Source organism: Symphalangus syndactylus, chromosome 3 (assembly GCF_028878055.3).
Source record: "Symphalangus syndactylus isolate Jambi chromosome 3, NHGRI_mSymSyn1-v2.1_pri, whole genome shotgun sequence".
Lineage (NCBI taxonomy): Eukaryota > Metazoa > Chordata > Mammalia > Primates > Hylobatidae > Symphalangus > Symphalangus syndactylus.
The window spans coordinates 106,994,316-107,066,404 of NC_072425.2; the positions used below are offsets into that span (position 1 = coordinate 106,994,316).

Consider the following 72,089-nt stretch of genomic DNA (forward strand, 5'->3'; position numbering starts at 1 on the left):
TTTATCAGACTTTGAATAAGAAGAAATGAGAGTGAAGCGCATCATTAATCAGCCTACAGAGACGGTATCGGGTTAGACAAGGCGATGACCTCTCACCCTTCATTACTCGTTTGTACTCAGGAATCCCCCTGCCACACGGTCTCCTATTCTCCGGATTCCCTCCCCCAGCAATTTTAAAGAAAATCCTATCAGGAACCTCAGGAAGTGTGGGCCAAACTAGCTTTGGGGAACTACAAATGACTAAATCATAAGAAAGGTTGCTTGGCTCGCTATTAACCAGGGAAATGAGATTTAAAATAGAAATACTTTTAGATATTTAACAGGGAAGAAATGAAGTCAGAACACTTTCAAAGCGATAGGGAAAGTGCACATGAAGTAAACGTATACAGTGCAAGAAATTTTCACAAAGTAAATACAACTGTGTTACGACGGACGCCATTCAACACCAAAATATGACCAGCATCCCAGAAGCCCCTTTCATGTTCCCTTTCATATCACACCCCAAAGAGCAGACTCAGGCTTTACTTCTAACACCACAGGTTAATGTTGCATTAAAAAGTGTAGTTATTTTCTTCAAAATTTTAATACTCTCTAGCTGCAAAATAGAGATCATTAATATCCAAAATTGGTAGATATTACCAACTATACTAAAATACTTTAAAGTAGCACAGTATAATAGAACAGCAGAAAGTATAAAATTAGTATTGTAATCACTCAAGTTAGGGAGATTGATACATTCTAAGGTTTAGTGTTAAAAGAGTCATCTTCTTAGAACTTGAAGTTGACAGCAGACAAGGAGGAAGAGTGGAGTTGAGGTCTCTGAGCCATATGTTGATGTTGCTAAGGAAAAAGTCAGTGAGCAGGTGACTGCAACCAAGGAAAGAGGAAGGCACAGAGTTCAAGTGTCAATAAGTAAAGGCAACAAGTTTTGATCAGAAAATGGCAGTGGGGAGCCCTTCTATCCATTAACAATTTTTTTGGTGGAAGAAGGAGCAGCTTCTTTGAGTGATTGTGATGACAGGGAAAGCTAATGGGAGGAAATGATTGAGAAGATGAGTCAGTTTGATTACTGTGGACTGGAAGCTAGACAAGGCACAGTGGAGGGTGTTCCTAGTCTTCTGCAAGTCTCCAACACAGTGAAACAGCAACAAGGTCTAAACTAAAGGCCCAAAGTGATCCCTTTCATATGGGAAAAGGATATAAGCAATTTCCCTGCTAAGGTAAGAGATCCTAACCATGTTTGCCTTGTTGACACTTCTGAGGTGAAAAAAGTAGATTGTCACGAGGAAGAGGACAGGAGAGAGCAGCACATACACACAACATTTAAAATTCTATTTAGAAGGTTAACTGACTCCTGAAACTCATTCATGTAGATCCATGTATATTACAGGTTAAGAACTCTTGGTTCAAGGAAAATGTGTATTTGAGAAAACAGCAAGCCGACTGAGAATATTTATTTAAACAGAGTAAAAACAGGGTGTGATGAGAAAAGCGCTGTATTTGAAGTTAGAAGTCCTGGTTAGATGCATGCCCACGGCAAATCCCTTAACCGTGGGTCTTAGTTTGCTCATTTCCAGGATGAAAATAAGTCATGGGGTATAATATGTACTTCTTCCTACTTCTCAGGTTCAAATGAAATAATGTGACTGTGCGTAGAAAACATCCAAAAGACCATACAAATAGAAGTCACTATCAGTGTTATGCTTACCTATTACTTGTTGGTTTATTCATTCCCAAGTATCTAGCTTTTGCTACAATATTAAACAAAAGAGGAGCAGGAAAGCATTGTTTTTCTTCCCACTGGTGACTAAATGTGTGAATCTTCTTATCTACATTCTGTAATCAAGATTGAAAAAATAAGAAAACTGTTTCAACAAAATGGAGTTTTCCTGTAAAAACTTTTTCCTGAACTGTAAATTATGTAGTCAGAACAGTTCTTTGATTTCAGATTTAAGTCCATTAGAAATAATACTAATAGAAATTATACTGTGCCTATTTTTCCATTTCTTTCTAATTCCAGACATCATCTAGGTATCCTTATTCTAAGTATGTAAAGGAAAGAAAAGAGAAAACTTTGGGTTGCATTTGTATTGTAAATAGCAGTAAAACACTCAGAGACAGCATTGTATAGCAAATAACTGTTTAAGCAAAGCCCAACCAAATACCTCATTCAGCGCAAATTTTGTTTTAACTTAGCTTTTAGGAAATATAGGAGGTTGAGATCAGCCTAATCAGGTTTTGGCAATAATAATCATGATGATAATGGATATAAAGGATAAGAATGAGAAGAAATGAGAGAAAGGAGGAGAGAGAATAGAGGAGAAAGAAGAGAAACAAGAAGAGGAGGATAATGGAGGCAAAGATGGAGAGGAAAAAAACCAAGGTGTCACCAGTAATGTGGAAGACCAAGAAGATATGTGGGACTTTAACCCTTTACCCTATATCTTATTCATTATTTCAACCTCTCTTCATTAACTGTTAATTATGTTGTGTACTAAGGGGAATACAAAAGATATATATTATATATGTGATCTAATTATTTGTTATTTACACATATACCAGGTAACCTGGTGGTTTCAAACGAAAGAAATTCAGCTTCTTTAAAGAAGGAAATGTACAACACTCAAAAGAAACAATATCAAGCAGTGAAAAAAATAACTCAAGTTGAATCACATTCCCTAGATTTGAATCCTTATTCCATCATTTAAAACCTGTATGACTCAGGGAATTACCTAAGCTCTTCAAGGCCCAGTTTTGTCACTAATCCTGGTACATATATATTTTATAAGGTCTTTGTGAAGATAAAATGAGATAATATGTTCAAAGCCTTCAACACAAAGTCAGATACACTCCGCAAATGTTGACAAGCAGCATTAAGACACACAGGAGAAGAAAGAAGCCTCTAAATATGGAAACTACAAACCTAATATTCTCATTGTGGTTTTGCTGCTAATTTGCTCCACAACCTTTATGAAAGCATCTGACTTATGGTTTCCTCACCTATCTTAGAAGGTAAACAGAACACAGTCCATGAGACTGACTTCACTTCTGTTACCCATTCAAGTTCAGCACTCCCCAAGACCATCCTTAGAGTCACTAATTCACTAGGACTCACATAACTCACTGAAGGCTTTTATAATCACAGTTGTAGTTCATTAAAGCCAAATAATACAGATTAAAATCAGCCAAGGGAAGAGATGCATGGAATGGAGTCCAGGAAAGTTCTGAACATGGAGGTTCCAGTTATCCTCTTTCAGTGGAGTCATGGAGAGCACTACTCTTTTGAAAACACTGTGTGACAATGTACATGAACTATGGCTAACCAAGGAAGCTCATCTGAGCCTTGGTATCCAGAGTCTTTACTGGGGCTCCCTGGTCGACTGGTCTCAGCCTCCAGTCTCTCAGATGAAGCTGATACCACATGGCCCTAGAAATCAGACTGGTACTGCATGTTAGACTTTCTGCATGGTGCAAAGCCCCAGGTAGACAAAGGCATTCTTGTCACGCAGAACTTTCAAGGGGCTTAGAGGTTACTCCCCAGTGGCCAAGGGCAAAGGCCAGATCTCTCTTTGGGCAAGGTTAATTCATTACTACACACTATCAAAAGCTGGACTCAGCTTCATTGCTCTTGACCAGCAGCCTTCAAACTTCCATGACTGGAGCCTACAAAAAAAATATTGAATATTGACTCAAACACATATCTATATTTCATATGATACATCCTTTTATTCAATGGAATATATGCCGATATTTTACTTTATTTGATTTTATCTTACTCAAAATATTTGTTACATTTCACAAAACTGACCACTAATAATGGATTTTAATATGTAGTTTGAAAAACACTGATCTAGAGAAGGAGCCAGCAGACTATGGCCTGTGGGCCAAATTCAGCCTGCTGCTTGTTTTTATAAAAAATGGTTTTGTTGGAACACAACCACACCCATTGGTTTATGTATTTCATTGCCTGTGGCTGCTTTTATATTAAAGTAGTTGTCACAGAGATGATAGTCCTGCAAAGGCTAAAATGTTTGCTATCTGGCTCTTTACAGAAAAATGTGGCAGCCCCTGAGCTAGTAACACCATTATGATTTATAACTTCAGCAAAATGCATTTATAATATTACCTTACCTCCCTTCCAGTAGATGACAAATGCATAACCTTGTATCTATTTTTTAGTTGATACAAATGCATGATAATGTTATAAATTTTAGATTCCACACACTCAAGTAAATTCTTCAAAGAGAGGTCTGTTTTGGAAAATGTCTTTCTAAAAGGGTGAAAAGAATCCCATATTTCCAGGGTCAGCTACCAAGTCAATGGATGCAGCAAGGCTATGTAATGCTTTAAGCTCATGATTTGTGTCCTCAAACTTGTGACTGTGTTACTCATTAATCAAAAAGTATTAGCAAACTCCTTTTTTAGATAAACTGTACCTTTCACTATAGCAAAATATGAGGAATTATGTGAAAAATTCTCAGCACAGTAGAAGGAGGCAGAAGCCTGAGAAATATTGATCAGGATTACAGAGAAAGAGTTCAGTCTTATTAAGAGAAATGTATTGTTTCAAGGGGAGTAGGATCTTCCAATACAGGCATGCATCCAAAGAAATATCAACGGGAGTCTGTCTATAAAGTCCATGTTCAGACAGAACTGAAACAGAAGCAAATTTGGGAAATGAAGGGTAGATTAAATAGCAAACCCCAATTCTCTGGGCATCTTTCTCATCTCTGCTACCTGAGACTGAATATTAGGAAAAGACTAGAAAGCAATGCAGACTGTTCCAAAGGTTGAGCTAGGGGTAGGTGGAAGGCAGAGGGGCACAATATATCAGTTTTTGAAATACTAGCAAAATTTGCCTATTGTAGTATTTACCCTCACCAAAGTGACTGACTAGTATTGGGAACAAATGAAAACTTGGGACTCTACTGAGTTTGGCTCTATTAAATATGAATCTTTCAGCATGAAGAGGTGATCAAACTGCAAGAATTATTTCTACTCAATAACAAAAGACACAAAAGGGATATGATCAGATCCTGCAGTCCTGCTTTCCAGGAATTGATATGTCTATTAGTAAAATTAATTTTTAGGAGGCTGCTTATTTTCCCCTAGGTTAAATTAGGCTTTGCCGCATTAGCTGGGAGGGTTTGTCAAGTTCCTGAAACTCTAATTCATTTTGATACTTCTCTCATAATAGATTTGAAATCCTCCCCCTACCAATCTTTTTGAATTATTATATGTCTGTACACTGAGCATCCCCACTTTTTGTGTTTAGCATCAGAACCTTCTAGTTTATCCTAATGGAATATCCTTCAACCCCACTCCCACATGTTCCTAGGTCATTCTAATTGGCTTCCACAGCCCATGTTTGAGACAAAATTCCTTATCTAATGAGGTAGATTGATTGCAAATGACCCGAACTTTCCACCCTTCCTTGTATTCATGCTTCTTGCCATGTGATTTTGCAGCTTCCCCACTCAAGAAGGGTCATGTATTTTCCTTGCCCTTGAATTTGAGTCTTGATGTGGGCAATTGAATGCAGTGAAAGTAATGGTGTGCCAGTTCTTTCCTTAGGCCTTCAGACACATGTCACGCTTCTAATCTCTTTTGCTTAGAAGCCTGCCATGCCATGAGAACAAGCCCAAGGAATCTTGTTGAAGGATGAAAGACACCTGACCCCATCACCCGCTTTGCCCCAAACATCTTCTTGCCAACACCTAGCTAACCCGTCAGCTCCAAGCTGATCTACCAGCTGACCACAAATGAGTGAAGCCAGCCAAGCTCAACAGAGTCATGCCCAGATAAGCTGGCTGGTAGACTCATAAACAATAAACGCATTGTTTTCAGTCATTGAATTTGGGGTAATTCATTACTCACAGTGGCTGAAAAGATATTCCAAAGCTTTTTTACCAAAGACAGTGTACTCAATTAATTAGCAATTTCCTCCTGTTCCTATATAAACTTGATAAATGTCTTCTTGGGCTGCCAAGCTGCACCCAATAAGTTAATTTTTTTCTTCTTAATTTAATACTTCACAAATTCTTCTGCTTCATTTAAGATACTGTCTATCCTCCTATGAAATGTCACCAGAAGTTAGAAATGTCCTAGTCTTACTATAATCATTCACTTATTACTCCTGTTTGCAAATAGTTAATCCCCTTACACGTTGTACATAAGATTGGTTTAATTAATTGAACTTAATAAATGTTGCTATCATTTGTTTCAACTGCCAATTCCCAGAATACAAAAAAAAAAAAAATTGGCTGAACTTGTCTATAAAGGGTAACATTTACAGATCTTTGACCCATGTGTTCGGGAAAATTGAAATGAATGGCTTTTAAACGTCTAAATTACTTCCCACCCCAAATTGAAAAATCTAAATAGTAATAAATATTAATTTATTCTACCTCGTATCTGCTTTTATATTCAAATAGTATATGTAAGCAAAAATCAGTTGGAAACTCAATTGCATACAGTCTTTCAAAGATTTATGAAAACAAAAAAAGAGAAAACACAAGGCTGGATATTGACAAAGAGCATACACATCCATGTTGTAATGTTCCTCATTGACAAATAGTTTCAGTTATAAGGAAGGAACAATTAACGACAATGGGCTTTGAACTGTTCTCAAGTAATCAGTGAGCTATATCAATATCAGAGTTTTCAGGTTAAGTTTTCAAATATTGAATATAAGTTTAAATATTTCTCTTCTCTCTTCATTTTTCTCTCTTAGATTAAGACCTGTATAGGTTTCAATACCATTTCAAAAAACTTAATAAGGCAGGACCACTCCCTTTTCTTTCTTTCCTGTGAAAGTGTAAGTGAATATGCAAATTCTTTAGAATAGATATATTTTTATATGTTGATATTTACTTTGATTACTTCCCAAAAGGATTTGAAGCCACTTACCGACAGTGATGAGTGGCAAGACATGAGTATTTTTTAAAGATCTCTGTTCACAGCCTAGAGAATCAAGCCCATTAACTCCCAAACCAGCTCTGTGAAGTAGATTATTAAAATCATCTGTCTCAGACTGGCGATGAGACAAGGCTGAGATAAAGCTAAAGACTATGGCTAACGTTATTAAAGAACAATTAAAGAAAACATACAAGTTTTTAGAGTGGATCAAATTGATCACTTCTTAGAAAATATTATTTGGTACCCGTAAGCAATTCTTTAGGGCTGGTTGACCATCACTTAAAACTGCTTGCAGGGTCTGATTGATTTCTTTTACGCTCTCCTCTGTAATTCACATAGCTTCTATCAGATAGTTTCTGATGCTAAACTGAGAGATTATATTATGGACTAAATGTGTAAAAAGCTATTTGACATATAATTAGAGTTTACAATCATGTTCATAATAATTTCAAGTTGTGATATGATTTTTATTAAGAAAGCAAAATTCAACCACTTGGTTGGTATAGGTTAAAATTGTTATTATTATATTGGTTCCAGAGCATATGAACCAGGACCACTCACTCTTCTATCCTGATTAATCACATCTTTGCAGTACTTGATTGGACCTCCCATGACTTGAATCAGCTTGCTATGTATTTAGCATGTTCTACCTTAAACAACCCAGCTCTCTTTCCCAGGGCAGGCTATCTAGGCAGGAACATAGATTTATTACCTACAGTTCTTTTTTTCTAATACTGTTTTTTTAGAAACTAGAGTTGTTCTATTTAAGTCCTTTTACTCTCTCCAGTTTTTAAATATAGTTGTTTTATGTCTATTTATATTGAACACTGTATCAGATGGTATTAAATCTTTTGCTTCAGCCACGAAGTATGATTAAAGAAACTGACAAGTTCAAGGATAGTCTATAATGTCTGCTTCAATGTTTTATCCTTTATCTTTTATTCTTCTTTTTTCCTGAGAATATATGCATTTTTGTTGTTGGCATTTTATTTTTGTTTTGAAAGTTTCCTTTAGCCATTCTTCAAGAGAAGTTCTGCTAGCAACAAATTCTGTTAATTTTCCTTCATTTGAGAATGTCTATTTCCTCCCAATTCCTGAAGAATCCTTTCACTGATAAAGGATTTAATGTTTACAGTTCTTCTCTTTCAGCATTTAAAAATGTCAGGCCTCTTCCTCTGGCCTCTAGAGTTTCTGATGAGGAATCCACTTAATTCAAATTCCTTTATGCATAATGGATCATTTATCCCTGGCCTTTTATAAGTTTTTCCTTGGTCATTAGTTTTAAAATGTTTAATTATGATGTGTCTAAGTGTGAATTATTTCAGGGTTATTATGTTTATAGTTTGCTAAGCTTCTTGAATTTGTAGATTTACATCTTTTACAAAATTCTGTACATTTTTATCCATTACTTTTCTTTTACTACTTTTTCAGTCCCACACTCTTCTCCTTTTCTTCCTGGACTCTGATTATGCCAGTGCTAGATCTCTTGTTACTACTCTATGTATTACTGTGGATCTGTTCATTTTTAAAAACCTATCTGCTCTCTGCTGTTCAGATTGAGAAAATCCTATACATTTGTGTTCAGGCCTACTGATTCTATTATCTGTCATCTCCACTCTACTGCTGAGACCATGTATTTACTTGGTAGACATAAACATTGTAAAATTCTACATGAAAACAGAAAGCCCATATAATAGTCAAAACAATTTTGAAAAAGACGAATAAAGTATGAAGAATCTCTCTTCCTGATGTTATTGCCTATTATATAGTGGTAGAAATCAAGGTGGTGTGGAGCTGGTAGAGGAATAAATACATAAATGAATAAAATACAAAAGGACAGCTAGAAATAGATACACAAATATGCCCAGTTAATTTTTGGCAAAGTAGCAAAAGCAATTAAATGGAGAAGGAATAACCTTTTCAATAAATGATCCTAGAGCAATTAGACCACTGGCAAAGAAAGAAAGAAAGGAAGGAAGGAGGAAGGAAGGAAGGAAGGAAGGAAGGAAGGAAGGAAGGAAGGAAGGAAGAAGGAAGGAAGGGGTGAGCAGACCTATATCTAAACTTCACACCTCATATAAAAATTAACTAAAATGGATTAGAGACCTAAATATAAAACATAAAACTATAAAATTTTTAGAAGAAACACAGGTGAAAGTCTTTGGGATGAGGAATAGATAAATATTTTTTAGACTTGACACCCAAATCTTGATCTATAAGACAAAACATTGATAAACTGGACCTCATCAAATTGAAAACATCTACTCTGTAAGATTAAAAAAAGCATTAAAAGGTTTAAAAAACAAATTATAGAAGAAAATATTTACAAATCACATATCTAATAAGGTCTTGTATCCCAAATATATAAAGAACTCTCAAAACTCAACATTAAATGAACAATCAAATTAGAAATAAGCAAAACACATGAATAGACATTTCATCAAAGAGGGTATACACATAGCAAATACATGAAAAATGTTCAAAATCATTAGCCATCAGAGAGATAAAATTAAAACCATAATGAGATATTACTATCCAGAATAGCTAAAATGAAAAATAGTGATAACACCAAATATTGATGAAGATGTAGAGAAACTGAGTTGCTCATACATTGCTTATGGGAATGTAAAATGGTACAATCACTGTGGAAAACAGGTTGGTAGTTTTTTTAAAAAGTAAATATAAACTTACCATGGAACCTAGCAAATGTATTCCTAAATATTTATTCCGGATGAGCAAAGACTTATCTTCATACAAAAATCTGTACATGAATGTTCATAGCACCTCTACTTGCATTAGCAGAGAACTGAAAACAACCCAGACATTCTTTGATGGATAAATTGTTAAACTGTGGCACCTCTGTAGCACAAAATACTACCCAGGAATAAAAAGGAATAAACTATTGATACACACAACCAACTTGGATGAACCTCAAAGAAATTATACTGAATGATAGTAGCCAACCTCGAAAGGATAGCTACTGTATGATTTAATTTATGTGGCAGTCTTAATCTAATTATAGAGATGGAGAACAAATTAGTGGTTGCCAGGGGTTAGGGATGGAGGCAAGGAGATGAGTTTGACTATAAAGAAATAATAAGATAGAATCTTGTGGCGATGGTACAGTGGAGTGTCTTGATTGTGGTGTTGGGTACACAGGGTACACATGATAAAACTGTATAGTGCTACACACACACACACACACACGAGTACATGTATAACTATTACTATTGAAAATTGAACTAGCAGTATGGGTGTACAATATTAATTTATTGGTTTTGATATTGTAACACAGTTGTATAAAATGTTAACTTTGGAGAAGGCTAGGGGAAGAGTTCAATAGATTTCCCTGTACCTCCTTCACAACTGCCTGTGAATTTATAATTATTTCAAAATAAAAAGTTCAGCGAAATTAAAAATCTTTTGTTTATCAGGAGCTAAGACAAGTGAAAAGTTAAGTCATGGAATGGGAGAAGTTATTTAATATATTCAACAAATAATGAATGACCAAAATGTATAAAGAATTCCTACAACTCAATAATAAAAAGGCAAACTAATTTTTTAAGTGAGCAAAGGATGAGAACAGGCAACTTCAAAAGAGAAAATTGACACACATGAAAACTGACTAAAATCATTGGAAACCAAAGAAGTGCAAATTTAAACAATGGTGAGATATTAATTTGCATCTAGTATACAAAAAAATTTGGTCTCACAATACCAAGTGTGGGTGAGCTTGTAAGGCAGCTTCTGCCTAGAAATAGAAAAGCCCAATTTTTCTTTTTTCTTTTCTTTTTTTTTTTTTTTTTTTTGAGACGGAGTCTCGCTCTGTCGCCCAGGCTAGAGTGCAGTGGCGTGATCTCTGCTAACTGCAACCTCTGCCTCCAGGGTTCAAGTGATTCTCCTGCCTCAGCCTCCTGAGTAGCTGGGATTACATGTGCGCGCCGCCACACCTGGCTAATTTTTTGTGTATTTTTTAGTAGAGACGGGGTTTCATCATGCTGGTCAGGGTGGTCTCAAATTCCTGACCTCGTGATCCGCCTGCCTCATCCTCCCAAAGTGCTGGGATTATAGGCGTGAGGCACCCTGCGTGGCCTGATTTTTCTAACTCTATATGAGTTTATAGAACCTAAGTCTCACTACACAATGCATGATAACTATTTTTAATCAAATAGTAAATAATTACACAACTATACACTTCGAATAAATTGGATACATAATTTAAATTCTACTTAACAAATTATCAGTCACCAAAGGTTACATTTATAATATATCTAAATATATAGTGTATGTATTTTTTCTTTTTTTAATACAAGCTAATAATTTTAGCAGTTGAGCAGTTGAAAATTAAAATATTTTTGTTGCACTTCTACATGTTGGCTGAGTTATAATGATAAATGGTAAGAAAAAGAAACAGAATTAGATTTAATAGAAGCACCTACAAGATTAGATATTTATTCAGGAAAAACCAGAAGTCGTATGACTGATTGATCATATGGTTGAAAGAGACATGAAGAGCAAAAGCTAGGACTTGGGAGTGTACACGAATGGATAGCTGAATGTGCTAGCAGAAATCAGGGTATAGACTTGTAATCACAACTCCCAACAAGTTACAGAATAAATGTATTGTCTTGGCCCTTTATGAAAGAAGCAGGTGATTTAATCTGCCTTGCCAGTAACCGGAATAAATGTTTGCTTTCATAGGCAACAAAAGAAAACTTTGTGAGTGCAAAGAAATGAAACAGCTAATAAAAGTAAAACTTTACAGGCACCAAAGCTCTAAAATCCCATGCCATATTAAATGTTAAATGACTAATAGTACTAACAGTTCTATGCTGTTTGGAAGAAATATACCTTTACTATTCCTAAATCCTTCCTAAGAGTGGTAGATCATACTACTCCTTCCTAGGAGTAGTAGTTTTGGGCTAAAATTATCCCTGGGCTCTCAGTAATCCCAATTGACGTCATCACTTGGAAAGTGTCAGGAAACTGAAGGAAATAGTTCCTGCTTTTGGTTTGTGTAACCTATTTTTCAAAAGCCTGGGGTATTCTGTTCTTTCCCAGAGAGGAAAGGAATTTCAGAAAGAGGATGCTGATATACTTTAGGAAGTTGCTACAGGTTACAGGCACCTCTGTGGCTTGATAGTAATGTATACCTACATGTCTAAGTGAGAGAAAAGAGCTAGTCAAGGAGAAACATTGGCTTCTGGTGCCACATTGAAAATTGCAGGTCAAGTTAATAACTAAGTCCATTTGAGCTAGAGCTAACCAGCAAGGGTTTTTCCACGTTTTTCTTTTGGCTCAAACTTGGAGCAATTTTGACCCAAAAGACGGAGGAGAAAGCGGGAGAATGCTCAAGGAGAGAAAGAAAGGTCCGTTTTTGTGAGGTTTGGGCTTCAGGTACCTTTGTTATGAACTTGAGCAGGAGTTATACTCTGACATGTTGCCCCTGCAGGGTAAAACCACTGAAGGGAAGGTCACTGTGAAAAGGTAAGCCACAGACTGGGAGAAGGTATTCGCAACACATATCACCAACCATGAATAAATGGCCAGACTATATGAAGAATTCCTACAAATCAGTAAGAAAAAGACCAACTAATCTTTAAAGTGGGCAAAGAGTCACTGGTTCCTTTGGAGGAGAAGAAAAAAAGGCATGTTTGGCCCAGGCCTGCTGGAAAATGCTGGCAAGCATGAGTGCAGAGGCCTAAGTGTCTGCACCAATGCCACAGAACTGGAGTAGTGCCATGCCCAAGACCTGGAGAGCACATGGGAGATGTAGCTCTGTGCAGGCATAAGTACTGGCCCTCAAAGCCAGGGCTGGCCACTACGCTACGGAGAGGTAGGGCACTCTTCCTGAACCCCAACTCAGTATTTTCTTAAAGGCTACTACTACAGGAGCACTATTAAGAAGATCTAAGTGATGACAAACTAGGGAAGTACTAACATAGATGTGGCTTGGCCTTGTTCCTGACTCAGATCATCTGACTTCTGTCAGTGTTATAGGAATTCTACCTGCTCAGTTTCTTAATAGTTAAAGTTAGATCAAACACATTCCAGAGGTCAGAACTCAGCACTCTAAACCATTGATGCAGAGATTGGAGATGTGATCTGTCCAACCACCTAATCTTCTGAATCATATTCCAAAACAAATCATACTCCACACCCAAAAGATTATGGGGAGAAATATAAAAGTTAATGCATGAAAAGTGTCTTCTTAAATCACCAACACTCATCTTCCCAAGACAAAACTTTATTTGAAGCATCAAGCAATATACTGAAAGAAGTGTCATGCTCAAGTGATGTTCTTATTTCCATAATTGTACATCTGATACTCTCTGCCCTCTTAAAAAAGACTGCATGGTGAGCAAAGATGAGTAGCACATATGCTTTTATACATAACCCTATCTATATGGTGCTTAAGAAAGTCTCCTTTTAATTTCATTCTTCCTTCCTTAAAAAGCATGTTGGTTTTATCTGGGAAAACTAAAACAAACTAGTTCTTCCGCTTAGGATGCAGTTTCTCCCAAGTTATTTACGAAATAACGCAGCTGCCTTTTTCTTTAAAGGGATTCTTGTCTTCTGGAATTCCCTTTACTAGAGGATCCTCTCCAGAACGTTCTTCAATATAGTTCTTTATTTCTTCAGAACATTTAGACACCTTAAGTACAGAAAAAAAAGAGAATACATTAGGTTAGAGTTGTTTAAACTTTGTCCCTACGCCTTAATGAAATAAGTGTAATTGAATACAAGAAGTTTTTAAACATTTTTTTACATTCATATATATGTGTGTGTGTGTGTGTGTGTATTATATATATAATACATATATAAAGTCTGGGATCTGCACTCTAATATTTTTATTCTATTACTATACCTATGATACAACCTATGTAAAATATATTTCTTACTATTGGTCGTTGGTCAAATTCAAAAATGTTTGAAAGTCACTGCCTTAAATAAATCATCTCCAGCAATTTTTTTTCCATTGTGTCTCATATCATTTCCTTCCTCTGCTAAAATACAATTATGCCATGTCTACAATATTTTAGGAACTAAAATATAATCTTAATTTTCCATGCTAATGAGCAGGTGCAGTAGTAGCTAATCCCCAAACGTTTTGGGGTGTGTAATGCCACGATTCTCACTTATGGGTGTGTGCCATGTTCTGAAATTTCACGAAATGATAGAAGCTTTGAAAAAAGCCTGACTCTGGAAAGATTGGAGTTGTCCAAATATCTCACTCTTTGTTTCTCCTCAGAATTTCTTCCTGCTGTATGAGGGCAATGATCATAATAAAAGACTTATCTGAGACTTATTAGGCTTATCTGAGAATAAATTTTTTTCTGTGATGGAGAAAAAAATTGAATAGTGTCTTCAGAAAGTCTATTCTTTTTTTTTTTTTTTTTTTTTTGAGACGGAGTCTCGCTCTGTCGCCCAGGCTGGAGTGCAGTGGCGCAATCTCGGCTCACTGCAAGCTCCGCCTCCCGGGTTCACGCCATTCTCCTGCCTCAGCCTCTCCGAGTAGCTGGGACTACAGGCGCCCGCCACCACACCCGGCTAGCTTTTTGTATTTTTAGTAGAGACGGGGTTTCACCGTGGTCTCGATCTCCTGACCTCGTGATCCGCCCGCCTCGGCCTCCCAAAGTGCTGGGATTACAAGCGTGAGCCACCGCGCCCGGCAAGTCTATTCTTAAAAGAATAGTTTCTTCAAAAAGTCTATCTATCCTTAAAAGACAGGTTGCAAGAATGAGTTAAAAAAAGAATAAAAAGAAAAGAAATTGGGGTTTTAATGAAGGCCTGTATTGCTAGTAAGAAATTTAAGGTAAAAATTACAGAAGTACCAGCGAATTTAATTTAATTTAATTTAATTATTTATTTTTGAGATGGAGTCTGGCTCTGTTGCCCAGGCCGGAGTGCAGCGGCGGGATCTCGGCTCACTGCAAGCTCCGCCTCCCGGATTCTAGCCATTCTCCTGCCTCAGCCTCCCGAGTGGCTGGGACTACAGGCGCCTGCCACCACACCTGGCTAATTTTTTGTATTTTTAGTAGAGACGGGGTTTCACCACGTTAGCCAGCATGGTCTTGATCTCCTGACCTTGTGATCCGCCCGCCTTGGCCTTCCAAAGTGCTGGGATTACAGGCGTGGGCCACTGCGCCGGGCCGCACCAGCAAATTTAAATGGAGACCTCTGAAAACTGGGCAAATGTTCCCAATGAATTAGTAATCTAAATTAGTAACCTCAAACTGTTTTAATGGTTACTACTAAAACATGTTTGCATATGTATCCCAAAATGAATATAATTTTTAACTACAAATAAGTACAGACACTGCTTTGTTAATACATCATGCAAAATTATAAAACATAAACTGGAAATTATAAATGGGTGTGGTTTAAAACTAAACAGAAATAGTAATGTTAATATTTTACTTCCACACCCCAAATGATTATCCTTTGCAAATCAGTGTGGAAGCCTCTGACCTCAAATTGAAAACTAGGTCATGTAGTTCTGTGACTTAAAATCTGGCAAAATAAAATCTCTCAAGTACAATTCTTTCAGGTAACATTTGCTCTCGTTTGCTGACATTCAGAGTGCATGCATTTTAAGTGAATTTTTAGAGTTGATAATGCACGTGTCCATAACTTAGGGTCTATGGTCCCAGGTTAATTTCTCGACAAGATTCATGCTCCCTACATTGAATCTTTTCTTACAAGGTTTTTTTCATTAGGTTTCAGAAGAGGTCTGTAACCTCCAAATGTGAGTAATTATTCCTCTGATACATTTCCTTCCGTAATCAAGGGGATATGTTTGATAAACATTTAACTACAGCCAGAATGCAACTTGCAAGTTTTGTCTGGGCCTAAGTTAAGGACTGAACACGTAGCCCAGATGTTAACTATTTATTGACTGAATAATGGACTGGGCATGAGGAGAAGAATGTTTTTAGTACCTGCCCTATCACTGTGGTCTTAAATGTGGAGCTAGTTAGCCTTTGTGGGACTCAAGTTTTTTTTAATCCTTAAAGTGAGGGAGATGAATGATCTCTAAGCATTCCAATGCTTGCCTAGCAATAATAATGTATAATTCCAAGTGTATAATCAAATGTCTTAATATTATTGTTGAGATTTAGATGCCTCTTTCTGTATTTCCTGAGGATACATATACCCAAAGTTTTTTCTCCCTCTGGCATACACTTGAGGTTTCTGGAGGTGGGAAGTTGATGCCACAGGCCGTGTCCTAAAGTGTCAGGCTGGCTAGCAGGGAGAAACTGCTAATGAATGATACAGTCAATTTTTACATAGTCAGTTGCATCCACATCCCTGTCCAATAGCTAACTTAAAACTCTGAGTAAGTAGAAGACACTTGTCTTTTTTCCTAAGTTCTGCACAGTGACACCAAATATTAAGATATTAGAACCTTGCGTAGACAATGCTGTACTTCAGCTTATGAAACTCTATTTAATATGTAACTCCTAAGGTTTATTGTGTGAACATATGTAAGTGGCCAGCACTTGCTGTACTGGGAACTTCGCCATCCATAAAATGGGTCCCTTAAGGTTTCAAGAAGCATGCTTATTGATTGGGTAGTGTAACTTCCTTTTTTTCCCCTTTGAACACATTGGTATTTTTAAAGCTACAAACCCTTAACATGATAGAAGGGACATTTCATTATAAAAGCTAGGAAGAGCAGGGATTTGGATGTGAAAGGTTAAATTTGAGAAAAGAAATATGTAAAAAGTAAAACACAAAAATGCCTGCATCTTCTAATCATCACTCAAGAGTGAAGACTCTTGCCCTTAACAGATTTATTATAACTAGAACAAGAAGGCAAGTGAGCATATTATAACGCTTCATTTCCATTGTTTTTCTTAATTTTTTTTCTAGTGCTAAACCATAATAAATAAGATCAGCTCAAAATTTTCTTGCTGAAGAGGAAAGGTTAATTATCTTTAAACAATATCTATTCAAAGACCTTTCCTAGTCTACAGGATGCCTGATTGAGTTAAAACAGGAAGAGGGATTAGTGTCTAAAGGAAGGTCCTGATGACCAGTAAGAAATTGAAGTAAAACTCATAAAACTCCCAAGACGTTTCAGTGGAGAATATTGAATACTGGGTCATATGTTCTCACTGAAATGGTAATCTCTATCAATAGTCTCTAAAACTTTTAAATTGTGATCACCAAAAAAAATTTTCATATGCACCATAGTGTATGTATAATTATTTATAAATAAGTACAGATACTATTGTATTAATTGCATACTTATAAAACAAAGTGAAAATTATAAAGGGATGAGATTTACAAATAAATAAAGATAGATATTCTAATATTTTGCTCCCAAGTTTTGGTGGACTGTTCTTTGCATATCACTGAAGGCCACTGGTAAAATTCAAAATTAAATAATGTACTTGTAAGACTTTAAAATACGGTTTTAGAAAATTTCTCTCAAATATCATCCTTTCTAGAAGTGTAAAAGATCAAAGAATCAAGTAGCTATCCGCTTTTTTCCTAAAAGTGAGTTTTGAAAAACAGCTGTCTAATGGAAAGCAAGATTTCTTGTCTGTTTTCCCCTTCCTAGGCATCTTAAAAGTTAGGACATTTGGCCTTAAATTCCTTATCAGATCCTTGCTCCCTCCTCTACCTCCTAGGATTTCCCCATATCAGCTGGCAGTCCCCAGGCACTGCCAAAGGGTGGTGAGAAGAGAAGCTACAAAGAAGGGGAAAAAATAAGCTAAACTATTTGCTTTACTGTTACTAAGCAGGAAAAACCGGACTCTGCTTCATTTCAAAGAAGGAAATATTCCGGAACAGCCAACTTACTTGTTGTCTCTGCAACTTCACTTCTTTGCGAAGCTGCTCAACTTCCATTTTCAGTTTTTCCTTCTCTGGCAAATCTTCGATGTGAAGGGCAGGCATTTTCGCCCCAGAACTGGGCTCGGGCTAGCTCGGGCAGCGGAGCCGCTGCAACAGCGGCGAAGCTCGGCGCGTCCCGAAACAACTGCGGGGCCTGGCCCGCCGCCCACCCGCACAGGATGTGACTGCAGCCCTGCTGCGGTCCCCAGCTCCCCGAGGGCTTGGCTTCTTCCGAGACGCTTGTCACGCCAGCGCGCCCCAGCTTCCTAGGACCTGAGAACTCTGCCTTTTCTCAAGTCCCCGCAACCCAGGAGGCCTGCCCGGGTGCTAGGTTACAGTTACGTTTGTGGCTGGGTCCAAGCAGCTTCCCGCTGCTCAATCGCCCAGCAGGGATGCTGGCCCCGGACAGGCCCTGACTCAGGACCTGCCACGCCCGCGGGGGACGGCTGGGCTGGGGCTGCAGGGCTGGGAACTGCAGAAGTTTTACTTTTTGTTCTCCGCGCCCCCCCCCCCCTTTTTTTTCCGTTTCCAAGTGACATCCGGGTTTTGTTTGTGAAGCAAGGAAAAGGAGTACACTACCCAGCAGGAAATAACTACCCTTCACCTCTCAAAGAGTTTAAAAAATATGCTAGATATAGCTTTTCCCTAATTACATACATATGTTGGTGCAAAAGTAATTACTTTTCTCTAATTACATATATAGGTTGGTGCAATTAGTTTTGCACCAACGTAATAAATGCATATGGGGAATGTGGACACTTAAGAAAATACTCAAAAGAAAATGAAGCTCAACCCTAATCCCAGAAATATCCACCAGTGCTCTGCTCATTTGTGTCCATCCGGCTTGTTCCAGGCCTAATATGGGTTTATACATTTTGGGCGAGGAGGGGGCAACAGGGTGTGAATATCGTTTGTAAGTTGCAAGGACATTTTCTGTTATTAAATAATCATCTGCATCCTCAACAGCAGCAGAGTTTGTATTTTTTTATTTTTCTGGGGGGAACGTTTTGTAGAGTGGTGCATCAAAAGATGATATAAGAGAAGACAGAAGCAGGAATCTTAAAGTTCTTCACCGAAAGCCTTTCTCCACTCCCCAACCCCAAGTTTTGGGTGACACTTGACACCAAGGATTTTGAATTCCTGGCTCCTGAACCTTCCCGGATGTAGGCAGTGGATTCATTTAGTATTAGTTTCTCCACTTTCTGGAAAGCACTATTTATCTAGCTGTTGCTCTGGAAAGCCAGGAAAAGTGTCCGATGTGAAAAATGTTTACGTGCAATAAAACTTTCCCTTTAACTATAACTAAAATCTTGTTAATGGTGGTCAAAAGAATAGAAGAAAAATCAAACATGAATGTAAGAAACCTTCCGTAGCAGTTGGATATTTCTCTTTCTTTCCAGAGATAACCTCCTGCCTCACAGAGTCAAATGCAAATGAAGAGTGGAGGCATTAACTTAATATTTCAGAGTAGCTGACCCAAGACACCCATGACCATTCCCTGTTTAGGAAGCAGGAGTTTTTGTTTGTTCCTAGTTTCTTACCACGCTCCACTCATCCTCAATGAATAAATTAGAATGAAAAGAACAGTGAACCATTTAATGAATACTCCTGGCTTGTAGTTCCAGCTCTGCCACAGGCCATCACTGAAGAAGTCACTTAATTTTTCTTAGTTTTGGTTTTCTAATTTGTAAAATGTATAGTAAGGCAGGGAAGGTAGTGAATCAGCTAAGCTGTGTTGTGTCTCTAATTGTGTTTGTATGCCTATATATGATAAATTATTTACACAAAGAAAATGTTTAAGAGCTTCACTTTCAATATTTGAAATACCAGGGTTTTCCAGGCTTAAAGTAGTTAGAGCATCTTCTGAAGTTTACTTGTAAATAAGCAGGGAGACGAGACAAATGTCCATATCTGTCTTCTGCACTAATTCATTTTTAAAATTTTTCTGTTACTTAAGTTTAAAAGGTTGGTTAAAAATACCTTAAATAGCCGGGCGCGGTGGCTCACGCTTGTAATCCCAGCACTTTGGGAGGCCGAGGCGGGCGGATCACGAGGTCAGGAGATCGAGACCGCGGTGAAACCCCGTCTCTACTAAAAATACAAAAAATTAGCCGGGCGTGGTGGCGGGCGCCTGTAGTCCCAGCTACTCGGAGAGGCTGAGGCAGGAGAATGGCGTGAACCTGGGAGGCGGAGCTTGCAGTGAGCCGAGATCGCGCCACTGCACTCCAGCCTGGGTGACAGAGCGAGACTCCGTCTCAAAAAAAAAAAAAAAAAAAAAAAAAAAAAAAAAAAAAAAAAAAAATACCTTAAATAAATTAGTGAAAGTAATCAACGTGAATGTGGCCTACATTAAATAGGTTCAGCACCTAATTAAATAAATTGGTTAAATAAATTATTGTGTGTTTGTTCTTTTTTTTTTTTTTTTTGAGACGGAATCTCGCTCTGTCGCCCAGGCTGGAGTGAGTGGCGCGATCTCGGCTCACTGCAAGCTCCGCCTCCCGGGTTCACGCCCTTCTCCTGCCTCAGCCTCCTAAGGAGCTGGGGCTACAGGCGCCCGCCACCACCCCCGGCTAATTTTTTGTTAATGTGTGTTTGTTCTAAGTCATAAAAATATAATTATTTTGGCTTGGAAATTTCTTTCCCATGAAATCATCTAGCTGCTTAGAGGGATAAATATTTATAAGCCCATATTGGTTCTTTAACATTTCCCATCGTATTATGAGACATATTAGAAACAAAATACTTGTTAGTCTTTTTTATTGTTATTAAATAATTCATATTCTAATATCTTAAGTAAATTGATTAAACTGAAGTGAATTGCAAAATGTTGAAATTGCATGATCACACAGCATTCTGAAAAAGGTTTTATTGTTGCTGTTTTTTTGTTTATTTGTTTTTTTGAGATGGGGTCTTGCTCTGTCACCCAGGCTGGAGTGCAGTGGCGCCATCTCGGCTCTCTACAAGCTCCGCCTCCTGGGTTCACGTCATTCTCCTGCCTCAGCCTCCCGAGTAGCTGGGACTACAGGCGCCCACCACCACGCCCAGCTAATTTTTTTGTATTTTTAGTAGAGACGGGGTTTCACTGTGTTAGCCAGGATGGTCTCGATCTCCTGACCTCGTGATCCACCTGCCTTGGCCTCTCAAAGTGCTGGGATTACAGGCATGAGCCACCGCACCTGGCCCTGTTTGGTTTTAAATAGTAAAATGATGAGAACATTTTTTTCAACAAAAGGATGTGTAGTCTTCTATGCCTAGACACTGAATTTACCTCCCAGAGAAGAACTATGTTAAGCAATTTCTCATGTATACTTGCAGAAATAGTTTATCAGCAATATTCAAAAATTTTGAATAAATAAATTTTAAAATTTGTTTAGCTGTGTACAAATGTTTTGTTAAGTTTTTACTTATATTTTACATATTACCCCAGTAAAAGTTTTTTACAAGTAGTATGAGTAGAAACCATTCTTTAGTAAAAATGACAGGTGCAACCAGCAATGAACTTTGATTAGCCCACTGTCTTTTCACAAATGTTTTATAGAAATTAGTTAATAAAAATAAATTTTATTGTAAAAGAGTAACAACCATGAAATTTTTACCTTGGTATGCAAAAATAGGAAAAACAAGGTTTTGACAATTTTTGTGATTTATTATGTTGTTAAAAATATATATAAAGAAAAATAAAACATTGAAGGCAGTTAAACTGGAATTAAGCTAATACTAACTTGAACTCAAAAAAGATCAGGATTCTGGTCTTATTTTATCTTGTGATTTTTGCAAGAAACACATTATTTCTGCTTTTTTATTTGGTGTAAGTGAACTAGTTTACCTTTCAAAGTCTGCTCTTCTAAAATTCATAGAGTGACTTTGAGAGGCCGATACAGGAGGATCACGTGAGACCAAAGATTCAGGAGTTTGAGACCAGCCTAGGCAACATACTGAGACCCCGGTCTCTACAAATAAATAAATAAATAAATAAATAAATAAATAAATAATATATAAATAAATTTAAAAAGTGCATAGTAACTGTTTCGACAACTGAAATTATGGTTTCTTTAAAGAAAGTACATTTTACACACTCTTGGTTCATTTGATATTTGTTTTAATGTGTTAAAACAATCATGAGGCAATTTTCAGGAGCTCATTTGTTTCCTGTTAACTACCTACCTAAGATTCCTTTTCTTTTATTTTTTTTTCTTGGGCTGGGGAAGGAGTTTCGCTCTTGTTGCCCAGGCTGCAGTGCAATGGCGTGATCTCTGCTCACTGCAACCTCCGTCTTCTGGGTTCAAGTGATTCTGCTGCTTCAGCCTCCCGAGTAGCTGGGATTACAGACCCGTGCCACCAAGGCCAGCTAATTTTGTTTTTCTTTTTTTCTTTTCTTTTTTAGTAGAGATGGGGTTTCACTCTGTTGGCTAGGCTGGTCTCAAACTTCTGATCTCATGTAATCCTCCCACATAGGCCTCCTAAAGTGCTGGGATTACAGGCGTGAGCCACTGCACCCAGCCCTAAGATTCCTTTTCTAGATGAAGAGAATGCCAAGTCAAAGGATGATCTGTGTCTGATGCTCTGAGTATCTTAGCAACTACTTATAATTCATGACATCAAAATGATTTCTCTGGCTGGGAGTGGTGGCTCTCACCTGTAATCCTAGCACTTTGAGAGGCTGAGGCAGGAGGCTCACATGAGGTCAAGAGTTCGAGATCAGCCTGGCCAGAATGATGAAATCCCTTCTCTACTAAAAAAAAAATTAAAAAAAAAAGAAAAAAAAAAAAAAAAAAGTAGCCAGGCGTGGTGGCACGAAATTGCTTGAACCCAGGAGGCAGAGGTTGCAGTGAGCCAAGATCGTACCACTGCACTCCACCCTGGGCGAGAGAGTAAGACTGCATCTCAAAAAAATAAAATAAAGTAAAATAAAAATTTAAAAAAATGATTTCTCTTACCAATTTTGTTTCTATATTACTTTAACTCCCATCATATATAGCTGATCATTCTCATTACTTAGTTTACTATTTTCCTCATGTAAACACATTATTTAGGCATTTAGGAAGTTTGATCCAATATAAACTTTTATAAGCACCACTGTTGCCTGCTTTTAAAGTCAATTACATTGTCCAGACAATTTGTTAGTTGATATGACACTTTTTAAAGATGAACAATGTTTCTGACTTGGGAAATTTCCAATGTAGTACTGAAATTAAAACAACCGTAGAAATTATAATGAGAAAAAGTAAAGTAATGTTAAATGACTTAAGAGACACACAAAATACTCTTGAGGTAGAATGGCAAAGATAGTCTCATAAGAAGAGTAGGATTTCAAAAGGCTGAAATGGGGTGGAGTGGAGGGAGATTTCAGGTGGAGGGATCAGTATGACCAAATTCCAGATGGTGGGAAAATGTCCACTGGAAGAGTAATAATAGAGGACATTGATTAGGCTTCTTTCTATGTACCCGTTTCTGATCTAAGAGATTATAAGTATTCAGATAATCTAGCCTAATCACTAATTTTATGTATGAAAAAAAACAGATTCAAAAAGTTCAAGTCATTTCTCCAAGTTCTCAATGACAAGATGGAAGAGTTGGGGTTTTAATTTTGAATTTTTGGGCTTCAAACTCTCTCTCCAATGGTCAACTGAAAGTTAGAGATGTTGGTTAGGACCATCTTCTACAGGTTACTGAATGCCATAGCATGTACTTACTTTGTATTTATTTTAATCAGAGAAAGGGAAATATACTGAACACTTCACTAAATAAATACTAATTTGCAGGTGGAAAACTTCTAGAGATAAACCACAATTAAATAAACAAATAAATTGTAGTATGCCAGATGGTGATGGTGCTACGGGGGAAAATAGACTGCGAGAGAGACACAGGAAGTGCTTGGTGGAGTTAGGGAGGGCTGTACGGAGAGGGTTTTATAAACTTAAATAGGAGGATAAAAAGCTTTTCTTGAGGAAAAATAGATAAGACATTCAGTAACTAATCCCGGAATCCCTTAATACTCAGAGCCTATTTGATGAAGACAGTGGTGGGGTATGTTGGGTATGTTGCTGACCGTTCAGCCAGAAGCCCAGAGTTTTGACTGAAGAAATTTGTCAGGTGACTTCTCTGAAACTTTATTTTCTCCATTTCAAAATGAAGGGTTTAGACAAGAGTCAACAGATATTTGTTGAACATTTATGATGATCAGAGTGGGAGGGCCTTGTGCTAGGAGCCAAACTTTGGTACAACTTTCAGACTCCCTTCCAGACCAAATAATAGACAATTTTAATGTTTTTTTAATGGATGACAGTCAATTAGTATTTCTGAGTATTCTGATCACTGAAGTATACAAAATAGCACTGTAAATGTGAGACAGCAACAAGGAAACACTGACCACAAAAGTGGTTTCTGATTTAGGTAATTACAACTTGTCATTTGTTTCAGAAGCAGAGGCGAGTTTTCTCTTAGTCATTAACACAATGGTAGTGAAATGTGACTCATGTAAACTCAGTAGGATGCCAGAAGGACCTGATGTAGGTGATGGAGATTTCTCTCTCATGTGTGCTCACCTTGTTAAAGAAAAGACTGTGGTGTTGAGAGTCTTATGAGGATAGGGTAAAATAGCATGTTTCTTAAAGGATTTTAGAAATTTTGTCTAGATCCTTTCTCAGTAATAATACTAGTTAACACTTATTATATCTTACCATGGGCCAGGTAATATGCTGAGTGCTATAGTTGCATTAGTGTATTACTTAACCCCCATACAAAACGGATGATATAACCATTATTGTCTTCATCCTATGCTAGGAGAAACAAATTTAGAAATAATTAAGTAGCTTATCCAAAGTGAGTTAGACAGTAAAATGGCAGAGCCAGAACTGTCTGGCTCCTAAGTGCATGCTTATAACGGTGATTCTGGTGCTGCTTAAATTCACTGTGCTCCGTGACCACAGACTGGAGCCTCAACCCAGTTGGCATTCTGAGGAAAAGTCACAAGATAGGTGAACTGCATATCAGAAAAATAAGCTTCCTAATTCCTTAAGCAAGAGAAAGTTTGGGAAAGAAAATAGAAATTTAACCATACAATTTCTGGGTAGAAAATTGTAAGTGTTGAAAGGGAAGTGAAAAAACATAAAACAGTAAATATATACTGACAACTCAGAATAATATAGAATCATTTATAAAACATAGTTCTTTTTAAAAAACATTAAGCAATATTTATTGGCAATTATGTGTTAAACCCTGTGCCAGCTGTGTTAAGAAAAACAGAATGATGGGTTACCACATCCCAATTTTTATTAAAAGTTTGTATCTATAAATTTAAAAATTCATGTACATGCTTAGTAGTAGTATTATGTGTGAAAAAAATCCATATTGTTATTAACGTTTCAGATATTTCCAAGAATTTGTTTAATTCTTTTTTTTTTTTTTTTTTTTTTTTTTTTTTGGTATTTTGAAATCACACAGCCTCCTTTGAGCTTCTTGAAGAGACTTTTGTCCTCTGGGATGCCCTTTACCAGTGGATCCTCGCCAGATCGTTCTTCAACGTAATCTCTTCTTCACAACATTTGGATACCTTAAGGGGAAGGAAAAAGGGATGACTCATTTGGTTTAAAACAGAATACTCCAGATGCCAATAATTTATTTATTACAATAAATTTTCAGGTTGTATAATTTCAGTTTGATTCTCTCTGCTTTCCACCAATGCATATGTACTTTGTAGGAAAGAAGAAAGTTGCACCCTTCCCACTCTTTCTGGATACATCTCCAGAGAAAGGAAAAACAGCTGGCCACGCTCCAGCTAAAGATTTCCAGTAGGCACTGCCTCCAACATCAAAGGAGACAAGACCCAGGAATCAGAACACAACTGGCAACAGAAGTCAAGGATGTCATCAGATTTCATACTGATTAAATCTTTTTCCTCATTCCAAAAATGTGACTTGTAAAGGTGGAAGAGAATGAGTAATTATTAAATTCCAGTCTTATCATCATCCCTGAATTCTTAGAAGTATACACATGGCGTGATCTCTACTCATTGCAGCCTCCACCCTCCACCTTCTGGGTTCAAGTTATTCTCCTGCCTCAGCCTCCTGAGTAGCTGGAATTAGAGGCACATGCCACCATGCCCACCTAATTTTGTATATTTAATTTTGTTTTTGTTTTGGTAGAGACAGGGTTCACCATTTTGGCCAGGCTGGTCTCAAACTGCTGACTTCAGGTGATCCTCCAATCTAGGCCTCCCAAAGTGCTGGGATTACAGGTGTGAGCCACTGCACTGGACCTTAAAATTCCTTTTCTAGATGAAGAGAATGCCAAGTCAAAATGTGATCTGTGACTGATGCTCTGAGTATCTTAGCAACTACTTATAATTCATGATATCAAAATGATTTTTCAGGCCAGGAGTGGTGGCTCAGGCCTGCAATACCAGTACTTTGGGAGGCCGTGGCGGGAGGATCACTTGAGGTTAGGAGTTTGAGACCAACCTGGCCAACATGGCAAAACCCCTTCTCTACTAAAAATACAAAAAGAGTTAGCTGGGTGTGGTGGGACTGAATTACTTGAACCAGGGAGGCAGAGGTTGCAAGTGAGTCGAGATCGTACCACTGCACTCCAGCCTGCACGAGAGAGTGAGACTCTTTCTCAATGAAATAAAATAAAATAAAATAAAATAAAAAATAAAAAAACAGATTTCCCTCATCATTTTTTTCTATCAGACTTTAACTCCCATCATACATAATTGATCATTCTCATTACTCAGCTTACTATTTTCCTCATGTTAACTCATATTTTAGGAATTTAGGAAGATTGATATTAGCTTGGTTTTAAAATTTGGCTAAAATAAAACCAGTACAAATTAAAACAACAGTGAGGTGTTTTCTTTTCTTTTTTTTTCTTACTAAAGCTTACACTCGCCTATGTGTGCAAAATACCTTTAAAGTCCAAGTAGCTCAAATGATATATTGTAGTATCTATAATAACTCATTCTCATTAATGACACCAGAAAATTTTGTTAAAGAGTCACATGTTAAGGTTGTGTGCAGGTGGTTTTTGTTGCCTTGTAGTCTTACTTCATTCTCTTTAACCTAGTTATCCCGGTCCTGAAATAACAAATTCTGAACAAACCAAAGTCACTGACAGTTATAGCTCTGTAGCCTGTGGGACAGTCATGATTTCATTTCCTTCTTCCTGGACCATCTTTCTCTATACTTCCTTCCTGTGATTTCTCTCTTACTCAAAACCTGCTGACAATCTGTGTTTTCAGCAACAGGAATTGTCCCCTACTGGTGATTTAATCATTAATTAAGTCAATAAGAATTCTGAATTATCCAATATAAACATTTTATAAGCACTGTTCTTGCCTGCTTTAAAAGTCAATTACATTGTCCAGACAATTTGTTAGTTGATATGACAGTTTCAAAGATGAACAGTTCTTCTGGCTTGGGAAATTTCCAATACAGCACTGAAATTAAGACAACCATAGAAATTATAATAAGAGAAAGTACAGTAATGTTAAATGAATTAAGAGATACACAAAATCCTCTTGAGGTAGATTGGGAGAGATAGTCTCATAAGAAGAGCAGGATTTCAAAAGGCTGAAATGGGGTGGAGTGGAGGGAGATTTCAGGTGGAGGGTCAGTATGACCAAATTCCAGATGGTGGGAAAATGTCCACGGAAGTATAATAATACAGGACATTGATTAGGCTTCTTTTTACATACCCATTTGTGATCTAAGGGATTACAAGTATTCAGATAATCTATCCTAATCACTAGTTTTATACAAAAAACGAACAAACAAACATGTTCAAATAGTTGAAGTCATTTGGTCATTTGTCCAAAGTTCTCAACGACAAGGTGGAAGAGTCAGGGTTTTAACTTCACATTGCTGGGCTTCGAAATCTGTCTCCAATGGTAAACTGAATGTCATAGCAAATACTTACTTTGTATTTATTTTAATCAGAGAAAAGGGGATGTACTGAACACTAAATAAATACTAACTTGCAGGTGGAAAACTTCTAGAGGCAAACCACAATTAAATAAACAAATAAATTGTAGTATGCCAGATGGTGATGGTGCTACGGGGGAAAATAGAGTGCGACAGAGACACAGGAAGTGCTTGGTGGAGTTTGGGAGGGCTGTATGGAGAGGGTTTTATAAACTTAAATAGGAGGATAAAAAGCTTTTCTTGAGGAAAAATAGATAAGAGATTCAGTAACTAATCCCGGAATCCCTTAATACTCAGAGCCTATTTGATGAAGACATGTGGTGGGGTATGTTGGGTATGTTGCTGACCGTTCAGCCAGAAGCCCAGAGTCTTGACTGAAGAAATTTGTCAGGTGACTTCTCTAAAACTTTATTTTCTCCATTTCAAAATGAAGGGTTTAGACAAGAGTCAACAAGTATTTGTTGAGCATTTATGATGATCAGAGTGGGAGGGCATTGTGCTAGGAGCCAAACTTTGGTACAACTTTCAGACTCCCTTCCAGACCAAATAATAGATAAGTTTAATGTGTTTTTTTAATGGATGACAGTCAATTAGTATTTCTGAGTATTCTGATCACTGAAGTATACAAAATAGCACTGTAAATGTGAGACAGCCACAAGAAAAACACTGACAACAAAAGTGATTTCTGATTTGGTTAATTACAACTTGTCATTTGTTTCAGAAGCAGAGGCAAGTTTTCTCTTAGTCATTAACACAATGGTAATGAAATGTGACTCACGCAAACTCAGTAGGATGCCAGGACCTGATGTAGGTGATGGAGATTTCTCTCTCATGTGTGCTCACCTTGTTAAGGAAAAGACTGTGGTGTTGAGAGTCTTACGAGGATAGGGTAAAATAGCATGTTTCTTAAAGGATTTTAGAAATTTTGTCTAGATCCTTTCTCAGTAACAATACTAGTTAACACTTATTGTATCTTACCATGGGCCAGGTAATATGCTGAGTGTTATAGCTGCATTAGTGTATTATTTAACCCCCACACAAAACAGAAGACATAACCATTATTGTCTTCATCCTATGCTAGGAGAAACAAATTTAGAAAGAATTAAGTAGCTTATCCAAAGTGAGTTGTGCAGTAAAGTGGCAGAGCCAGAACTGTCTGGCTCCTAAGTGCATGCTTATAATGGTGATTCTGGTGCTGGTTAAATTCACTGTGCTCCGTGACCACAGACTGAACCCTCAACCCAGTTGGCATTCTGAGGAAAAGTCACAAGATAGGTGAACTGCATATCAGAAAAATAAGCTTCCTAATTCCTTAAGCAAGAGAAAGTTTGGGAAAGAAAATAGAAATTTAACCATACAATTTCTGGGTAGAAAATTGTAAGTGTTGAAAGGGAAGTGAAAAAACATAAAACAGTAAATATATGCTGACAACTCAGAATAATATAGAATCATTTATAAAACATAGTTCTTTTTAAAGAACTTTAAGCAATATTTTTTGACAATTATGTGTTAAACCCTGTGCCAGCTGTGTTAAGAAAAACAGAATGATGGGTTACCACATCCCAAATTTTATTAAAAGTTTACATCTATAAATTTAAAAATTCACATACATGCTTAGTAGTAATAGTATGTATGAGAAAAATCCATATTGTTATTAACATTTGAGATATTTCCAAGAATTTGTTTAATTTTTTTTCTTTTTTTTTTTTGTATTATGAAATCACACAGCCTCCTTTGAGCTCCTTGAAGGGATTTTTGTCCTCTGGGATGCCCTTTACCAGTGGATCCTCGCCAGATCGTTCTTCAACGTAATCTCTTACTTCTTCACAACATTTGGAAACCTTAAGGGGAAGGAAAAAGGGATGACTCATTTGGTTTAAAACAGAATACTCCAGATGCCAAGAATGTATTCATTACAATAAATTTTCAGGTTGTATAATTTCAGTTTGATTCTCTCTGCTTTCCATCAATGCATACGTACTTTGTAGGAAAGAAGAAAGTTGCACCCTTCCCACTCCTTCTGGATATATCTCCAGAAAAAGGAAAAACAGCTGGCCACGCTCCAGCTAAAGATTCCCAGCAGACACTGCCTCCAACATCAAAGGAGACAAGACCCAGGGATCAGAGCACAGCTGGCAACGGAAGTCAAGGGAGTCACCAGAGTTCATATTGATTAAATCTTTTTCCTCATCCCAAAAATGTGACTCGTAAAGGTGGAAGAGAATGAATAATTATTAAATTCCTGGCTTATCACCATCCCTAACTTCTCAGAAGTATACACATGTAATTTTTCTTTACACTCATCTACAATGATTGAGCATGGTGGTGCACTAGGTGAGCTTCAAGGGGTCAGGGACCTTTGGCTGATTTGTTCAATGTATCCCAGCCATCTAGAACAGAGGCTGTGTTCTTTAGTGCTCAGTGAATAATTTGCTGGACTGAATTATTTGTGTTGTTTTTGAGTTTGCTCTTCACTTATCTGCACCATTATTGATTAATGATTTAGTAAAAAATCTGGCCTTAATATTTTAATGGCTTCAGCTATAGCCTGTTAAGGTACCACTTAACATTCCTTGTAGAGAAAGGTGATGTTCTATACATATATAAATATACATATATATACACATACACATGAAATCAAATTATTCAAACTCTTTTAGCTTCAACTGGTTTGTTTTCAATTGGTGTATCTTTCATGACAGTAACACCGAGCTACTTTATTTTTGTCCGTCTATTAAGTGGCCATTCCATAAGTCATTTAACCAATTTACTGTTTTTTTTTTTTCAAATGAAATCTTTAGGCCACTTTTATGTAAATTCCAAGGAACATTTGATATAAGACTTAAGATTATTTTATAACTATGCAGACTCATTAATTACATATTAGAACAAATTATTTTCACCTGGGGCCAGGAAGCATTTGTCAGGTTAGTTTCTTCCTTCAAAGGATGATACTTGCAGATTCACATAACTTATGAAATATGCATTAATTTAGATTCACTTTTTTCCCTCTTCCTCAGTGGTCCCACACTCTCCCCCTAAAAGTCACTACTTTTGGTTTCACCCAGATGACAGGAACAGAGGTGTAAATTGCTGTCCTTAATTCAGTAGTCCATAAGGGGATGGTTTTGAAGGTGCCTGGCTGGGATCTGAGGATATGAGAATGAAAGCAGCAACAAATTACCTAAAATTATATATGTGTATAGGTTTAAAAATTATTTCAGTGAGGCTTAATATAAATATATGTAGTTTAGTGTAGGATTGCAAGGCTCTTCCCATTTACTAGCTATTTAGTCTTAGTTAAGGTAATTCATCTAGGGTTCATTTACTTCATGTATAAAATATGAATAGCTGCATTGGTTGTCTTAAATGTCTAAGAGGTGCCAGCATAAGAAGATGCACAATCAAATGGTACTATTTTTAGCTATTACTACAAAGATTGTCTTTAGTCATTGCCTATTACATTGGCTTATAGTCATTGCAAATCTATCACCTTCAGAAACTGGATGCAAAGACTTGTACTCAAAAAAAAATCACTATGATATGAATCAGTCTGGTTCATAGAATCAATAATAATTTTAAGATAGTAATAATATGACATAAAGCACTTGCTATTACCAGGCATTGTTCTCAGAGATCTGCCTATATTATCTTGTTTATTCCTCCCAAGTATCCTCTGAATTAGATGCTATTACTATCTCTGCTTTGAAGAAACAGAGGCACAGGTGAGTTAGATTGCATTGATGAGGGTTACACAGGCAGAAATTTGTTGTGGAGCAAGAATCTGAGCTGGGAATACGGTTCCAGAGTATATCCAATTAACCAGACTGTACTGATTATCCACTTAACCATTTACCCATACTGAGTATATCCACTTAACCATACTGTACTGATTATACATCAGAGCTAGGGGCGCAGGACCTGAAAGTTCCATTTTATATATAATATAACATATATTATTATATATTATATAGAGAAATAATATTTCTATATATTACATACATATTTCTACATATTGTATAAATTCATTTGTTGAACTCCTAACGCCCAAGGTGGGGTTTTTGGTAGGTAATTAGGTCATGAAGACAGAGCTCTCATAAATAGGATTACTGTCCTTATAAAAGAGACCCCAGAGAGCTTCCTCACCCCTATCACCAGGTGATGACAAAATGAAAAGACAGGCGTTCATGAAGGAGGGAGCAGGCCCTCGCCAGACACTGAATCTGTTGATGTCTTGATCTTGGATGCCCCAGCTTCCAGAGCTGTGAGAAATACATTTCTCTTGGTTATAAGTCACCAGTCTATTGTATTCTGGTACAGAACTCTGAGGAGACTAAGAGAATACATGTATATGTATGTGTTTCTACATGCATGTTTGTGTGTGTATGTATATGGAGTTTTTGCAGTCTGATATTAAATTGGTTTGACTTCGAAGAGCAGAGAGACATTGAATAATGGGGAAAAGGAACCCCAAAGCCTAATTAAGGATGATGTATGTGATGTTTACCCAAAATAAAAAGTCCAAGGTCAACTTACCACAAGTGAATAATAAACGCGAAGACAATCACCTTGCCTACAAAACAATAATCCCGAGTACATAAATAATAGAACAGCTTTTGGATATTTCAACTTAAGAAGAGAAAACTTTTCCTTTATCCCAAAAGTTCATTTTATTTACCCTGAATTGTAAAAATAAGGACTTTAACTTGTCTCGTGTATGTTCTAAGCCTTAGTAATGATTTAATTTTATCTTTACAGCAAAACGTTTTGCCTGTATGGAAAGGGCAACAGGGGAGTTTGAGATTATTACAAACATAGACGAAGCCCAAAATCCCAGTTTTGACTGGGAGCAGGCATTTTGAACAAAGTATGAAGATAACACAAGATCCCTTTTTACTTTGTCCTGATAAAATGAGATGTTTTAAAAATATAAGATTGCTGTTACCACTTGTGGAGGTTTTGTTCTACTATTAATAACTTTCCTAAAATGAAGTGATCTGAAATACATATCTCCATTCTCCAAGCTTTCATCACTGTTTGTTCGGTGGTTTATTCCTTTGCCATTTCTTCTCCTTCTAATGGCAGTGAACTGTTGGTAACCCTTTCCAAGACTTGTCAGATGTTTTTAGGAGCAACCAGTGAGTTCTTATGTTTGAACTCATCTTTATTTGCCAAAGAAGAGTAGAATGTACTCATTCATTATTGACCATGACAGTGCAAGAGGGGATGACAACATAGATTAAAGTATTGCAGCAATATCAAAACATTGTATCAAAATATCAATATCAAATTATTGCATTATAAAAAGAAGTTTAGAAAAGTAAAAACAAAATGCCTATATTATTGAATGCTTGTATTTATTTTATTGCTTATCTAAAATACGGTTTTTGTCTCATATTCTCCTACTTTCTTTTTCTCTTTTTCTTTTCTTTCTTTCTCCTTTCTTTCTTTCTTTACTTCTTTTTTTCTTTCTTTCTCTCTCTCTTTCTTTCTTTCTTTCTTCTTTTTCTTCTTTTTAAAAATGTAAAAGCATTCTTATCTTTGTGGTCGTAGAAAAACAGGCTAAGGATTGGGCTTGGCCAAAGGAAAATGGTTTGCCAACCTCCTTGATTTAGAATCTAAATCAAGAGATAGTTGTGATTGATTATCAATTTTCTTAATCTTTGATAAATTTTTAGATGAACAATTTATTTGTAACTACGCTGAGCCTTTTCAGCCAATGTTTTCTAACCTGATACTCCCACAGTATCTCTAGCTTAAAATAAAATTCTAAAGAAAGCAGCAACTTACTAGCATTCTTTCCAGTGTTACTTCTTTCTTGAGCTGGTCAACTTCCATCTTCAATTTGTCCTTTTCTGTCAGGTCCTCAATATTGATTACTGGCATCTTTTTGCCTGCTGAAGACTTAGAAGGTTAGCAGCTATGCATGAATTGCTGGAGTTATTTCAAGTCAGTCTTAGCCAACAATTCCCTCAGCTCTTAACTTACAAAGTAAACTGATCTTTGTTTTATTTTAAATATCCCACAATAACCAATTTCATATGAGCTCTCTCTCTTAACAATTCTAGCAATGCACACTAGCCTTGGGATTTTAAAGCTTCTTCCTAATCTTCACTAATATGATTAAGTCAAGCATTTGACCCCAAACACCTATTCAGCAGGTTTGTTGGGAGGGGTGAGTTTAGTCAGTATATAATCTAAAATACTTAAAGCGGCTCCTTGCCCCTGGTCTTTTGTATAGTGTAAAATCTGGGGTTTCCAATCCTTACTTTCAATTCCAAAACCCTCCACCATATGTTTTATGTCATTTAACTTAGTTTGAGGTCATTTGGAGGACGGTCCATTAATTCCCTAAATCTCTAGAGTATTTAACCTGGTATTAAAAGGGAACCATATAAAAAGTATCACTATAATTTCATTATAAATAATGGATTGTTTAAATGTGTACCCGTAGAATGGAAATATAGTAAACAGTCTTATTAATCAGAAATAAACTAGTGTATTACTTGTAAGTGTTTTTCCAACAACACCTGAAATTTGCCTGTAACTGTCACAATGAATCTGGTAACAACGATGAGCAAATTTAGCAGGCTAAAGGGGACATAGCAAGTCTGATCTACCAATAAACATCCTAATGGAACAGACTCTTCCTTCTGCCCTCTTCGCGATTCCTCTTCTCCCCAATTAGACCAGTGAGTAATGGGGAAGAAGGCTCAATAGCTGGTGATAATCCTATGAAATTGCCTGGGAAAGATTTCAGTGTAGCCAAGTGGCATCGTACCTATAATGTCTCCTCCTTCGCCCTAGTCCAATTTTCGTAATGAAGTATTATTATAAAAGTAAGTGTATTCAGATCACATACTATTTAAGAGAACAACATAACATTCAACATCTACATGAAAATACTCTGCTAATAATATATCAGCAATTAACTTATTTCCTTGAATTTAAATGGTGTTTTCATTTCCAAAACCTTTGAAGAAACATTCTTTCCCTTCCCAGTCTTAAAATACTTTGTTCTTTAACTAAGTAGCAGTTTAAGATTTTTTCTTTTTTTTTTTTTTTTTTTTTTTTTTGAGTTGGTGTTTCGCTCTGTTTCCAGGCTGGAGTGAAGTGGCGCGATCTCGGCTCACTGCAACCTCCGCCTCCTGGGTTCTAGCAATTCTTCTGCCTCAGCCTCCCGAGTAGCTGGGACTACTGGTGCGTGCCACCATGCCTAGCTAATTTTTGTATTTTTGGTGGAGATGGAGTTTCACCATGTTGGCCAGGATGGTCTCGAGTTTAAGATAATTTTAAGGGACAAATGTCTACATAGGCGAACATAAAGGTAGAAAATAACACACTGTGGGTACTTGATCCCAATGTGTCCTATGTTTTTATTTTTGCTATTCTGTTCTTTAAGAAACACTATGACTATACAAAGGTTATTTCTTCCTGTATAAGCCTTTTTTGTATTTGGGAACCTAAATTTTATTCTCATCTTCGACTTCCCACTCTTTTAGACTAAATACAAAACTTCATTAAGTATTTTTGATGATCATTTTTACCTTTTGACATTGTTCTTTGCACAATTTTTCTTCATTTTGGAAAACTTTTAGTTCCTTTAGGTAATGGCTCTTCACACTCCAGTGTGTGCAGGAATCACTTTAGGAAACTCGTTAAAGTTATGAGTCCAACCTTAGAGATTCTAATTTAGTAGATCTTGGGTTGGGTTTAGAATTTCATTTTCTCTATTCCAGGAAGCCCTTTCATATACTTACCAACAAAATAATCGTTTACTGGTACTTGCTAGCCATGTGACACTGACCAAATTACTTGACCTGCCTGTGCCTTAGTTTACAGGGAAATAGGGGCAATAATATTACCTACCTTGTAGATTTGTTGAGAGTATTAAATGGGGATAACGTAGGTAAGGACTTTGTAATGGCGTGTAGTACACAGCAAGCACTTGCACGTGTTAGCTGGTGTTATTCACTCTGTTGTGCTTCCAGAATTTCAAACTGTATTTTCTTATATGGCCCTTGCCATATAATATATGTTATCTTATAGGTACTCTAAAGAAGATAGGTGATATTACCGATACACTTAAAGGAGATCATGCATACATAATTTGGCTCCTTTAATATCATGCATGCCAGATGCTACTGCCCAGCTCTCCTTTTTTTCCAGGCTAAGATATCTAGTCCGCAGCAGCTGCAGGTGTTGATTGTCAAGGGCAAACCTTTTGCACAGGTTGGCTCTTGTCTGATGGGCAACACTTTTCCTGATGATGCCTGGGAGATTATGCTCCCATCTGACCCCTGAGGTTGACCTGAAGCAAAAGGCTGGCTAATGTGGGGTCCTATCAGCCTAGGATAGGCTTTGTTGTAATTGATAAACTTCCAGAGCTTTCCATGGGTTTAGAATGATGCTAGACTTCTGAAACCACTTTTGACTAACTTCTCCTCTTGCCCTAGCCTTACTCCTTTAGCGGTTTCTCCTGAGAGCTTGCCCTGGAAAAATTTCTTACCCAAGAATTCCTGTCTTAGGCTATGCTTCTAGCAAACCCAACCTAAGACACAGTGGATTTTTAGAGCCTTTACAAGGGAGGTCATACCTCACATAACTTTTATGTGCTCATTACTTTCTATTGTTCTGTATATTGTTTGGTATATAGAAGAGATCAGGAAGTATTGACAAAGTCACCTAAACTATGACATATGCATTTACCTAAATATAGAAAAACATCCAATTTTTCTAACTTCATTTTATCAATAAATGATTTCTTAACTCTAAAATGCTGTGATTCACCATGCTAAATAATGTTAAACATTTAAAACACTTTATTTAGAGCAAATATGTTATTAGAAGATTCTAGAATTCTTACCAAATTTGATGGCACAGGTCTTACATGAAAAAAAAAAGAGGACCAAAATTTTCACTTATTTCAAGGACACAAAGAAGAGCAGTGAATATTGTCTGCATGGAGATTCCAAATGTTTAGTGTTATATTGAAGGCAATGGTTCAAATAATTCAAATTTAATATCATCTACTTTACTCCCTATTCCATTTTGCAGATGAGGCAAAGACATTCCAGGGAGTTTGAATGCCCTAAATTAAACAATGAGAGGCAGTGGAGCTGAGGTTACAACACAGGTGTTTGTTTTTCATTCCAGCACGTCTGAACTGAGGTGTTTTTCATTCCAGCATGTCTCTCTCAAACTAGTGTAAAGGAGTGGATTTCTTTCTTCATACCCCAGAATTACATAGAAAGTCCAGAGTTGATGACAAATAGCACTAAAGCTGCCCCTCATATTCTCAGCTTTCAGGTTGGTCCACTTCTCCACAAAAAGTCCTAAGAGACTAGATCAGATTATTGACCCTATTGCCAACCATCCCCACCCCAAATTTAGTCAAAATTTAAGAGGAAGACTGAAGATTTATAGACAAGCTAAGATTGCTATTACAGCCAGCCTGGGGGAAAGCATACCCCAGTTAAGGAGATGTTTGCCCTTTCACTTCTTCCTCCATCCTGCACTACAATCAGAGTATCTAAGGTCCAATAAAAGGCAAGGAGAGAGCAGGAGTGGGGGAAGTATTTCTGAGTTGTATCCCATCCATAGATCCCAGGTTCTCAATGGGGGCAATACTGCCCCCTAGGGGCCCTCATGAAAATACGTCAGCTTGTTTATAAGAGTATTCCATAATTTTTGTGGGTATGGATAAGGAATGTCAGATATCTTGCATTTTCCGGGATCCTGCAGCATAAGATGAAATGTGACACATTCAGCATGACTGTCAGATATGCCAGGCTTCCACATAGGCAAAAGCCATATTTATAGTTCTTTGAATCTTCAAACTCACTTCATTTTACATAGAAACAAAATATTTTTCTTGGTTATTATATACACTTTTTACAATAATGCATATAAATAAAAGGAAGACCATGCACCAATAACATTTTGTTTCTCTTTCAGAAAATCATATCACTCTATGTAGGCATGGGCTTGATATATGTGTATCTATTCTCAGCTGCTATGTCCATGGTGATTCTATACACAAAAAAATCTATTTCATTATGTATAGTCATGGTGAATATTTTCATATTGTATTTAGTCTATATAATTTGATGATTTTTTGTATTTTATAAATATAATTTAGGTACTGTGATGGCTAATACTGAATGTCAACTTGATTGGATTGAAGGATGCAAAGTATTGATCCTGGGCGTGTCTGTGAGGGTGTTGTGAAAGGAGATTAACATTTGAGTCAGTGGGCTGAAAAAGGCAGACCCACCTTTAATCTGGGCAGGCACAATCTAATCAGCTGCCAGTGCAGGCAGATTAAAAAGCAGGCAGAAGAAGGTGAAAAGGCTAGACTGGCTTAGCTTCCCAGCCTACATCTTTCTCCTGTGCTGGATGCTTCCTGCCCTTGAATACCTGACTTCAAGTTCTTTAGCTTTGGGATTCAGACTGGCTTCTTTGCTCCTCAGCTTGCAGAGAGCCTATTGTGGGACTTTGTGATTGTGTCAGTTAATACTCCTTAATAAACTCAACATTTTATATATATATATGATATATATATAATCTTAAACAATTAGTTTAATTATTTAGTTAATTATTTAGTTTAATTATTAGTTCTGTCCCTCTAGAGAACCCTGACTAATACAGGTACCATACTGACGGGTTTGGTGAGTTTTTTTTGAGACAGGCTCTCACTCTGTCACCCAGGCTGGAGTGCAGTGGTGCAATCACTGCTCACGGCAGTCTTGACCTCCCAGGCCCTAGTGATCCTCCCACCTCACCTCCTGAGTAGCTGGGACTACAGGCATATGCCACCACGTCCAGCTAACTTAATTTTTTTTTAATAGAGATGGGATCTCACCATGTTGCCCAGGCTGATCAGGCAAGAAGAGGGCGGGAGTGGGGGAAGTATTTCTGAGTTGTATCCCATCCATAGATCCATAAACTTACTCCTGAGCTGAAGTGATCCTCCTGCCTTAGCCTTGCTATACTGATTGGTTTTAAACAGGCCATTACAAATGTTTCTTGTACAAACGAGACTCTGGATTAGACGAAATTCATGGTCATAGAGCCCCAGAAGTGGTAGAGGAAATGTACATTGTCTTGATTTTTCTTGGTCTTAAATACTAGAATGAGTTTTTATTAGCCAAATATGGCCCACAATGATGATATCAGTTTAAATGATTGTTAAAGAGTAGCTACTCATTAGGAAATGGCAATTCAACATAGCATAGTTGCTGATGCAATTTCTGTAAAAACATAAATCATTTTTAATGCTTACATCTCAATACATTGAGCATTCTCAGAAAACATTGTTACATTGACAAAGTGTAAAAAAGAAAGGTAGATATGCTTAGCAATGCAAGCACATCATGGAGGTCATAAGTAGAGGGGTAGGAAGCTTCCTTAAATGGACCATGTTTTAGTGTTTGTTAAACACTTTGGGAAGATAGAACTCTATAGAGTAGGTTAAGTATCTCAAGATGTCTTTCAGAGCTTCCATTACATTTCTTGCTAATTTATTCTAGAATTAAAATGAGCTGAGGTAAAAAGGCCACCTGTTTTTTTTGTTTTGTTTTTACACATTATCCATAAGTGTATTTTGAAGTAGAAATACCTGATAAATAAAATATTTAATTTATAAAGGGCTAGATAAGGGAGAAATCATTCAAATTATTTTAAAAACTTATTTGTTTTATAGAAGATTAATTACAGATTCTTTGAAATAGCAATGTTGCCAGCACACTTGAATTATTTGATTTATAAAAATGTAGTTTGACATGAAACTATATTGACACACATGTAATTCTGACAATTTTCCAGAAACAAATCCACTGTATTATGCACAATAAGCTTGTAATCATATAGATGTAAACTTACTTATTCTATATTCTTTTTTATCCTGACATTTTACTTGGCATTATAAAAAGATAACAGCTAAGAATTTTTATTGAATACCTATTGTGTGCCAGATAGGATTCTAGGTGCTTGAGGTAGAGTAGAGGGAAAAAAACAGATGAAAACCTTTCCCTTCAAGGAACTTACATTATAGTAAAGGAGACAGGCACTCACAAAGGTACAAAAGTAAAATATACCGAATTTTGATTGAGACAAGTGCTAAGGAGAAAAATAAAGCAGGAAAGGAATAAGAACAGTGTTAGCAATGTTTCAGTTACAGAGAGGACGGCCAAAGGAGCCCTTTCTGCTGACAATGCTACTTGAGTGAAGATCTGAGGGCTATGAGGGTGGGCTTTGTAGGTATCAAAGAGAAAATCATTCTGAGGAACAGCAAGTACAAGCAACAGCAGACAAGTATGAATATAAGGAGCCCAGTGAATTCAAGGGAAAAGTATATGAAACCAGTGACCATATAGGTCTTGTAGGCCACTGTGAAGACTCTTGCTTTACTCTGAGTGACTTAGGGAAGATTGGAGGATTCTGAGTAACAGAGTAGCATTATCTATCATATAATTTAACCGGGTCACTCTGGCAGTTGTTTGGAGGCTAGCTCATGGGGGCAAGGGTGGAAGCAGAGAAGGGGCAATTGCAGCCAAGCTGAAATATGAGGGTGGCTCAAACCAGTGTGGTGCGAGCGGAGGTGGGGACAAGTGCTGAGATGCTAAATACATTTTAAAAGCAGAGACATCAGGATGTGCTGACAGATCAGATGTAGAATGAAAAAAAAAAAGAGAGAAAAGAGAAAAATCAAGATGACGCTATTTTTTTTTTTTTTTGCCTGATCAACCAAAAGAAGGGATTTGCTGTTTCCTGAGATCAAAGACTATAAAAAGGGAATAGTGAGTCTCAGATACTTGTTAGCCATTCATTGAATAGGTGTCTGGAGTTTAGGGGAGAGGCCAGAGTTGGGGGAGAACCGTGAGAACAGCGGAGAACACCAAAGGTAAATAGGAAAGAGAAGAGAAAAAAGGACTAAACTTTGGAGCACTTGAAAATGAGGGAGACGAGTTGAAATTTACAAAGCACAGTGAGTTTGCTGTCCTGAGGACTAAATGAGATGATATTAGCTATTTTGGAACATTCATCATGTAATAGACACTCTGATAAATACTTAACATGCAATGCCTTTATCTCTATGAATCTACTCTTTCTTCCCTCTGTTTTTCTACCAGCGCCAATAATGTGATAGCAGCTCATATTCATTTATTCATCAAATATTTACTATGTAATTACCATAAGCTAGGCACTAATTTGATTGCTTGAGGTTAAAGCAGCAAATTCAGCTTTCTTATTTCTTGCTGTGTTTATAACTCCTCAGCATATATCATTTTTTTTTCAGTTGAATTTTTATGGTCAAATAAAAGGTAGTTTTATTTATTTTTTTCCAACTGGTCAGGTTGATCATAAATTTTATCATAGTTCATTTTTTGAAAGCCAGTTGCTTTTGTATCAGTTGTTATTTTATTACATGGATACCATTCTCTCTCAACATGTTAGCTTATATTCAAGGTGCACGTGACTTATAGACAACCAAATATATTCTATGACAACTCACTTTCTTTCCCAGAATAACTCTGTTTCTCTGTTTCCACTGTGCCGTTTGAGTTTTCAAGACATTTGTAAAGAAGAAGGATAGTGGTAATAGAAAGTCATTTGTTTATTTCACAGATGTTCATGAGAGCCTACTTTCCAGGTCTCATTCTTGGCTCTGTGATATAGTGGTAAATAAGACAGGTAAGCTCTATGCTCTCACAGAGCTTATGTAACAGTGAGAGGATCAGACAAGTAAAACATGTATTTTTTTACTTGTTTGATATACTAAAAGTACTCCAAGTTCTGTGTGGGGTTAAATGGGAAACAAAAGTGAAAACAAGGAGCTTAGGTAATGGTTCCTTAGAAATTGCAGACTTGAACTACATTGGCTGTTGTGGCTATAAAGAGATATGAGCAGATTAAAAATGTGATTTGGCTGTCATCCCAGCCCTTTGGGAGGCTGAGGTGGGTAGATCACCTGAGGTCAGGAGTTTGAGACCAGCCTGGCCAACATGGCGAAACCCCATCTCTACTAAAAATACAAAAATTAGCTGGGCATGGTGGTAGGCACCTGTAATCCCCACTGCTTGGGAGGTTGAGGCAGGAGAATCACTTGAACCAAGGAGGCAGATGTTGCAGTGAGCTGAGATTGCACCATTGCACTCCAGCCTGGAAAACGAGAGTGAAACTCCATATTAAAAAAAAAAAAAAAGTGATTTGGAGGTAGAATTGAAAGGACTGTTGATGAATTGCGTAATTAAGTAGTGGTAGCTCTCAAGAATGACTTCAGAGATTTTGCCTTGAGAATCTAAGTAGAAGGGTCATTTACAGAAAGGAGGAAGACTGGGGATATATAAAAAAGACTTCAGTTTAGGACATAAAATGTTTGAGTTTCTATTACACATTCAAGTGGAGATACTAAGTAGATATGAATGTCAGAAATTTTGAGAAGAGATCAAGACCACACACAAATACATGCATATGTATATGCATGTATATATGCGTGTGCAAGGTTTATATGTATATGCATTTGAAATGACATAAGAAAATAATATGGTTAGAAAAGAATTCTCAGGGTTGAGCCTTGAGTCACCTAGCCTTTAATGGTTAGCCAGAAAAGTACAGATTGATTGAGAAGGAGCAGTCAACAAAGTAGGAAACAAACAAAAGAATGTGGTGTTGTGAAAACTGAGAGAAAACATTTAAAGAACGAGGAAGTATTTGTCAAATACTGAAAAGAATTTAGATAAGATGTTAATGGAAAATGTGATGTTGGGTGATTTTAAAGGACAGTTGCTTTGGGTGTCATATGTTGAGAGGTCTAGTAGCACGTGTCAAGGTTGCTCTTGACAATAGCACTTCCTGTTCTTCCTCTTTCCAAAAGGAAGTTTAATTGGAGTGACCTGGGAAAAACAGGAGATGAGGAAGTGGAGGAAGAGAGTAGAGGTAAAATTTTTGATAAATTTGGCTAGAAAAGGGAGCAGTGAAGTGGGAACACTAATAGGAGAAGGATATAGAGTCAAATATAAATTTTAACTTTAGGTTGAAAAGTCAGAGATAAAGCATTCCAGATGGAAATTATTAAAATCTGGGTGTCTTTGCCAAAGAGTAAGACGGGGCAGAGCTGATGCTGTTGAAAAGAGGAAGGAGTAAAGCCATTGAGAAAACAAAAGAAGAAAGGATGAAGAGCAGTAGACAAGGGATTGGTCTCAGATAGGTCCTGAACATTACTTCCATTGTAAGAGAAAGGAAGACCAAAGATACCTGAGATTCAGTTGGCCAACAGAAACAACTCACCCTTCCCTGGCTGGTTCAGAATATGTAGTCGAGGTTAACATATTCAACTCTCTTCTAATGTAAACTTTTCAGCTCCACTCAGTTTTTCCTCAGCTAATAGTCAATACGAGAAAAAACATAGTGAGAGTCCTAGGAGATGTGTGTTCCTTTCCAACTTCAGCTATTGCCTCTTCCTGCCCCAAGTAGCAGATTGTCCCTCATGTGTGATTTAAGATACAAAAGCTTTTCAACATAAGCCAGAAAAAAAGAGCATTTGGAGAGCATATGGCACTGCAGTAATTAATGCATAACTAACACGAGATTTTGGCCACGTTATAAAAAGACAATATATTTGAAAGAAAATGTGTCTTTACATTTGAAAGGTCAAGGTCCATTACTTTCTGCTAAATATAACCATGAAAATGAGGACTTTAGTGATTAAATTTCTCAATCCTCTAATCTGATTATCAATTTTGGCAGATGTTCTTCTTAGAGCATTATGGCAATGTATTTAAATTGTAGCTATCTGTTTGCCCTATGAATGAATTATGAACTTTATGTTTGCATAGAAAAGAAAACTGATATAGCGCTGTCCAGGTACTGAACCACGGTCATGAAAATATATATAATAACCTTGACTTTGGCCTCTGTTAATGTTGAAAAAAAGAATGTGTATACAGTCAATGAGACCAGGGGATCAGGATTTAGACTGCCTGTACTAACTGAATAGCTTTGGGAAAGTTATATATCTATCAAAAGTTTCATCTTTCTCATTGCAGAGTAGGGAGAGTAACGCATCTCCCTCAAGTCGTTATTGTGCGGGATTTAATGAGCTAATAAATTCAAGGCACAATGCAAACTTTCACTGTTATGTCCACTAGTATTGTGATCGCCAAGGAGATTTCCACATGATATACAGGGATTAGGGGAACGTTTCTCTTTCTTTCTCCATTCTTGATGTGCCAGAGGCTTAGTAACCTAGGCTAGAATTTTGGCTAGGTGGTGAGGCTGCACTGAGTTGGGAGGTCTTGGATAAAAATCATCTAAAATTTGCCGTAATCTTCTGGATGCCATACACAGTTAAAGATGTAGCAACCTGAGTGAGAGAAAAGATGGTCTGCATCGCGAGTAGACATAATGACACTTGAGGGAATGTACATCCAGGAAGTAGAGAAACGTGGTGTCTGAGATTCTGCTCCTCTGGCAGAAGTCAATACTTTGTTAGAACCACAGCACCTAAAACAGCCAACCAAACAAATAGATGAAGGAATGAGTCTCTGTATTGCATAGGCCTAGAAGATATAGTGTCAGGTATGTTTGCATAGAGTGGATTTTATTTGGAATTGAGCTTTGCTTACCTTTTATTTACTTCCTCCTCTATAATCCTATACAACCTAGTACATATTTTTGATGTTGTACTAAGAACATTGTAATGTAATCGGGTTATACAGTGTTCATTCATCTACCCTATTATGTTATGAGGTCCCTCATATTTGTATCCCAAATGTCTAGCATAAAGTTTGTCACACTTCAAACATTTAATCAGCTCCCTCTAAAGTAGATTAATGAAGGAATGAACACAGTAAGAGGCATGTTATATACCCTCATTATCTCTTTCTTTCTAGGGAGAAGGGAATTCATAAAATTAGGCACAGAGGATACCCCATCCTTTCATGTGGCTTCATCTTATTATATAACACTCTCAAATGCACTCTGCCTGCCAGAGGGTGCATTAGAGTAAATGTTTCTTACATGGCCCAGCTGGTTAGAAAAATACCTAGTTGGTGAAGGAGTTGCTTAAACTTTAGCAAAACCCTCATGACCATTTATTGCTCAGAAGAGATTAACTGCCTTTCTCAGCAGATGTGTAAACTCCTCATTAGTGCCAGCTGGACTCATTTCAAGTTTTATTTTGGCAGGGCTTAAACTAAGAGGCAGCAAAAACTGTCTTTGTTTATTAAGGAGTTATCAGTGTAACTCCTTAAATACCTATGTTACATAATATGTATCCCCAAATCACTGGGCTCAATTAATTCTCATCATTCACTCATAAGCCAGACATGCTACCTCTCTCTAAGGTGTCTGAGAGAGGGGAAGACCATCTGCCACAGTCCCTTTCTTAAATTCTTGGTTCGCCTACCGAGATGGCAGGGCTCTCAGAGGATACAGTATCATACTCAAGGCATGGGAGGGGCTAAACAGTTCAAAATCAACTTCATTTGTTGTGGGGTCCAGGGGTGTGGTGGTGAGAAAGATCAGAGGCAGCAATCTGACACACGCAGAGGCGCTCCTGGACTCACTGTAGCTTTTGCATTTTTAAATTCTGATATTTCATATTCTACTTTAAGGTCTTGGTATCGTAGAAAGAACTTAGGTCTAGGTGTGATAGAAAGAATATAGGACTAAGAGTCCAGAATTGTGGATTCTAGTCTCAGGTTTGCCAACAACCGTGGCAGGTAAGCACGACCAGATGCGTAATCTTTCTAGGTCTCAGTTCACACTTGTGTAAAGTGAACATACTTATAGCTCCATTCAGCCTTCAAATTGTAACAACTCCATGCCTTATTTTTACAGAACTCCAGACTCTTTTGAGCCTTTGTCTTTAGCCACAGACAATTTAATTGTCAATTGGTGTAGCAATGATAAATCAATCTGGATGACTGTTTTTCCTAGTTATCTCTAGCCTTGCACTTCCTGTTGACTTTGGACAAAGGAATTACTTTCCTCAGCCTTGAGGCAGCATGTTGGCCTAGACACTGGATTAAGGAGATAGAAGTGCTATGACATCCCTTTGGAGGCTGATTGTGGTGGTCACATTGCTCCTTCCAAAATATTCTAAATGTAAATTCAGTAACGTCAATGTAGTCTCCAGGAAATTTAGATTACCCTTATATCGGAAGATGTCTTTTTCATGGATATAAAAACACTCAATTATTTACGCAATTAAGAGGAATACTTTTTTTTGTAATAACCTGGGTTAGTAATCTCAAACTTCTGCCAGTTCCACTTCTTTAATTCCCCTTTCTCCATCCATGGTCATAAAGGTTTTAAGGATGCACCCTGTTTGGCATAGAAAAGAAGGAAACCAGCATTTCTAGAGCATCTCTTGGGACTGATTCCAACCTGCATCTACAGACCACACCACAGAAGGGTGAGTGGCCTGTTTTTGCCCCCCTCTCATTTCCACTACATGCCTTATACAGCAGCTCTGAGTGGGCTGAGGATTCTGCTCTGAAATCCCCTTGAAGCTCATTTCCCTAGAAGAGACTACCAGGAAGTGTGACAACTTCACGGGCAGAGAGGTGGTCTGTGAGCTTAGTTAAGAGAAGAGCTGACAGGAGCAAGGCCATTGGCTTTAATTCTATAAGGCCATTTCATGTTGCTCTGTTTCCTGATGGGAGTTTGATGCTCCATCTCAAAATTGTGTGCCAAGGCTCTCAATGGGAAGTAGGATATGGGATGATCTGGATGAAGTTTGTGCCATTGTGTGACGGGCTAAAACAATATCTTTGAATGCATAGCCATTTTCCATTTAATCCTCATAACACATCTGTGAGGTAGAGTTATTATGTCTATTAGAAAAGGAAACTGAGGCTCAGACAGTTTTAAGTAACTCGTCCAATGTAGCAAGGAATAAAATGCAGGTATCCTCTGAATTCCAACTCTATTTTTCCATGGCACCATGCAATTTCCCAAAATGTCTATCTTGATTCAAAAGGGCTAATCTTTTTTTTTTTTCTTTTTAGTCAGATTCAGCGTCTCACTCTGTCATCCAGGCTGGAGTGCCATGGCACGACCGTAGTTCACTGCAAATTCAAACTCCTGGGCTTAACCAATCCTTCCATCTCAACCTCCCATATAGCTGGGACTACAGGTGTACACAACCATGCCCAGCTAAGTTAAAAAAATTTTTTTTGTAGAGATAGAATCACACTATGTTGCCCAGGTTTATCTCTGACTCCTGGCCTCAAGTGATCCTCCTGTCTCAGCCTCCCAAAGTGTTGGGATTACTAGCAGGAGCCATTGTGTCCAGTGGTTCATTTTTTTTTTTTTTTTGTATGAGCAAAAGATAATCAAAAAGTGTCCAGCACCTGAGAACAAAGAGAAATGACAGTAGTCAGTGCTCCATGAAAACTGAGTATCAGTCCTTGAATTTTATTTTAGTCTAATTTAAAGGTATATTTAATTTTATTCAGAGGGTAGATATAGGTAAGTTTGAAGTTGAGTCAACTTTTCTCCTGAATATGATTCTCGGTAAATGAGTGGTAAAATTCCGTCCCCTAATAATATTTTGAAGGAACTGGGAGGGTCTAATCTGACTTTACTCTGAATGTGTCATTCCAAAACTGGCTCTCTGTCTCAGTGGTTGGTGCACTACAGCCAGCTCACACGGATTTTGGCCATGGGGAGCTCTGGCTCTTGGAGATCTTTTCCCACCTCGGCATTCAGTGATTCTGCAGTGGCAGCTTGAAATTGACCTTAGTGAGTGCATTTACACCACAGAAATCAGTTAACTATACAAACCATCCCCATCCCATTTTTTTTTCCCTACTGGAGAGGTGATAATTAAACATTTATCCTTATAGTTTCAACTATCATTCTTAATCATAGATACCTGCTAATCAAAGCTGACAGCATTTCCAGATCAGGCTGGTTTTTCTAGGACTGTGACCTTGTAACACGACATCAGAATGACTGAAAACTGGCACAAGGATATAATGTGCAAAATACCTCAGATTATTAACGCACTTTGAGCAAGTGTGTCCTATACTTTTCAGGGCTTCTTGAAAACTTGAAAGAGAACTTCCGTAAACTACCCCCAGTATCCTCAGAAGTCAAGAATAATTATTTACTTGAGGATGTTGAATACAACAAGAGAAAACGGGAAAAACGGGAAGGGAAGACAAGTATATTAAAATGTCTTCAAAAATATCTTTCATATTTTATGTAAAATTTCACTGTAGGTAATTGTTTGTATTAAAAAAAAAGTAGATCACAAGCTAATATGTCAAAGGAACAGGGAACTTTAAAGGATGTACCGACATTAGGAAATGTGTGGGAAGACACTGATCTGGTCAAATCTTCAGAACTCCCCAAGGTTATCTCTCTGTGCTGCCATGGTTCATCTCCAAAAACATAGCTACATACGAAAACATAGCTTCATACATGCTTGGTTGGGGTGTAAAATGGTACAATCATCTTGAAAAAATCGTTTGGCAGTGTCTAATATTTCTAAGTATTTTACCCAAGAGTAATAAAAATTGCAGGTCCACACAAAGCAGCTTTTTTCATAAGAGCCCTCAAACAAACTAGAAACAACACAAATTCCAGTAATAAGACATTTGTGATATATTAGAATATTACTCAATGATTTAAAGGAACAGACTATTGATACACACGGCAACATATTTATACATTGTGGGATATTCATACGTTTTGGTAAATTCATACCTTGGACTACGCAGGAATTAAAAGAAACAGACTATTGATGCAATGACCTGGGTGTATCTCAAAAACAGGAAGTGTGAGAAAGAAATACTACACAGTGAATACTTTATAATTCCGTTTATATGAAATTCAAGAACAGGCAAATCTAATCTATGGTAATAGAAATGAGAAGAGTGTTTGCCCCTGGTCTAAGGATGGAAGGATTGATTTGGGGAAAAGTCTGCAGAAGCTTTCTGGAGTGATGGAAATGTTCTAATTCTTTTTTTTCTTCTTCTTTTTCTTCGTTTTGAGACGGAGTTCCACTCTGCCGCCCAGACTGGAGTGCAGTGGCGCCATCTGGGCTCACTGCAGCCTCCGCCTCCTGGGTTCAAGCCATTCTCCTGCCTCAGCCTCCCAAGCGGCTGGGACTACAGGCGCCCGCCACCACGCCCGGCTAATTTTTTGTGTTTTTAATAGAGACGGGATGTCGCCATGTTGGCCAGGCTGGTCTGGAACTCCTGATTTCAGGTGATCCACCCGCCTTGGCCTCCCAAAATGTTGGGATTACAGGCGCGGGCCACCACGCCCAGCCGAAATGTTCTAATTCTTTATTGGTGGTTATACAGTTGTCAAAACTTATCAAATTGTCCACCTACGATATATTATAAGCCTACATTAAATGTAAATTAGAATTCGATTGAAATACGTGTGTATAAATATAAATACACACTTATTTACATTTCTAATCTAATCTGAAGGTCCATTGCAACGAATCCCGCTCCGCTCTGACCCAAGAATTCCGCACTTTCTCTCCACCAGCCCTTCAAATACCTGGACTTCATGCCTTCAAGAGGTGGATTCAGGCTTCTTTACAGCACAATCACCAGCCGGTCATCTCCGTCTAGCTTGCTGATTTCCCATTACTGACACAAACGCTCCCTCAGGGCGTCCCCGTCTGGACTACAGGAGAAAGTTTGGGAGGCAGGTTCAACTTTTCAACTTGGAGGGGAATTCCTCTCCCTCTTACACAGTTTGCAGCGCGGGGGCGGCGGGGTGACAGTCCCCGTGCATGAATCAGCCACCCCTCAGGCTCCGCCCCGGCGGGGGTCGGCCGGACGCTCGCCCCGCATAAAGCGGGCACCCGGGCCGCCTGGAGCAGAACGCCGCGCACCTCCTCCCGCCAGGCGCTTTCTCGGACGCCTTGCCCAGCGGGCCGCTCGACCCCCTGCACCATGGACCCCGCTCGCCCCCTGGGGCTGTCGATTCTGCTGCTTCTCCTGACGGGGGCTGCACTGGGCGATGCTGCTCAGGAGCCAACAGGTATCTGGCCGCTCCAGGAGCCTCTCTCCCCAACCGGCGGAGAGGGCGCAGCGGGCCATGGGGCCCAGTGTACCCGCCCTCCAAGCCTCGCTTTCTCCAGGTCCCTGCCGCGCGCTCCGCGGGCAAGGGGGACTCGCTGCCAAGTTTGCACTTTCTCTGCAGAGGCCCTTCCGCTCGGAAGGGGACAGAACTCCCTGGGATGCTCCTTCCTCCTAGGAGCTACGCCTGACCACTTTCCCTGTCTTTTGCTCTCCTTCTGCCCCTTCAGGAAATAACGCGGAGATCTGTCTCCTGCCCCTAGACTACGGACCCTGCCGGGCCCTACTTCCCCGTTACTACTACGACAGGTACACTCAGAGCTGCCGCCAGTTCCTGTACGGGGGCTGCGAGGGCAACGCCAACAATTTCTACACCTGGGAGGCCTGCGACGAGGCTTGCTGGCGGATAGAAAGTAAGTGCCCCGGGCGCACCCCCGGGACTCTCGCGCTCCTTGCGCCGGCGGCTGGTAGGAACTTCCCCAGTTTCCCACGTCTCGCTTTCTACAGGAAGTTTTAGCCTGGGTTTTCTCAAGTGTTAAGCAAACCTCATGGTTTTCAGTTTCTCAAAAGTAATCACAAATTTACAACCACTAACACATTTCCTGTCTCCCAACTGACATTGATCATAATTCAGTGCCTGTGTGGACTCAGGGAAAGATTTGTTCCTTCACCATAGGGTATAATAAATGCAAGAGAATAACGTGTTAGGCACAGCGTAAGTGCTTCTCTGTATTTTTCATTAGTTCCAAACCTATGATTTTTACCTCTCCTGGAGTACATCATTTCCTCCTGTCGATTATCCATCAATCTGAAATATTTTCAGTGGATTTTATTATTAAAGTGTGACTTAGCTCATTATATAACTCTACTTTTGTCCCGATACCCAAACATGTGTTGGATTAGTTGCGGGATATTCATAATACTGTTACATTTTACTTTATTTTTAACTTTTAAATTATATCTGTTAAGGCCTGTAAGAGATCATGAGGCTTTTCCATTCAAGGAACTGAGCCAGGGGAAAATGCGTATTCATGTGAATAAGCTTTGATTCATTGCATATGTACAATCAGAGAACACCCAGAGAAAACAGAGAGTCTTTCTACTGAACTTGAAAGATATATCACAGCTGAGTCAGCTGTGAATAAACTGTTAGAAAAAAAAAAAAGTAAATATCTGGATTCATGGGAGTATTCTGGGGATTTACTATCCCAACACTAATACGACTTCTCTCCCCCCACAAAATGTTGCTGAAAATACAGTGATGGTTTAAAAGTAATAATAAGAAGGCTACTTTTGACTAACATTGTTCTATTACTCTCCTTTTCCTAGAAGTTCCCAAAGTTTGCCGGCTGCAAGTGAGTGTGGACGACCACTGTGAGGGGTCCACAGAAAAGTATTTCTTTAATCTAAGTTCCATGACATGTGAAAAATTCTTATCCGGTGGGTGTCACCGGAACCGGATTGAGAACAGATTTCCAGATGAAGCTACTTGTATGGGCTTCTGTGCACCAAAGAAAAGTAAATACTATTTTTATGGTATTTCTAGTTCACTTTTTTAAAAAGACATTTGGGTGGAAAAAACTCAATTTGATGCGAAGTTAACATGGTGTGCATTCTCATGATTTCACATGACTTGTCAAGTTCTTAGGACTGGAAAGTGACAAGGCCATGACTCAAATTTTTGCTTTCTGCTTCTTCTGATTTGTTGTTTTTGAGACGGAGTCTCGCTCTGCCGCCCAGGCTGGAGTGCAGTGGCACAATCTCGGCTCTCTGCAACCTCTGTCTCCCGGGTTCAAGCGATTCTCCTGCCTCAGCCTCCTGAGTAGCTGGGACTACAGGCGCCAGCCACCATGCCCGGCTAATTTTTTTTTTCTTTTTTCTTCTTTCTCTTTCTCTCTTTCTCTCTCTCTCTCTTTTCCTTCCTTCCTTCCTTCCTTCCTTCCTTCCTTCCTTCCTTCCTTCCTTCCTTCCTTCCTTCTTTCTTTCTTTTCTTCTTGAGACGGGGTGTCACCGTGTAAGCCAGGGTGGTCTCGATCTCCTGACCTCATGATCTGCCCACGTCGGCCTCCCAAAATGCTGGGATTACAGGTGTAAGCCACCACGCCCAGCCCTGAATTGTTTCTTTAGAACTATTTCTCAGCTACTCAATTTACATATAAAAGATTAAAGTATTCATTAATGAATGTTATGACCTCAGATTTGTGCAGAATCAGTTATACATATGAGATAGTGGAATATATACAGAATTAAGATGGTGAAATTTGAAAATTTCTAAAGTTTTTGGTTAGATTTCTGTATTCTTTAGTAATTGCAAATTGCAGCACAAACATCTCTACACGTTTCTGTCCTATTTGTTACCTCTCCCACCACCACCCCTGAATCCTTGAAATGATGGTCTCTTGAGTAGTATTTGATATTTGCAGAGGGAGAAAATACAGGTATTTCCCTCAGACACAGAGATTTTTGAAAAGTTCAACAAACAAGGAAAACTTGCTTTGGCAGAGAATTTGATAAAGGTTTATAGCTATACTGTGTTGAATATGCAAAATCTTGAGTTAATGTGGTGATGGTTGCTGTGGATGTTCTCTTGTTCGTATAGATATAAATGTTTGCTCCAGTGGTTACCTGGAAATTAGTATGCATATATTACTGATTAATAATGGAATGGGAGCTGTTAAAAACATTAAAGCAAAACTACCAACACGACAAAATTTACCAAATTATGCCACATATTGTCCACCCCATTTTTACCTAACCATATCTGGTATTTGGGTTTAACTTCTTTTTACATTTAAAGGATACAAAGATGTAGCTTCAGAAGAACTTCTATCCAGTTTACAAAAATTTAGAATTACCAAAATATAGCATGTAAGCTTACCTGCAATTTGAAGCACATCTTTTTAAAGGTTTAGTATGATATTTTGGATTCAGACTGAGGCTTCTATGGGATTAGATTTTCTTCAGTTACTTCAGTAATCACCATAATTTTAAAATTCTGGTATTATAACATTTCTAATTTTCTTCTCTTTTTTATAAAGTTCCATCATTTTGCTACAGTCCAAAAGATGAGGGATTGTGCTCTGCCAATGTGACTCGCTATTATTTTAATCCGAGATACAGAACCTGTGATGCTTTCACCTATACTGGCTGTGGAGGGAATGACAATAACTTTGTTAGCAGGGAGGATTGCAAACGTGCATGTGCAAAAGGTAGTGAATGTTTTCTTATTCCACCTTTAGATAAACTTTATAAATAACTTATCAGAAAAATTGTATTTTTATTTATCCATTTTACTAATAGCAAATTGCCATTTCTAGACTACTTCTACAAAAGTATCTCCGTAGTGTTAATCAGTTTTGTCAAAATGCTTTTACTGGCTAGCTGCAGTACACAGTAGCTGTATCTTCATATCTTAAAGGTAAAATATTATTAACTGAGTGTATAATGAGTTTTGACTTCACAGTCCTTAAAAATAAGATGAAGTGAGATCAATAACCGTATCAGAAATAGTGATTTATAGTGAGCCTACAGACTGGAGATGTATGATTTTCATTGTTGTTTTATTGATTTTAGTTTTGAAAAAGAAAAAGAAGATGCCAAAGCTTCGCTTTGCCAGTAGAATCCGGAAAATTCGGAAGAAGCAATTTTAAACATTCTTAATATGTCATCTTGTTTGCCTTTACAGCTTATTTGCCTTTATGGTTATATCTGAAGAATAATATGACAGCATGAGGAAACAAATCATTAGTGATTTATTCACCAGTTTTTATTAATACAAATCACTTTTTAAAAAATTTGTATGTTTTTTATACATAACTAGCTGCTATTCAAATGTCAGTCTACCACTTTTAATTTATGGTTCAACTGTTTGTGAGACTGAATTCTTGCAATGCATAAGATATAAAAGCAAATATGATTCACTCATTTCTTGGGGTTGTATTCCTGATTTCAGAAGAGGCTCATAACTGAAACAACATAAGACAATATAATCATGTGCTTTTAACATATTTGAGAATGAAAAGGACTAGCAAATAAAACTCATTTTGCATTTAAAAGTTGGATTATATTTTAGTCCCAAGAAGACAAAGTCGCAGATTTACCAACACTTTAAAAATATTACTCCCATTTTATTGTGTTAGATTGCAGTACAATGAATGAATAAGTGGATTTATTTAAAAGATCATAACTTTCTTGACTGATTTAAAAAGCTAATCAATTTATTAAAGCCAGAAATGTTCTCCTCTGGGAAAACAATTTCTATCTATTTATCTATCAATCCCCACTCACATGTATATGTTTGTGTTTACATAGAGATAGATGGTTTTAAGGGTTTTCCTATTGTTAAATTATTTCCTAAGACATAGTGGGTTGGAGACCACTAAAGTTATAAAAAACCAAGGAAAGTAAAGTTTTTCAAATGTTTGTACTGTTTAAGGTGTTTATTTGTATAAACCATGCATGAGAAACCATGCATAAATGTAATAATTTAAATTTCACCAGTAAATTATCATTGATTAAATATGGTCATTCCAGTGAAATAGGTTTTTTCTTTCCCGGTAATAAAACAATTTTTCAAAATTCTTACGTTTTCACGGCAAGATTAACATATTTAAAAGTATGCCCCTTATTTGGCAAAATTACAAATGCGTTTACCTTTTGCTTGAACAATCTTTCATTTAAAAATTTATTCCAGTTATTTTGACAAATAGGCATATGCCTGAGAACTTTGAATGATGCTGAAAGCTAGAAGCAAACCAGGTACTCTTCAATCGGGGACTGGTTGAAGATTTTATGGATGAGGAGTTAGCAAAATATCTATCTATGCATATCTTCTGACTCTCAGGATACATAAGAAACACAGGGCCTAGAACAGTATGAATAAACACACATATACACAAACATCACAGAAGATACTAAAGATATTAAAAACGTTTACCTATAGAGGTTTGGAGGGAACAGAGGGGTGGACGGTTGTGGAGATAGTATTTATGTAAATATACCTGTTATATAGTTTTTATCTTGGACCATGTAAATATTTGACATAATTAAAATAAAAATTAAATAAAAAAGAAAAAGCATTTCTTTAAACATTCAAACCCAACCGAATACCAAATAGTGGCATAACTACACAAAGGATATATACTTATTTTCAATGACTTCACAAATTAATATGAGAATGTCTTTTGGGAAATATAAAGGTCAAAAAATTCTGAAGAAATCTCAAAATGCATTTTTAAATTTATTATTACTTTTTATTTGAATAGTTTTGGAGTTACACGTGTTTTTTTATTACATGGATTAATTATATTGCAGTGAATTCTGAGATTTTAGTGCAACGTGAAAATGCATTTAGTAGTCTCATTGTTAATAGTAATACTGGTGTTATTTTGAACCTATTGTATCTAGAATACTATGTTGTAAGAAAACAAGTAATTACATTTCTTTAGAAGTCAGGATTTTCAGTGTTAAGAGAAAATGAGGTACAAGTATACAATGAAAGAAATTAAGCAAAAATCTTTGACTTAAATTGGAATTAAAAATATTCATATAAATTAATAACTGATTTTCTCTATCAAAAAAAATCTGTATTTCCAACTTTTCCATTTAAAAGTCCTTGAAGTAATGAAAACTCAGTAGCAGTAGTTACAATTAACATCCAGACTCTGGTCTCTCCATACTATTACTCACTAAAAAGAACCAGTGCTCTTAGGGGAATAGCTGAATCCAGGTCTGGGGCAGGAAATACGTAAGATAAGCTTGGGCCATCTTACTCCAGAAATCAAAGACTAATGAATCATGTCACAAAAACAGGAGAGCAATATTAAGGAGCTCTCACTAACCTAAAATGAGACAATATGGCCATCAAAACAAATAATGACCACAATGTATATAAATATATAGAAATCTGAGTTTATGATTGTATGCACACACTCACCTCCTTGGTACCTTTTGGAGGTTTCTAGGGCGTTATTCATTTGAAAACGATGAATTAACAGAAAGAATAAAGCATTTATCCTTTTTTTTTATTTTTTAAAAACTGTATCACAGGGAAAATAGTATATGGATGTCATTCATAGAATTCCACCTAATACATGCATTAAAATCTTAGAAAATACTCCTAATGAAAGTATGAATATAGGTAACCCTCATCATTGGATGCTGAAACCATTGTATGAAAGGTTTTTGGGGACAGTCGCATGGGAAATCAGGCTAATGTCTCTGAACTCACAGATCATTTTGACATCCATAATAGTTTAGGCATAGACATTATTTGCTTCCTGATATGATACAATAATAAGTGCACCCTCCCCATCGAGTATTCTTGGAGAAATAAAACACAGGAAACCCAAAGATAGTCAAGCCTATAGATATCACTATCATATTACCAGATTATAGGGAAATACTGAGGATATAGGAACAAGTTATAAGAAACCAGGGAAAGTAAATCCATAATGTTGGGCACTCTACAGGACAAATACCTTGGTTTCTCCATACAAGTCAATAAAAATTTTTTAAAAATGGCAGAGAGGAGGCAGTGCTTTAAGAAAAAAAAAAAAAAACAGATAGCAATGACAAAAAGCAGCATGCCATTAAAAGGTTGGTTAAGGCCTGAATTTATGACTGTTTTTGGTGGGAATAATTATAGGAGAAGGATCTTTTGTGTGTTATGGGGGTGAAGAGTGAGAGATTCAGAGCCTTTGAGGATTCTGGGGGCTCCTAGTAATCCCAAAGGGAAGCTGGATTTGGTATTTGCTCCCTTTGACTCCCATGTAGCCAAAGCTCTTAGGAGATCATGGATCCAACTCAGCCTACATTTGCACCTCTTTGATCAGCATGGGTAGGAAGTAGATATTTTGGATAAAATTATTCTAATGCCCTATTACCTCTGCCATGCTAGTTTAATTAAGAAATATATAAAGTGTTCACAAGACATTCTGCAGTCAAGGGAAAATTCCTCCTTATCACAATCAATGTGAAGGCAAGTCACAGCTGTGGTTAAAAGGAATGTCTCATTCTGTGACCCAAAAGGTCAAAATAGGAATGGGATGGCTTTTAATAAGACAGTATTTTTAAAATTACCCTGGACTACCACTCATGTGTCCCCTGTGCACACACATTGTCACAATATTTAACCACAGAAACTGCAATGGAGGCCTCCAAATTGCCTGGATCACAGCACCCCCAAGTGTGCATGCTGTCTCCCCCAACAGTTGTGTTACACTTTTAGCCAACAATCTTATCCAGTCAGAGAATATCCTGTGGAGTGTCTGTCCATATATTGTAATAATGTCTGTAGGCATTTTAGCTCTGTTGCATCCAGAGATAAATCTCTAGGGTGTCCCCAAGAAGTTGACCTAATATAATCAATGTGAGAAGGATGTCTCTTGATCCTTCATCAGCCTTCTTATGACCTGATGGACTTACTGTAGTGGCAGGAACTTATCTTTATTAAGCTTCATGTTTCCAGTAAAATTTAGGTCCTGTGATAAAAATAAGGAAAAGTAGAAAAGTACAGAGTTGTAGCTTTAAAATATCCTTTGCCCCTATATATTGTTATAAACTTAGATATGGAAGCAGGCAAACATGGGTATCAGAATCATCCAAAATTATTTCTTCTCCCTTCATCCACATAATCAATTATTCACCAAGTGTACCTAAGTAAGCCTTTCCTAATCCTCTTCTTATGCCAGAAAAATTAAAACACTCCAGAGTTTTTCTTCCAATCTATGTCTGCCTCATATCCAGTCATCTACACTGATGCCAGGGTAATCCTGGAAAAAAAATATGATCAGGTTACCCCTTTGCTTAAAACTCTTCAGTGGTTTCCTCAGGAATCTTCACATACTGTCCAAGCCCCTCGTGTGTCATTTAAGAATTCTTATGCATGTACCATAACATTCTTTTCCAGATTCATCTCTCATCATCTGTAACCTATAATACAGTTGCACTAAATTATCTGCAGTTTCCAAAGCATGTCATACTGCTTTACTTTTCTACAATGTGGTTCTGAAATTTTGTGCATGAGAACCATCTGTAGAGCCAGGTACACAGCAGGCTTTTATGCCCTATGCCCAGGGTTTTTACTTAGTGGGTTTGAGTTGGCACTCAAAGATGCACATTTTAAACAACAACTCCAGATGATTAGGATGTACACTTTACATCGCACTTTTTTTAAGCCTTACTATAAGTTTCTTTCTTTGAAAAAAAATATCATTCCCTCCTTGCAACTATTTGGCAAGTTGAATCTTCTCCTTGTTGATGAAGTGTTCTTTGCCCAACCTGAAGCAGGTTTAATCATTTATCCTATAGGCTTGCCTAAACCTGGAGCAACTTCCTAGTTGTACTATTGCAGTATTTAATTATTTTCCTTGAAGTTTTATTCTTAGGAGATCTAAGTTTTTCATGTAAAATTAATATTATTTTTTCATTTCAAAATATATTATTAAACTAATTGTATACTGTACAGAAAATAAAATACATAAGGATAAAAATAAAAGCAATGCAGAATTTTACCACCAAGTGATTAATAACTGCATTTCTGTTCTCTTCAGGTGGAAATAACTTAGTAAAGAGATATACACATTTTAATGTCCTTAGTTTATACTGAGAAAGTGCATTACAAATTATATCAATCTATCCTCAACTAAAAATATATGAAAATGGCCAATACATTAGGTATAAACAGAAAAATATTAATAAATCACTTCATTTTAATAAAATGGTATTTTATTTTATCATTGTTTTATTTGTTATTTCCAAGATTATAACAAAGGTTGAACTTTTTTAATTGTGTAAATTTAAGGTGTGCAAAATGGTATTTTGATATACATATTTATAGTGAAATGACTACTATAGGTAAGCGATTTTAACATTTCCATCACATTCTATAGATGCTAGTTGCTTTTTTCTATCCTTACTTTTTGGTAAGAGCACCTAAAATCTACTCTTGAGCCACTTCTCAACATGCAGTATTAATAACTGTAGTCCTCCTGCTGACGTTAGATCTCTAGACTGATTTATCTTAACACAACTGCAAGTTGGTACCTTTTAATCAACATTGTCTCATTTTTCTCCCCTTCCCTATCCCTGGTAACCACTACTCTACTGTTTCTATATATTCAACTTTTTTTTCATTCCACACATAAGTGAGACTGTGCAGTATTTTTCTTTCTGTATCTGGCTTATTTCACTTAGTATAGTATCCTCTAGATTCATACTTGTTATAAATGGCAGTATATCCTTTTATAAGACTATAATATTTTATTGTATGTATACCTGTGTATGTATACATGTGTAAGTGTATGCCTATATGTGTATACATATCTCACAACTTCTTTATCTACTTATCCATGGGTGGGCATTTAGATTGTTTTCCTATCTTGGCTATTATGAATAATGCAGTGAACATGGGAGTGCAGCTATCTTTCTGAAGTACTGACTTCATGTATTTTGTGTATATCCCCAGAAGAGAGATTGCTTGGTCATATGGTGGTTCTATTTTCATTTTTTTGAGGAACATCCATATTATTTTCTACTATGTCTGTACCAATTTAAATTCCCAACAGTATACAAGAGTTCCCATTTCTTCACACCCTTCCAAACACCTCTTGACTTTTTGATAATAGCCATCCTAACAAGCATAAAGTGATATCTTTATTTATTATTATTATTTTTTAATTAAAAATTTTTTTACAGTCCAGGGGTACAAGTGCAGGTTTGTTACATGGGTAAACTTGTGTCATGGGGCTTTGTTGTACAGATTATTTCATCACCCAGGTATTAAGCCTAGTACCCATTAGTTATTTTTCCTGATCCTCCCCTTCCTCCACCCTACATCATCCAAAAGGCCCCAGTATGTTTTGTTCCCTCTATGTGTCTATGCATTCTCATCATTTATCTCCACTTACAAGTGAGAACATGTGGTATTTGGGTTTCTGTTTCTGTGTTAGTTTGCTAAGGATAATGGCCTCTAGCTTCATCCATGTCCCTGGAAAGGACATGATCTCATCCTTTTTTTATGGCTGCATGGTATTCCATGGTGTATATGTACCATATTTTCTTTATCCAGTCTATCACTGATGGGCATTTAGGTTGATTCCATGTCTTTGCTATTGTGAATAGTGCTAACGAGCTTCTGCAGAGCAGAATCGATATCTTATAGTGGTTTTGATTTGCATTTCCCTCCATAGTTAATGATGTTAAGCACATTTTTATATACTTGTTGGCTATTTTTATGTCTTCTTTGGAAAAATGTCTGTTTAGCTGTTTTGTCTATTTTTTACTAGGTTATTTGGTTTTCGTTTTTACTATAGATTTGAGTTGTTACATATTTTGGATATTAACCCCATGAGGTATATGTTTCACAAATATTTTCTTCCCATCTGTAGGCTTACTTTTCATTTTGTTGATTGCTTCCTTTGCTGTGCAAAAACCTTTTATTTTGATGTAGCACCACCTATTTATTTTTGCTTTTGTTGTTTAATCTTTTGGGTTGATGTTCAGGAAATTATTGCCAAGGCCAATATCAACAAGATTTTCCCCTATGTTTTCTTCTAGGAGTTTTGTTTGTTTGTTTCTGGCCTTATGTTTAGGTATTTAATCCATTTTGAGTTGATTCTGGTGTATGGATATCCAGTTTTCTCAACTCCATTTATTGAAAAAAACTAATCTTTCCTCATCATTTCTTCTTGGTGGCCTTGTTGGAAATTAGTTGACCACATGTACTTGGGTTTATTTTTGTGCTGTCTATTCTGTTCCATTGGTCTATGTGTGTGTTTCATGCCTATACCACACTGTTTTGATTACTATTGCTTTGTTGTATAATTTGAAATAAGAAAGTGTGATGCCTCCAACTTTGTTGTTCTTGCCTTCATTAATAGATTTACTAACTGTATTTATAGTAATAAAAATCCTTTATTGTCTTTATATGTACCTGTGCCAACATACACAAATTAATGTAATACCTTATATTAAGGGAATAAAATATAAAAATTATATGATTATCTCAATAGATGCAGAAAAATACTTAACAAAGTTCAACATCTTTTCATGATACAAACTCTCAACAAAATACATATAGAAGAAAATTTCCTCAACATAACTAAAGCCGTTTATAAAAAGCCAACTGCCAACATAATTTTCTTTGAAGTTTTAAAGACCATGGATTGATTTTTCTCTTTTTGTAGCCTAATCTGATTTTTATATTCATATCTGTTAAGGCATACACAATAGAAATTATATGTTGACACTACCTTTAGAGCCCAGGCTCCTTAACCTATACATGCATTTGTAACTGTATCTTACCTGTTATTTGATGCTAAAAGATGGAAAGGTTTTCCTCTAAGATACAGTACAAGGCAAGGTACAAAGATGTCCACCCTCTGCACTTCTATTCACCAGTTCTGTTAAAATTGCTGGAAATACTAGCAAGGACAATCAGATAAGAAAAATAAATAGAAGCCATCCAAATGGGAAAGGAAGTAAAATTATCTTTGTTTGCAGATGATATGATCCTCTGTGTAGAAAATCCTTAAAATGTCACAAAAATTGTTAGAACTAATCATTGAATTCAGTAAAGTAGCAGGACACAAAATCAACATCAAAAATCGGTTGCATTTATTTACATGAATAATGATCTATCTGTAAAAGAAATCAAGATGATCAGACAGTTTTTATAAGATAATCTGTGGAAAAATATGTAAAAGTTCTTCTGATATTATACCATTCTTGTATTTGAATGATATGACCTATTTGTATATATTTTTTAAATGCATTACTAGATTTTGTTGGTTACATTTTAAGTATATTGAATCTATACTCATATATAACATTGTTAGATGTATTCACAGTGAACTGCAACTTTTATCATTATGTTTTTACTATTTGTTATGTTTTTCTTTTTATTGAACTATCAAAGAAGTTTTCTACATTATTTTCATTTATGTATAAAATCACTTATATATAACATTTATACATAAATCATTTTTATATAAAAATTGTACATAAAATCATTTTTATATAAAAATCATACATAAAATCATTTTTATATAAAAATTATACATAAATCATTTTTATATAAAAATTATACATAAAATCATTTTTATATAAAAATTATACATAAAATCATTTTTATATAAAAATTATACATAAAATCATTTTTATATAAAAATTATACATAAATCATTTTTATATAAAAATTATACATAAAATCATTTTTATATAAAAATTATACATAAATAATTTATGAATAAATGATCTTACATTATTTCTACATTCCAGTTGTTATTGAGATTTTCTTTGTGACTTAATGTAAGATCAATTTTCATGTCCTATTGAGAAGAAATGATATTGCTTTCACTGGAATATATATTTATTATTTATATATGTTAAGTTTAACTTTATACTTATTATTTAAAACATATATACATATATCCAAATATGTATATATCTGCCAGTGCTTGTTAAAGATTACAGACTTTATATTTGAATGTTGCAACAGCATTTTTCTCTGTTGCATATTTTAGGACTATTTTCATCAAATTAAACAATTGAGTTTCACTTTCTTTTTCTTACACTAGTTATATGTAAATGTTGCCTGACTTCTGTCCATTCTAAAGTGTCTTGGATTTTCCAGGATTAGCAACAACAAGCATTCCTATGGTGCATTATGAGGGGTTTCGGCAGCTTGCTAGGTTGCTTAGTTCAAGAGCACTGTCTTCTGAGGGTGTATGGAAGTACAATGCCTTTAATAAATGATGCCTTTTTTACGAGTTGATGTGTTTTCCACTTCTATTATTTTCTTTTTTAACTTTCTATGAGATCCTTACTTTTCACCACTTTATTTCTTCTTTCCATTCACTATCAAGTCTCTTTCCAAGGGATATCTACTTTTTTTAGTTTTCCTCACACTCCACCCTAAGCAATGCCTTCTCACAAGGTTGCCACCTCTCTGGTCCTGCAACCTTCATGCCTCTCCCACTTCCCCCAATTCCTCAATAGCCATTGCTTTGGTCCACCAGGCCACACACCTTAGTTGGGGTAAGGTCTTGTCTTATCCCAAAGAAAACACCGAAGAAAAAGAGTGTTTTCCTTGGGGTAACATTATCTGTGTTTCACCAAGTCCAGGACCCTACTGCATTCTCTTCTTTTTCACATAATTTTTATATTATTTCCTCAGTTATGTGTAAATAGAAGTCTATGTTTTCTCTTTTTCTTAGTTTTGCTCTATAAGTAACTTATGGGTGGTTTTATTAAGATCTCCTGATGAATCTGTATGGTTTGGAAAGTTACGTGAAAAGATTATTATTACTGTACATATCCATTATTTTCTTAGGGAAATTGGAAGTCTCAAACAATGTGTTAAAATTTTCTTTGAAGTTTTAAAGACCATGGATTGATTTTTCTCTTTTTGTAGCCTAATCTGATTTTTATATTCATATCTCTTAAGGCATACAAAATAGAAATTATATGTTGACACTACCCTTAGAGCCCAGGCTCCTTAACCTATGCATGCATTTGTAACTGTATCTTAGCTGTTATTTGATGCTAAGACACAAACATATGGTTCTAGACTAGAGTTTTGCAATAGAGGCCAGCTACTTCCCTCTAAGTCTAAAATGGAGGTTAATCTCATATTAATCTTGCATCGTTTGCTTAGCCAGCTCTTTTGATATTTGATAATGAAGAGGTCTGTCCTCTGTTCTTAGCCATCCTCTCCTGGGAATTTTTTATCTGAATCACTGTACTATAATTCTCATGACAAATTGATATTGTGCATTGTATATTAAAATTAATCTTTCAGCCGGGCGTGGTGGCTCAAGCCTGTAATCTCAGCACTTTGGGAGGCCAAGGCAGGCAGATCATGAGGTCAGAAGATCGAGACCATCCTGGCTAACATGGTGAAACCTCTTCTCTACTAAAAATACAAAAAAAAAAAAAAATTAGCCCGGGATGGTGGCGGGCACCTGTAGTCCCATCTACTCGGGAGGCTGAGGCAGGAGAATGGTGTGAACCTGGGAGGTGGAGCTTGCAGTGAGCTGAGATAGTGCCACTGCAGTCCAGCCTGGGCGAAAGAGCGAGACTCCATCTCAAAAAAAAAAAATTAATCTTTTAGGATAACTTTATTTTTACTTGTAAAATACAAATTCTTTTTTCACATAGAGTTCTTAGCTATAGGTTTTCATTTTAAAAATATAGTCTCAGTCCTTTTTTATTTATTGAGTTCATTAGAGGTAGATAAATGTCAGTATATCACCAGTTTAATAATTACATAGTAAAAACAAATGTGTTTCGAATACACTCTACAATTTTGAGTAAGCAAAGCTATTTATCACTTTTTAACAATATTTCTGTCTATAATAAAATGCGGTAAAATTTTTTTTCTGAATCTGACTTTTGTGGGAAAATGTCATTTCTCATAATTAATAATCATGGTAGTTTAACCTCAAGCTTAAGTGTTATGCTCCAAGGAGGCAATTATGTTTAAAATAAGGATATTTCAAAATTATTAATAGTCCTAACAAATGTTAAAACAAACATTTAACTGCTAATGACAGGTATTTTCCCTTTTTGAAAAATAAGCAAATGGTTATTTATTGACTTTCTTTTTCTAGGATTTGTATTGATTTTTGCAATATTACAGTGTTTTGTTTCTCTTTAAGGGTAATTTCTTAACCATATGGAAACATTCATTCAGGTTTACTTTATGATCTGTTTTCAAGTTAAAAACAATACCATCCTACTAAATGGATTTGTATAATATCTATGTTTTCCTGCACAAAGTGATCATTATCGCTAATGTAAGAAATATTAAATACGAAGGATACAGTTAGGGTTATATTTCTGTCTTCTCTATTTTATCACCTTATTATTTATAATTTATCAAATTACAGACTTTTGTATTCTACCATTCTAAGATCAATGGAAGGTTTAGTACCAATGTAGGATAATGCTTTTGCTTCACTTGGATAGTTTACTTTGAGCTAGGAGACATCTTTGATTACAAATGAAAGCTCTGAACATCCAGTTTTAGAGATAAGGAGAACTCTTCTCTCTGTCAATAGTACCCCTTTATTCTTTCATGAATGAAATAGGATGGACTATCAAGTAATTACCTTCACCTGTGGGAAGTTTTACTCCTCTGTGCTGTGATAGGGTTGTTTTACTAAGCCACTTGTCTAAATCAACTGGTCCTTCAGAGGAATGTAGGCCCACCTTGAATACATATTCTCCCTGGTATTTTGCTGCCAAGATGTTCCTCATTCAGACACATCTGAGCCTTATCAGGTCACTCACAGCCACCATCTTCTGAGATATGTCTTGGAGGTGCTAAGTCTGAGAGGAGTCATGTTTTGATCACAACACCTATAACCCTTGCCCTTTTGCCTGTGTCAGTAGTTTCCCAGGATTCCATGTTTTATTTGTTAAGCCTTGTGGAAATAAAAGGCTGACAGTCTTTCCCTGCAATGGGGTTAGGCCCAACATTATAAGGATGGTTGCAATAAATCCATGGTTCTCATTCCTTTCCAGGACTGGCAACTGGAATACCTACCTGCATTCTTCAAACGCAAGTTCTCTTTACTATCTTAAAGGTGAAGAAAGGGGTAAAACACAAATGAACATTTCTGCTACGACACATTCTCAGAACCACATCTTTCCTGGTGTATTAGTCCATTTTCACACTGCTGATAAAGACATACCCAAGACTGGGTAACTTATAAAGCAAAAGAGGTTTAATGGATTCACAGTTCCACATAGCTAGGGAGGCCTCGCAATCATGGTGGAAGGTGAAAGGCATATCTTACATGGCGGCAGGTAAGAGAGACAATGAGAGTCAAGTGAAAGGAGTTTACCCCTATAAAATCATCAGATCTTATGACACTTATTCACTACCATGAGAACAGGATATGGGAAACTGCCCCCATGATTCAATTATCTCCAACTTGGTCCCTTCCACAACATGTGGCAATTATGGGAGCTAGAATTCAAAACGAGATTTGGGTGGGGACTCAGCCAAACCATATCATTCCACCCAACCTCTCCCAAATCTCATGTCTTCACATTTCAAAACCAATTATGCCTTCCCAACTTTCCTGCAAAGTCCTAATTCATTTCAGCATTAACTCAAAGGTCCACAATCCAAAGTCTCATCTGAGACAAGGCAAGTCCCTTTTGTCTATGAGCCTATAAAATCAAAAGCAAATTAGTTACTTCCTAGACTTAATGAGGGTACAGGCATTGGATAAATATACCCATTCCAAATGGGAGAAATTAGCCAAATGGAGGGGTTACAGGCCCCATGCAAGTCCAAAATCCAGTGGGGCAGTAAAATCTTAAAGCTCCAAAAAGATCTCCTTTGACTCCATGTCTTACATCCAGGTCATGCTGATGCAAGGTCAGGGTTCACATGGTCTTGGGCAGCTCCGCCCCTGTGGCTTTGCATGGTGCAGCCTCCCTCCTGGCTGCCTTCACAGGCTGGTGTTGAGTGTCTGCAGCTTTTCCAGGCACACAGTGCAAGCTATTGGTGGATATGCTAGAGGATGGTGGCCCTCTTCTCACAACTCTACTAGGCAGTACTCCAATGGGGACTGTGTGGGGACTTCAACCTTACATTTCCTTTCTGCACTACCCTAGCAGAGGTTCTCCACGAGAGCCCCACCCCTGTAGCAAACTTATGCCTGGACATCCAGGCATTTCCACACATCTAGATGGAGCTTTCCAAACCTCAATTCTTGACTTCTTTGTACCCACAGGCTCAACACCCCATGGAAGCTGCCAAGGCTTGGGGCTTACACCCTCTGAAGCCATGGCCTGAGCTGTACCTTGCCCCTTTTAGCCATGGCTAGAGCTGCTGGGATACAGGGCACAAAGTCCCTAGGCTGCACACAGCAGGGAGGCCCTGGGCCTGGCCTACGAGACCATTATTTTCCTTCTAGGCCTCTGGGCCTATGATGGGAAAGCAGTTGCCTTGAAGGTTTCTGACATGCCCTGGAGACATTTTCCGTTTTGTCTTGGTGATTAGTATTTGGCTTCTCATTTCTTATGCAAACTTCTGCAGCCAGCCTGAACTTCTCCCCAGAAAATGGGTTTTTCTTTTCTATTGCATCATCAGGCTGAAAACTTTCCAAACTTTTATGCTTCGTCACCTCTTGAATGCTTTTGTTCTTAGAAATTTCTTCCACCAGATACCTCAAATCATCTCAAGTTCAAAGTTCCATAGATCTCTAGGGCAGGGGCAAAATACCACCAGTCTCTTTGCATAGCAAAGACCTTTACTCTAGTTCCTCATCTCCATCTGAGACCACCTCAGCTTGGATTTTATTGTCCATATCATTATTAGCATTTTGGTAAAAGCCAAACACATCTCTAGAGAGTTTCAAACTTTTCTACATCTTCCTGTCTTCTGAGCCCTCCAAATCTCCAGGAAGTTCCAAACTTTCCCACATTTTTCTATCTTCTTCTGAGCCTTACAAACTGTTCTAACCTCTGCCTGTTACCCAGTTCCAAATTCACTTCCATATTTTTGGGTATCTTTACAGAAGTTCCTCACTACTGCTACCAATTTACTGTATTAGTCCATTTTCAGGCTGCTGACAAAGACATATCAGAGACTGGATAATTTATAAAGAAAAAGAGGTTTAATGAACTCACAGTTCCACATGGCTGGGGAGGCCTCACAATCATGGTGAAAGTGAAAGGCACATCTTACTTGGTGGCAGGCAAGAGACAATGAGAGTCAGATGAAAGGGATTTCCCCTTATAAAACCATGAGATCTTGTGAGACTTATTCATTACCATGAGAACAGTATGGGGGAAACTGCCCTCATGATTCAGTTATCTCCCATTGGGTCTCTCCCACAACACATGGTAATTATGGGAGCTAGAATTCAAGATGAGATTTGAGTGGGGACACAGCCAAATCATATCACCTGGGTACATTACTTTTTATTCAAATATTTAGTATTTAAGATACAACTTTCATTAGTTTAGTGTTTTATTGTTTTTGTTAATAGAACTGTTTTATAAACTGTACACTCTAACTGGTGATTGCTATGAAATAAGAAAGCTATGTTTTTGGCCTAATTATCTTCTGATTAGCCAAATAGTAAACTTTTCTTATAAGTTATATTTCTCTTTCAGTTTTTTCTTAGTGTTTCCATAGGCAGAGTTGCAAATTTTGCAAATAACAATTGTATCTCCTGTTGACAATATCTCAACTCTGTATTCTTTTTTCTCTGTCTTGTCACATTGGCTGAAATTTCCAGAAATAATGGTGTATAATAATGGGGAAAGTATTTTTGTTTATTCTTGACTTTTAGAAAAATACTTTTTATGTCTTATAGTTAACTATGCCATTGGTCACAGGTTTAAAATAAAAATTACTTATCAGATCAATGATGTATAATAATGTTCCTAATTTGCTAGGAGGTTTTTCCTTAAATCAAGAATAGCTCATGAATTTAGATAAATTTTCAGCACATAAATGTGATTTTTTTACCTTTTGATATGTCAAATCAACTAATAGATATCTCAATATGGATTTATCTATAAATTCCTCAGGTAAATTTTATATAGAGGTTATAACTTTTAGTATAGCGCTGAATTGAATTTGTTAATTTTTAAATAAATATTGCCTAGAATCTCCGTTTTTCTCTTTTTAATGCTCTGTCAAATTTTGGCTTTAGCCCATTGCTAGACAAAAAAATATATATATTCTAAATATTCCATCTTTTTCTATGCTCTGGGATCATATAATACAGTAAGAATTATTTATTTGATTTTTGGTGGATTTTAATAACTCACATATTAGATTTGCTCAGTATAGCACTATTTTAGAGAAAGTGTTGTGCTAACTTCTTCCATTTTATTTATGGGTCTTTATATACTTGGTTTTGCTATATCTTCCATGGTAGATTTTCGTGATCAATTTTTTTTTTCTGTAAAGTAGATCAGTAGACTTTCAAATTATGTCATACCTTTGAAACCGAATTTTTCATAATTTTATTCTGGATAATAGCTTTGTCTATTTTATTAGACTTTTAAATGAACAAATGCTTAAACATAATTCTACTGTTTTTAAGTTTTGTAATACACAGATTTTAAAATTTTATCCTTTTTAAATTCACCATCTTGTTTATTTAAGTTCTCTTGGTTTTTCTCTTAGTTGAAGTGGCCTCAAATGAAAGTTTGAAATGTAATAATAAATGAGCTAAAAACGTGAAAATATGTGGTTAAAATCAAATAAACTCATGTAATAAGCAATAATACCAATTTTATGGAGGAAGGTTAAGTTATGATAGAACTAAAATTGAAAAATAATGTTTAAGTGGAAAAGAAACATTGTCATAAGAGATTCTAGGAGAGCAATTATAGTTATTGATACTTGATTTTGTTAGGTTAAATATAATTACTAAAAGTAAGTATGTATCATGTCATTTCTAAATTATTAAAGATGAAAAATAAAATTAGAATATAATCAATTCAAAAGAAGGCAAGAAAGGAGAAATAAAGGAGTCAATAGATACAAAAGCCAGGACAAATAGAAAGCACAACATAAGCTTATAGAAATAAATTTAAATATAATAGCAACTATATTAAATGCCCATGGAAGAAATTCTAAATATACATATTATTTTTCTGGAATAAATAATAAACTCTAGCTCTTTGCTGTTCAACAGAGATATATAAAACAAAAAACAAAAAAAATTGACAATAAAAGTAATTAAATACATACCAGGCAAATACTAAACCAAAAAGTTGGCAAATGCCAACCATTAAAAGGCCACTAATATAGATAGAATTCCATTTAATATTCAAATTTGCAAAATAAAGTCACCAGGAAAATGTAACTATTCTGAATTTCTGCCCACCTAAGAAGAGATTTTTAATCTATCTATGGATCTATCTCTAACAAAAATAATAGAATTATAAGGCTAAGTTAACAAATATACCACCATAACAATAAATCTTGATACACTTCTCTCAATAATTGATAAATCAAGACAGAAAAAAAATCTCTAAGAGTTTGTTGACTATTTAAATAACTCAAAGTTAATAGAAGTTTTATCCAATGGATACATAGAATATTGTCCCCAAACAATAGAATACATGTTCTTCTAAAGTAAGACTCAGCAGACTTTCTTTTTTGTTTTTTTTTTTGAGACAGAGTCTCGCTCTGTCGCCCAGGCTGGAGTGCAGTGGCGCGATTTCTGCTCACTGCAAGCTCCGCCTCCCGAGTTCTGGCCACTCTCCTGCCTCAGCCTCCTGAGTAGCTGGGACTGCTGGTGCCCACCACCACGCCCAGCTAATTTTATGTATTTTTAGTACAGGCGGGGTTTCACCATGTTAGCCAGGATGGTCTGGATCTCCTGACATTGTGATCCGCCTGCCTCAGCCTCCCAAAGTGCTGGGATTACTAAGCACACTTTCTCTGCAAAAACCAGAAGGTAAAGGCTTTCCAGGACATGTGGTCTCTGATAGGTTGCTCAATTCTACCACTGTAGTGTAAAAGCAGCCACAGACCATGTAGGGAGACCCCCTGAAAATATTGCTATGGAATAAAAGATGAAACGTTCCTAATTATTGTAAATACAAATTTCATGCAGGATTGTGTAAAGACAATGCCAGGTTTGACTGCCAGAAAGAGCCAACAGCGCATGATGTGCTTCCCTCTTCAGAGAGCCTATGAATGGACGTGCTGTCAGGGAGGTTTCACATCACCAAGATTCCTATCCCAGAAAAGCAGATGTTCACAGCTCTGGGAATGGAATGCGACCCTTGTGGAAAACCTATAAACAGATGCATGGGGGGCGCCTGTCCATATGGATAAGATAGGGCTATAAACGCCCTCATCTTGCCGCGGCTCTTCTAGGCCTCTTTAGGATTAAAGCATACTCTCTTCTGAGAATTTCCGGTCTAACCAGTTGTCTAGCTTCACATCCTGTTTCCGTGGATTGTTTGTAACCAGCTTTTGTTGCAATTGTTACTGCTGATTAATATCTTGCTAATCATAGGTTATGGATAGATTGTGTTTCTGTTCTAAGGCTCTGTTAGAAATTACTGACACACACACTATATTGTAAATTCTTATCTCTGTATACTGTACTTCTACATACAAATGTTATGTTAAAGAATTACTTCATCCCCATGTGACCATCTCACCTCATAATCAAATGACCCTAAATCCCTCACTAACCTACCCCCGCCCTCACTAAACTTAATAATAAATGCTGGTATATCCAGTACATTGTTAGCACCGTGGGACCAGAAGGCGGTGACCCCCCTGGAGCCAGCTTTCACTATCTTGTGTGTGTCTATTATTTCTCAACCTGTCGAGCTGCCTAGGAACAAAGAGAAAGCCCCGTTGCATTGCGGGCTGCTGGCCAGATCCCGCAATAAGACCATACATAAATAAATGTATGTGGCTGTGTTTCAATAAAACTTTATTTACAGAAGCAGGTGTCTGGCTAGATTTAGCCTGTGGTTGGCTGATCTCTGCTTTAAAACATACATTGAATATTAATAAAATTATCACCTAGGCCAGGCGCTGGCTCACGCCTGTAATTCCAGCACTTTGGGAGGCCAAGGCAGGCAGATCACAAGGTCAGGAGTTCCAGACCAGCCTAACCAACATGGTGAAACCCCGTCTCTACTAAAAATATAAAAAATTAGCTGGGCTTGGTGGCATGTGCCTGTAATCTCAGCTACTCAGCAGGCTAAGGCAGGAGAATCACTTGAACCCTGGAGGCAAAAGTTGCAGTGAGCCAAGATCATGCCACTGCACTTCAGCCTGGGTGACAGAGTAAGACTCCATCTCAAAAAGAAAAAAAAAAATTATCACCTAACCATGAAGCAAGACTGGACCAATTTGAAAATATTGGTATCATAAAAGTTACATTGTTTGACAGCAATGCAATTAGGTTGATTATCAGCAATAAGAAGGTAACTAGAAAATCATTTTTGTTTGAGAATTTAGAAAAACAATCATGGGTCAGAAAGAAATTGTTGGAAATTAGAAAATATTTTGAACTGAATAACAATGAAAATATTACTTATCAAAACTTCTAGAAGGCAGCTAACAAGGTATTTAGAGAAAAATTGTTAGCATTTAATGCATATATTAGAAAATATGAAAGGCTTAACTTTAATAAGTTAAGCATCTAAGAATTGAGATTATTTTAAAAAAGAATTGGATTGTCAAATAAGATTCCCATGAATAAGAGATAAAGCTTTATTAATCATATCAAGAATACAAATAAAGAATACAGTCAAATCATGGAGAGGTCAAGAACACTTAGCTGGGCATTCTGAGTCTTTTATTATTTCTTTACTTATTAATATTTATTTATTTATT

The 72,089-nt window shown here is 36.9% G+C and overlaps 3 protein-coding genes across 8 annotated transcripts; 1 reads left to right on the forward strand and 2 right to left on the reverse strand.

Moving 5' to 3' along the window:
• Positions 1-13,149: 13,149 nt before the first annotated feature.
• Positions 13,150-18,230, reverse strand: GNG11 (G protein subunit gamma 11). Its single transcript, XM_055272683.2, has 2 exons — positions 17,731-18,230; positions 13,150-13,573 (listed from the first exon to the last, which is right to left on the reverse strand). Exons 1-2 carry the CDS (start codon positions 17,824-17,826, stop codon positions 13,448-13,450), a joined length of 222 nt encoding a protein of 73 aa, XP_055128658.1. The 5' UTR covers positions 17,827-18,230; the 3' UTR covers positions 13,150-13,447.
• A 10,775-nt stretch (positions 18,231-29,005) lies between these two features.
• Positions 29,006-49,298, reverse strand: GNGT1 (G protein subunit gamma transducin 1). 3 transcript variants are annotated; one of them, XM_055269984.2, is made up of 3 exons: positions 33,672-33,749; positions 33,474-33,577; positions 29,006-29,524 (listed from the first exon to the last, which is right to left on the reverse strand). In XM_055269984.2, exons 2-3 carry the CDS (start codon positions 33,567-33,569, stop codon positions 29,396-29,398), a joined length of 225 nt encoding a protein of 74 aa, XP_055125959.1. In that variant the 5' UTR covers positions 33,570-33,577; positions 33,672-33,749; the 3' UTR covers positions 29,006-29,395. The 3 variants fall into 3 exon arrangements, with proteins under 3 accessions (XP_055125959.1, XP_055125958.1, XP_063490886.1); XM_055269983.2 differs by having other exon boundaries at positions 33,474-33,580; XM_063634816.1 differs by lacking the exon at positions 33,672-33,749 and adding an exon at positions 49,212-49,298 and having other exon boundaries at positions 29,260-29,524; positions 33,474-33,580.
• Positions 49,299-49,414: 116 nt separating this feature from the next.
• Positions 49,415-54,813, forward strand: TFPI2 (tissue factor pathway inhibitor 2). Of its 4 annotated transcripts, none has more exons than XM_055269985.2 (5): positions 49,415-49,700; positions 49,969-50,151; positions 51,068-51,256; positions 52,777-52,947; positions 53,312-54,813. In XM_055269985.2, the coding sequence occupies exons 1-5, from the start codon at positions 49,613-49,615 to the stop codon at positions 53,386-53,388; spliced, it is 708 nt and encodes a 235-aa protein (XP_055125960.1). In that variant the 5' UTR covers positions 49,415-49,612; the 3' UTR covers positions 53,389-54,813. The 4 variants fall into 4 exon arrangements, with proteins under 4 accessions (XP_055125960.1, XP_063490911.1, XP_055125962.1 ...); XM_063634841.1 differs by having other exon boundaries at positions 49,473-49,700; positions 53,424-54,813; XM_055269987.2 differs by having other exon boundaries at positions 49,474-49,700; positions 52,853-52,947.
• Positions 54,814-72,089: the final 17,276 nt, after the last annotated feature.

What these genes read in the sequence shown, in the direction of transcription:
- TFPI2 (XM_055269985.2), top strand. Translation starts at nt 49,613, where the DNA reads ATGGACCCCGCTCGCCCCCTGGGGCTGTCGATTCTGCTGCTTCTCCTG. An exon ending in TGCTGCTCAGGAGCCAACAG is followed by an intron (nt 49,701 to 49,968) that starts GTATCTGGCCGC and finishes CTGCCCCTTCAG; the next exon opens with GAAATAACGCGGAGATCTGT. An exon ending in GGCTTGCTGGCGGATAGAAA is followed by an intron (nt 50,152 to 51,067) that starts GTAAGTGCCCCG and finishes TCCTTTTCCTAG; the next exon opens with AAGTTCCCAAAGTTTGCCGG.
- GNG11 (XM_055272683.2), bottom strand. Translation starts at nt 17,826, where the DNA reads ATGCCTGCCCTTCACATCGAAGATTTGCCAGAGAAGGAAAAACTGAAA. An exon ending in TGAAGTTGCAGAGACAACAA is followed by an intron (nt 13,574 to 17,730) that starts GTAAGTTGGCTG and finishes TCTGTACTTAAG; the next exon opens with GTGTCTAAATGTTCTGAAGA.
- GNGT1 (XM_055269984.2), bottom strand. Translation starts at nt 33,569, where the DNA reads ATGCCAGTAATCAATATTGAGGACCTGACAGAAAAGGACAAATTGAAG. An exon ending in TAACACTGGAAAGAATGCTA is followed by an intron (nt 29,525 to 33,473) that starts GTAAGTTGCTGC and finishes CTTCCCCTTAAG; the next exon opens with GTTTCCAAATGTTGTGAAGA.